Source organism: Chrysemys picta, chromosome 2 (genome assembly GCF_011386835.1).
Source record: "Chrysemys picta bellii isolate R12L10 chromosome 2, ASM1138683v2, whole genome shotgun sequence".
In the NCBI taxonomy this organism is placed as follows: domain Eukaryota; kingdom Metazoa; phylum Chordata; order Testudines; family Emydidae; genus Chrysemys; species Chrysemys picta.
This window is the reverse complement of record NC_088792.1, coordinates 12,624,163-12,696,251: the sequence shown is the minus strand read 5'-3', so window position 1 is coordinate 12,696,251 and position 72,089 is coordinate 12,624,163. Positions and strand designations below refer to the sequence as shown.

The 72,089-nt window shown below is 44.7% G+C and overlaps 1 protein-coding gene across 1 annotated transcript; it reads left to right on the top strand.

Annotated features, from left to right (window-relative positions):
- Window positions 1–43,258: 43,258 nt before the first annotated feature.
- On the top strand, window positions 43,259–71,486 carry AQP1 (aquaporin 1 (Colton blood group)). The gene is made up of 4 exons (XM_008170771.4): window positions 43,259–44,165; window positions 65,885–66,049; window positions 67,584–67,664; window positions 69,721–71,486. Exons 1-4 carry the CDS (start codon window positions 43,776–43,778, stop codon window positions 69,898–69,900), a joined length of 816 nt encoding a protein of 271 aa, XP_008168993.1. The 5' UTR covers window positions 43,259–43,775; the 3' UTR covers window positions 69,901–71,486.
- Window positions 71,487–72,089: the final 603 nt, after the last annotated feature.

Genomic DNA, 72,089 nt, shown 5'->3' with positions numbered 1-72,089 from the left:
GAGTGCTTCATTATTGCTCAGTAGACCATATACACAGCATGGCGTGTACCTGATAGAATGGCAGGGTTCGAATGGAACGCTGATACTTGAAAGAGTGCTGCCTTCTCAGCTTGCTGTAGTAAAGAAGTTGCAGTGAAATGCAGCAGAAATGCAACTGAATATGGGTCTTTATGTTTGGAAGAGAAAACACAGAGCAATTTAGTTGAACCACTGTCTATTCCTTTTTAAAAAGTCTATGGAAGAAAAATAAATTAGCAGGAATGATAATGTGCCTCTTTATATTTTATAGAAACATACGTTGAATGTATACATGGAAAGGTTTAGGCTTAGGTATTTTGTTTCAGTGGTGACCAATGGCTCAGGAAATTTGTAACAGTCGCTTGTGCCTTTAACCTCTTAGAACCCCAAGTCACTATCACCTGACTGCTGTCTGGTGGCCTGTGTGAAATATATTTGTGGCCTTAATCCTGTTCCCAGTGGACAGCGCTCCATATCACACGTCCCATTGGTTGGAATTAAATCAAATTTTAATGCCTGAGTATAGGATTTTAGGAGGCATGAAGTGGTCTCTAGGTCTTATGCTGGCTGTACAATGTGACTATCACTCACATTTTCAGACTTAACAGATCCTGCCTTTGTTGCTGCTCTCCCACACAAATTCAGAGATTCCAAGGTCAGAAGTGACCCTTGTGTTCATCTAGTCTGATCGCCTGTACAACACAGGCCATAGAACGTCCCCAAAATAATTCCTCTTTCAACGACAGCAGATCTTTTTGTTTTTTTTAAATAATCCAGTCATGATTTAAAAATTGCGAGTGATGGAGAATCCACCACCTTTGGTAAATTGTTCTGATGGTTATTAACCCTCAGTGTGAAAAATGTGTGCCTTATTTCCAGTCTCAATTTGTCTAGGCTCAGCTTTCAGCCAAGTTGCCAAGGCTCACGTTGTTTACCAATGTAAATATATTGCACTTGCCCTGAATCTAGAAAACGACTTAATCACAAAGTAAAGCTTTAATCAGAGCCTTTAAATACACATCCCCACCACACACACACACACACAAGCGCTCTTGCCAGTGCTTAAAGTGGTCTGAAAAAGTGGGGGGGGAGGGGAGGAGGAGAGGTCAAGCATAATCTACGAGCAGCAGCTTTGGTAAAACAGTGCTTAAAGAGTGCCCCTCAGTGACTGGCTTGATTATTTTTTGTCAGGTCTGTGACCCGTTGTGACTCCCACCCCACCCAACTTTAAGCACCGCCTATTGGTCTTATAGCGAGTCAGACTGGTGCTGTCCTGTAACAAAGAAAACTAGGCCTGTAAGGACAAGGGGCTGCTAAAGGCCAGACACTCTGGGAGTTGTGATCCTCAGGAGGACTGATTGCTCTGTTCCCTTATACTGGGGTGTACTCTCTGGACCTGGGCCATAAAAGGTAACAACAGCACTAGGATTCAATGCTCAGGAAACTTGCTCTCTGATATATCCCTTAAAAATTCCTGAACAGCCTTAACATTTGCCATGTAGAACATCAAAGTCATCAAGCTAATGACTGCAAACTGGCTCTATTATGGGAATCTTTCTGAGGGAAAGCAAGTGCTAAGGTATTACTGGCTCACTTTCCCTCAGTTGTGCGAAGGACAAGGTAGAGTGGTTTTAAGGTTCAATTAACACTTTTTTTTGGGGGGAGGGGGGAAATATAGATCAAAGTTTTGTTCTTATTTCTTTTCTTTATCCTCCCACACTCTCAGCTGCATAGGTCATCCACCAGTTCTGTTCTTATTTACCCCACTGTAAACCCAGAGTAACTCTGCTGTAGTCAATGGAGTTATGGATTTACACAACTGGGTCTGAGAGCTCAATCTGACCCATTGATCATACAAGTAAATATAGACGTGGTCACTCACAACACAACCACAACGGATTATTAGATTGTCCTCACTGCAGTAACGTCTCAGCTGATATGCTTCAAAACAATCTCATTTATGATGATAAGGCCACTTGATTATTTCATTCACCGTTCTGGTTTCTCTTTAGTCACAATCGACTCCTCCTAACCTCTTCATTGTTGCTTCATTTCAGTGAAGATTTTATGAAATTAAATGTCCTCATTTTTCAGCCAACTGTGGAGTGGCATGGAAATTTTCAAATTTTGATTTTACAAAAGTTGAAATTTCATTTTTTTCCCATTTAAAATATTGGGGGAAAATAGGAAAAACATTAAAAAAAAAACCCATGAGATTTTCATCCCCTTTTTATTTATTTGCGGAGCTCTCATCCTGTTTCCTTCTGGTGACTGTGCAAGCGATGCAGCCCTACAATTATTACTGTTTGGGTCTGATCTTTGGATTTGAACCACTGGAGATCTGAGAAGCTTGATGGGGAGGTTTGCCTGATAAGAAGTTATAAAATCTATGGCTTGGGTGTATGTGCCATTTCCCTCTTCCAGATGAAATGTCAACCCTACGTTTGTGTGTGTATGTACATATGTGTGTGTATCACGACATCCATAATCCTGCCTCAGTGTGGGGGATGCACTGATGACCCATTGAGGTCTCTTCCAGCCCTATGGTTCTATGACACAAAATATAGGTTGTAATATGTCTGCAGGTAAAGGGAATTCTCCTTTAGCTTAAGTAAAAGGGCTCTGCATTTTTGGAGCAGAAGGTTGTTTCCATTAAGATCCATAAAATTCCCATGTCCTGATTTTATAGGGACAGTCCCGATTTTTGGGTCTTTTTCTTATATAGGCTCCTATTACCCCCGACCCCCTGTCCCTATTTTTCACACTTGCCGTCTGGTCACCCTATGTGCCAGTGAAATGCCCAAGGAAAGTATGTAAAATGGGGAATAGGGTGCAGTTATCGATGCACATTGACAAACTCTGGTACCCATGTGCATTGGGTATTGCGCATGGAAAATATGGGGCTGAATGCACATGGTATAAATTGCAATCCATGTAAATTGCTGCATTCTTATTGACTAAAAGTATCCGAGAGGACAAGAGGGGACATTGTTACAATTAATGTTCTACTCTGCACCTGCATTCACTTAATTAACCTGGAAACAAAGTCCATACTGGAAGCTGCCGGAAAAGTATGATGGTTTCTGAAAGCTGGTTAGACTTCTCTTTTGATTTATAGCACTTAGAAAAATATTTTGTTGAATAAAATTTCACAACTTTGTTAAGGCAACCCAAATGGGTGTGTTGTGATTCTTCAATCTACCCTAGCCTCCTAGCCCTGTGGCAGGAAAAACACAAAGAATAGGACATTTGGTCACCCTACTGGCACAAGTCAGGCAAGAACAAAAGGTGCATAAGCACATTAGAAAAGTCGGCTCACACTGTAAAACGATTAACTCTTTAGTTACTTGGGCCACACTGTGCAAAACAAATATCTAATTGATAAGGAGGGGGATCGTGGGCAATGCTTTTAGAGTAAGCCAATTTCTTCTTCCTTTAAGAGAGCTGCACAAACCAACTCTGAAATTACAGTCAATATTTATTGCTGTCTTTTTGCAGTGTTACTACAACAATTCACTGTATTCTCAAATATAAAAAAAACATAATGAAACAAAATCACTTACCTCATCAGTGAAAGATGTTTGATACATCTGCTTTTTGATTTACAAAAAGCATTTTTAGGGGCTTAAATTTGATCACCTTACTGTTAAGTAAGTTTCCCCCAGATCCAGCTGTACATGCCCAGAAACTACAATGATGAGCAGCAGGGTGCAAAATCCTAAGAGACTGAGGTAAACAGGAGTGTTAACCCCAAGTGTTTATTAATCATGAGTCAGGACCCAGAAAATCATGAGACTGGCTTACAAACATTAGATTAAATATAATAAATTCGAGGTTCTTTTAATTTGCCTTTCATTTTTTAACCTTTAGGTTTTCAAGCTTTGCTCTGTAAACACAAGGGCTAGAAGCTTATCTTGTTTAAAAACGGAAGCTGAGATTGTCAAATAATCACATGACTCCAGGAGCTGGAGCTTTAAGAAAAACACAAGAGATGGTGAGACATGGCAAAACTGGGTAGGTAGTTAAATTAGATAGATAGACAAACAGATATATAGTTTAAAGCCCAAAAGGACCATTTTGATCAGCTAGTCTGACCACCTGCATAACTCAGAACAGAACCTCATCCAGAAATTCCTGCATCAAGTGCAAGAACCTAGGAATGAGCTAACACACTGGGTTCTCAATCAGGCATTGTGACCCCTGGAGTGGTCACAAACAGCTGTTAGGGGTCAGTCACTCTGCCCTTCACATATTACTAAATGGGAGGAGAGTCCTAATTAGATGGAAGGGAGGTCCTAGGCTGGTCCCATTATGGAAAAGGTTGAAAGCCGCTGAACTAGGGCATAGAAATAGAAATCAGTTCAAGACGTAAGCATGAAGAATGTATGGAAAACAAATGCCGGGGGTTTCCCCCCAACCTAGCAGATGAGGAGGGCAGCCTCCTGTGGCAGAGGGCTGACTCACCACTCTGTGCACTCGGGAAGCATCCCCACCTGGGGTAAGTTGATGAGGTAATAGTTTAAGTACTGAGCCCTGGTCTACACTGGGGGGGGGGATCGATCTAAGTTATGCAACTTCAGCTATGTGAATAACGTAGCTGAAGTCGGCGTACTTAGACCTACTCACCATGGTGTCTTCACTGCGGTGAGTCAACTGCTGCCGCTCCCCCGTCGACTCTGCCTGCACCTCTCGCGGTGGTGGAGTACAGGAGTCGACAGGAGAGGGCTCGGGGGTTGATTTATCGCGTCTAGACTAGATGCGATAAATCGATCCCTGCTGGATCGATCGCTGCCTGCTGATCCGGTGGGTACTGTAGACATACCCCAAGTGATTACTTGGTGAGGTGACTCAGCTTATCACTTGGAAACAGTTAAAGGAGAGGCAGGAAGATAGACCCAATTGGGAGGGGAAAAGCTGAAAGGAAGGGCTAGAGAAGCCCAAGAGCTCAGAGGACTCTCTCCCATCTGCCCAGAGTCTTGACAGTAGGCAAAGACTTACAGAAAAGCCTTATGCTGATGGGAACAAACATTGATAAAGCACATTGTAAATCAAGCGCAGGCTGTTGACCTTATTGGGATGCGCATGAGAGTTGTTTGCAGTGAGAATCCAGGCTGAGGGACCCCTGGCCTAGACATCTCCCCTTCAGCTATTTGACCCTGTCCCGGACACTCATCTCCCATCCTTCTAACTACACCCTGAGATCCTAAATCATGGTAAAAATGTCAACCTGGCCTGAGAAAGGGGAACACTTTGTTCCCAGCCAGCATGCTGTCTAATACTATTCTGTACCTATGCTTTGTGTCATCAGCACAAGAGCTTTGATTTCGGCAAGCTTGGAACTAATCATTCTTATGCAAGCCTTCAAGGGGAGGGGGGATATGAAAGGCATATATGACAGGTGGTATACATTATGTCACAAAGTAAGGCGTTTCCAAGCAGCTGGGGAGACTCATAGATAGCGAGATATCTCAGGAACATCCCTTATTGTTTAAACACAAGGATACAAGATGAACTCCTGGTTGCACTCAGCATTGTCGGGGCACTATGGAAAACTTTTTATTATGGGAGTGCTGGAAGCTGTTGAACAAAACTGTAAACCCTGTAGGATGGAAGCCATGCATTCAGTTGTGATTATATTAACACGTGTTAGTAAAAAGAAGTCAGCATCAACATGTTGATCTACGTAAGTAAAAAATGCTTTAACCACAATACTTGCTACAGTGTTTACAACAAGGGTTCTCAAACTGGGGGTTGGGACCCCTCAGGGGGTCACAAATTTATTACATGGTGGGTCGCGAGCTGTCCACCTCAAACCCCGCTTTGCATCCAGCATTATTAATAGTGTTAAATATATTAAAAAGTGTTTTTAATTTATAAGGGGGGTTGCACTCAGAGGCTTGCTGCGTGAAAGGGGTCACCAGTACAAAAGTTTGAGAACCACTGGTTTACAACATGCTACCCATAAAATGTTTAGCGCAAACAAATCAAAAAGCAGTTTATCATTGCTTATATCTTGCCGTTTAGAAACATCTTCTTTATTTGTCAAAAAAGCCAGGTTGGACAGGTGTGTTTGACTTACAGTAGTTGTTATCGTCAAGGACAATCAGAAGGCTCCGAAGCTCACTTGTGCTCTGATGTCAGGACCACGTTGGGGGGAGAGGTACAGTTTGCCCCCCACTCCCATTTGTAGAGAGGAGCTGGAATCACAAAGTTTAGATCCCTTCATATGTGAGGTCTTGGTTCAGGATTCTCTTCTTTGTCAAAGCGAATGTAGTGCTTGTGAAAGGGGCCAAAATGAGAGCACAGGTGAATAAAATAAATAAAATAATTTAATGGAGATATCCTATCTCCTAGAACAAGAAGGGACCTTGAAAGGTCATCAAGTCCAGCCCCCTGCCTCCACTAGCAGGGCCAATTACTGATTTTGCCCCAGATCCCTAAGTGGCCCCCTCAAGGATTAAACTCACAACCCTGGGTTTAGCAGGCCAATGCTCAAACCACTGAGCTCTCCCTCCCCCTATAAGTCTTTGCTCCACCCTCAGTATAGGCAATGGCAGTGCAAACATTCTCTACCGCACGTCACAGTTTGTAGCACAACCCTTTCCTGGACCGAACGGTTTTGTTGGCAGAATTACCAAATTGGCGAACAAGAGAAGCAGGGTGGCTAGAATATATGCAGCTGTTAATAAGGCATTTGATGATGATAAAAGTTGGCTGAAGTTCACCTTTCATCCACAGATGGAAATACTGAGCACTACTAAAAATAATAATATTTTGCACTTTATTTCAATCCATCCAAGATTATCCAAGCATTGTACAGACATGAATGAATGAATCCTTGCTACATTCAGGGGTGGCCAACCTGTGGCTCCGGAGCCGCATGCGGCTCTTCAGAAGTTAATATGCGGCTCCTTGTATAGGCACCGACTCCGGGGCTGGAGCTACAGGCGCCAACTTTCCAATGTGCTGGGGGGTGCTCACTGCTCAACCCCTGGCTCTGCCACAGGCCCTGTCCCCACTTCACCCCTTCCCACCCCCTCCCCTGAGCCTGAAGTGCCCTCGCTCCTCCCCCCCCACCCAAAGCCTCCTGCACGCCACGAAACAGCTGATTGGGAGGTGCGGGGTGGGATGGGAAGGTGCTGATTGGCAGGGCTGCCAGTGGGTGGGAGGCGCTGGGAGCCGGGTGGGGAACTGATGGGGGGCTGCTGACCTATTACTGTGGCTCTTTGGCAATGTACATTGGTAAATTCTGGCTCCTTCTCGGGCTCAGGTTGGCCACCCCTGCTTTAAGTAGTATTTTCCCTGTTGCGCAGGGAAGTTGATTCATGGAGCAGTAAGAACCTGATTTGCAGAGGGTGTGAGTATACACAATTCCCCCGAACCAAAAATAGTTTAAAAATGAGTATGTAAAGTCAATGGCAACTGTGGGTTGCTGAAACCTCTGAAAACCAGATCCTACCTTATGTCGTTTAAGGTCACAAGTGGAAAGTGTGGCACAGCCAGGAATAGAAACCAGAAAGATTTGGGTGTCACGGTGGATAATCAGCTGAACATGAACTCCTAGTGTGACTCTGTGGCCAAATGTGATTTGGGGATGCATAAACAGGGAAATCTGGAGTAGGAGTAACGAAGTTATTTTACCTCTGTATTTGGCACTGGTGCAACTCCTGCTTGAATGTCAAGTTCTGGCATCCACAGTTAAAGAAGAATATTGAAAAACTGGAGTGGGTTGAGAGAAGACCACGGGAATGATTAAAGGATTCGAAAACATGCCTTATAGTGATAGACTCAAGGAGCCTAATCTATTTATTTTAACCAAGAGAAGGTTAAGGGATGACTTGATTGGGGTCTTTAAGAACCTACTGTCACAGAGTCACTGGGTCAATGCTCTGGAACTACTCCATACGAAGTCAGTCAGGACTCTGGAGGAAAATGCCTCCTCTCTCTGATCATACTCTTGCCAGGGCAAGAAGCTTACACAGCTTCGACCTTCCTGGGTCTGACCTTGGAGCATTCAGCATCCCCTTCTACACCGTGCACTTCCCACAGCTAGTCCACCCGGGCGGGGCTCCTGGGGAAGCCAGAGGGCCCTGCACCCCATCTCCGCAGTCAGACATGACTCTTAGCCAGCTGGTAAAACAGAAGGTTTATTAGTCGTCAGGAACACAGCATAGGACAGAACTTGTTAGCACAGAAATCAGTCCATCTTGGGGGGCAGGGAGCCCAGACAAGACTGACTCACTTCCAGCTGCCTGGCCCCTGCCCTGCCCATAGCTCCTCCTCCGGCCTTTGTCTCCCTTCCTGGGCCAAGAGTCACCTGGTTGCATCCCCCTCCTGGATCTCAGGTTACGAAGGGGTGGCTATAGCATCAGTGCAGGCCGACAGCATCCGCAAAAGTCACACCCCCTTATCCCCACCACCTAGACATTGGTGCAATACACAGGGAAACTGAGACACACACAGCATTCATGCAAAACAGTAAGACTCTCATAGGCTCACATACAACATAAGAAGAGAAAATCCCCACTTTGTCAGACCTACATAGGGAAATAATATTTAATAATGGGGTCTTCAAACTAGCAGAGAAAGATATAACGTGATCCAAAGACTTGAAGCTGAAGCTAGCCAAATTCAGACTGGAAGTAAGACACACTTTTAACAATGAGAGTACTAGACCATTGGAACAATTTACCCAGGACTGTGGTGGATTCTCCATCACTGACAATTTTTAAAATCAGGATGGGATGTTTTTCTAGCAGGACTGCTCTAGTAATTATTTTGCAGAAAAAGTTCAAACTAGAAGATTATAGCGGTCATAGAACACCAGGGTTGGAAGGGACCTCAGGAGGTCATCTAGTCCAACCCCCAGACAGATTTTTGCCTTAGATGCCTGAATGGTGCCCTCAAGGATTGAACTCACAAGCCTGGGTTTAGCAGGCCAATGCTCAAACTACTGAGCTATCCCTCCCTGTGGGACCACCTGGCCTTGGAATCTATTAATGTATGAATCTCCATATCTCTGCATAACTCTCTTCATTTTGTTATTTATGTCTTCCCTTCCCCGCCTCATTTATCTGTTTTGTCCTCTGATTGCATCCTCTCTGACACAAGAACTGTAATGTCCTTTGTGACCTGTGTGTACAGCCCCTGGCACAATGCATCCCTGATCCTTGACGGGGGTTGTAGGCTTACTACTACTAATAATGATAACCTCTTGACTCCAATTCCTGAGCATAAGCCACATTCCTTTTCTGAAAAAAAAAGTCTATGTTTAAGGATCATTCTCCTCTAGAAATTAGATTGCGTCTAACAATTACTACCTACATTTTCAAACCTGAAGTTAGGCTCCTAAATCCACATCCAACAGCCGGAGTACCAGAAGTGCTGTCAGTGGGAGCTGCTGGTTCTCGGCACCTCTGAAAATCAGACTACTGTTAGTTAAATGCCTGAAAATGGTGGTAGCAGCTGGATCCCGCTCCCACAGAAGTGACAGGCAAAATATTACTGATTTCAGTGGTGTAGCATCAAGCCTTTAGGGAGCTTGGGCAAATGTTGAGAACTGTCCGAGTAGATTAAGAGGAATGAATGGACTAGATCGTATCCATTACTAGCTGTGGTAGCTATTGGCAGCTATTACTATTCTAGCCACCATGAGAATTCCCTGACTTGGAAAGTGCAGTCCTAAGCACCGGGAATCAATGTTTGATGCCTTAAATGTTTTTTGTAAACTCTCCTTCTGTGGTTGTGGTGCCGTTATGGAAGAATCTTAATGATGGCCTACCCCGGTGTCTAGAATATCTTTACTAGTTCGGCTCTTTTGTTGTCTGCCAGTTTGTTTTGTATGAAAAATGCAATGAAAAGGAAATAGAATGAGAAATGATGAATATGGAACGTGAGCTTAGAGCAAATGTTATTCACATTAGAGCAATGAATCCCCACTTTTTTGTGTGTTTCGGGCACTGCTTTTTTCCCTTGTGTCTCTTGTTTTGGATCATTCGGGAAGACCGGGTCGGAGTAAGTTGGTTAAAAGGAAATTGCAAAAATGATGTAGAATGAAAAGGGATTTGTTTTCTTTAGCATGCCTTGGTCTGTGTATCTGAGAGGCTTCTGGGTGTGGTTTGATCTTGTGGCTGCATCTGTGTGAGCTGAACACATGCCTATCTCTCTCTCTCACACACACACATACATGACAGTGCAGCAAAAGATCGTCTGTCTTCCCTGAACTCTGACTTATTGATTTTTAATTTCTTACATTACTCAGAACTTGGTGGAAACGTTCCCGAAAGGCTTCATAAACATAGCACCTGGGTTGACACTGCCCAGCCTTGTAGCAGCAGCACCATTCATTACCTAGAATTTCCCAGCTCCACATGCGTCCAGGCTACAGTGGAGACACACAGGGGACTGTGGCATACATCAGCACAACTCGGCTTTATGGCCCATGCCTAGCCTTGGCAGAAGTGGGTGTGACTCCCATTGAAGTCAGTTCACCCGCTTGCCCCAGAGCTGAATTGGGATCTATGCTGCTTGAGACAGTTCAAAGATTTCTAACTCTGAAATGCTGTAAAAAAAACAACCCCATCTTCCACTGCTGTACGAACCCACACTTCGGTCAAAGTCATTTAGCACAACTTTAAGTGAGATTTCCTCATCCCTAAATTAAGCACTTTATCATCACCAAAAGAGATGCCTGGAGTAACTAGCTCTTTCCGGTAAATGTATGAAGCCAGACTGTACAGGCTTTGGAAGGAGTTGTGGCTGACATGGTCTTAACCATGAAGCAGGGTCTTTGGCTGTTGTACAGAGGGGGAGGAAGAATTAGAGAAGGGAAAAACATCGATGTCCAGTGCAGCTGGTGCTATCGTGATGGGTTTCTGGGGTCCCCATTGTCTTGCCCTATTTGCACTCCTGTACATAGACCCTGCACCTGAGCAAAATAACTTCTCTCTCTTTAATGGGCCATCAGATGTTTCTACCGCAGAGGTTCAGCCCTCTCCATTTCTACTCCTTCAATGACAATTCCAAACCCTGCTGGCCTGGAGCCCCATCCAGCCCTTATTGAACCCAACAGAAGTCTTTTCATTGGCTTTAACAGGAGCTGGACTGGCCTCCAGAGGCAAGTAAGTGACAATGTTGAATGAAAACTAGGTCCTTCATTAACAGCTTGGAGCTAAGCACTGGGAAGGCATTTATGTCACATAAAAAATTGGCACTGATGTCAGTACCCCAAATCTTTGTCTCACAGCTCATTAACAGCTAGAAGAAATTTTGGAGAGGTTTGTCTGAACTTTCCCGCAGGATTTCCAGATCTGAAACACACGTTCTGTGGAAATTGCTGCTATTTTATGGTATGTTAATGCTTAAAAATATACCGTCTGTGCAGTTTCCGCAGAGTGATGAATCCAGAAGCAGTTCGATATGAAATCACAGCTTCTCATACTAGGGCATCTCCCTTCTGACATTTGTTCCAGTCTCAGAATGTTTCTTTTTAATGCATCTACTAAAATGAACTGAAACATCAGAAGATGATTCACAAGGAAAACCGAACATGGTGCCGGCTGCGCACACGCCCCTGTGTGAACAGCAGTGCTGCTGCTGCTCCTTGGACAGCCGTGGAACATGCCACTGATCAGTCGTTTGCTTTAAGGTGTATTGGATCCATATGAGAGAGAGTCTGGACAAAATACGAAACAATGTTTTTATTGCTCATCGCTGTATTTTTTGCTCTTGGGTTTCTCCTTCATGCCATGGGATGGGGCTGATGCTGTGGACACCCTATTTTGTTAAACCAAGGACAGTTTTTCACTTAGCATCCACAACAGGTTACTTACTAGGCTAAAGTTGCTGGGGATCTCCCATCACTGAATCAAAGAGGAGACATGACTAAGGCTGTCAGAACTGTGATTAGAGAAGGGGGCTGGTTTCATTTAGTCTGACTTCATCTCCCAGCCTAACCTGATCAGGGACACTCCAGCTATTGCTTGAACTACTGGAAGAGCTCAGCATTTGTTCTCACAACTCCGAACAATATCCAGGCCAATAGGAACCTGGGGGAAATTTGGTGCATGGAGACTTTCATAGAATCACATGCTCTAGAGATGGAACAGACCTATTAGATCACTTAGGGATCTGGGGCAAAATCAGTACTTGGTCCTGCTAGTGAAGGCAGAGGGCTGGACTTGATGACCTTTCAGGGTCCCTTCCAGCTCTAGGAGATAGGTATATCTCCATATATCATTTTATTTATTTTTAAGGACTAGTGCAGAGTCCTGCGCTTAGGGCGGAAGAATCCCATGCATTGCTACAGGCTGGGGACTGACTGGCTAAGTGGCAGTTCTGCAGAAAAGGACCTGGGAATTACAGTGGACGAGAAAGCTGGATATGAGTCAACAGTGTGACCTTGTTGCCAAGAAGGCCAACGGCATATTGGGCTGCATTAGTAGGAGCATTGCCAGCAGACTGAGGAAAGTGGTTATTCCCCTCTATTGGGCACGGGTGAGGCCACATCTGGAATATTGCGTCCAGTTTTGGGCCCCCCACTACAGAAGCGATGTGGACAAATTGGAGAGAGTCCAGTGGAGGGCAACAGAAATGATTAGGGGGTTGGGGCGCATGACCTATGAGGAGAGGCTGAGAGAATGGTGCTTATTTAGTCTGCAGAAAAGAAGAGTGAGGGGGGATTTGACTGCAGCTTTCAACTACCTGAAGGGGGGTTCCAAAGAGGATGGAGCTCGGCTGTTCTCAGGTGGCAGATGACAGAACAAGGAGCAATGGTCTCAAGTTGCAGTGGGGGAGGTCTAGGTTGGATATTAGGAAACACTATTTCACTAGGAGGGTGGTGAAGCACTGGAATGGGTTACCTAGGGAGGTGGTGGAATCTCCATCCTTAAAGATTTTTAAGGCCTGACTTGACAAAGCCATGGCTGGGATGATTTAGTTGGTGTTGGTCCTGCTTTGAGCAGGGGGTGGGACTAGATGACCTCCTGAGGTCTCTTCCAACCCTGATATTCTATGATTCTACGACCTCCATTGGAGTCAACAAAGCTATGACAATTTACATCAGCTGAGGATCTGCCCTGGTATGTGCTTATGAAATGTGTTTATGTTTGTGATGGGATCCCTGGGGTGCAACCTGGAACTGGGGTACTGCTGAGCCCTCTGTCCCACCAACCTGGGCTCCTTCTCACACTGTGATGCTGTGACATGCTGCACACCTCTGGCAGGTACTCCACTTACACAGACATCCACAGGCAGGGACACACCCAGCTGAGTTACATGAATGCTTCTCTCACCCACTCATAAACCAACAATAGAGAGGCTCCAGCCAATTCCCACCAGCTCCGCAACCTTACACCCCAGAGCTGTGCTGTCTTGTCCTGGTCAGAAGCCTGACCAGTGTAAGCTTATTAACCAGTCCGCCCCCACCCTCTATGTGGAGAGGTCACGCACAAGCCTGTGTAACTGAGCTTAGATTTCCCAAGCACTTCAACCAAAATACACTGCTTTAGGTAAAGTATAAAACACATTTATTAACTACAGAAAGATAGCTTTTAAGTGATTATAAGTGGTAGGCATAAAAGATCAGAGAAAGTTACCAGAGAAAATAAAAGAAAAACGCACAGTCTAAATCTTAAACCTTATTACAGGTTTCAGAGGGGTAGCCATGTTAGTCTGTATCAGCAAAAAGAATGAGGAGTCCTTGTGGCATCTAAGGTGTCTCTAAAGTGCCACAAGTACTCCTTATTCTTTTTTATTATTACATCCAGTGTTATTTAGAGCAGCAAATTTCTCACCCCACTGGATGTTACAGTTCTTAATACTCAAACTTCCCCTTAAGCCTGGACCGGTCTCCTCAGGTGAAGTTGTCATCTTCTCAGTGTTCCGGCAGCTTCCAGAGTAGGTTGGGGAGGAGAAAGGCAAAGGCTGGCTGCTTCTGTTTCCTATTTTATATCCTTAGTCTATGTACCCAGAAGACACTTGTCCAGACACATTCTGGTGGGCTTTGCTGAGTCACCGTGTTGAGCAATCCCCTGGTCTTGTGTGTGGTCTTGTGCAACTGCGTCATAGGGCTGAGTAGTCCCCATTGTGTGGTGCTTGGGCAGCTGTCACTGAATTCTAAATCCCTCAATTACAACTCCCCTGCTGATGAATGGTCGTTGATCACCATCCTGGGGGCGGGTCCTTTGTACGTCACTAGCAAGCTTACAGCATATTTACTAATAACCATGCAGCAAAATTTCGTAACTTCATACATACCAATGATATACATATTTGAACAGAACAATGGGTTTCAGTAGATTATGACCTTTCATCGGATGTCTTACATGGCATGGTTTGTATGAGGTATCACAACTATATATGAATGATGACTATGGAGGTTAAAGGGGGCCTTTTGAGATACAGTGTGTCACACCTCCCCCCTTAGTTCACTGTAAGATGGTTAGTCACTGACTAACTCAAATGCAATGTGTGTTAGGGTTCTGTTGGCATCCAGCCATCAAAGCCATCAGGAAGCGTGCCTCAGTTTCCCCTTCCATACAGCAAACCAGGTTTATTATGGCTTCTCTGCTGTGACAAACTTTAAGTGTGTTTACAGGTAATAGTTGATCAGCAGCATTATCATGAGGTTTCTTAACATTACAGGTGTTCCCAATTATCATTCCTAGTATGTTCAAAGGCGCTTCCCAAAAATTGTGCACAGTGTATCTTATCACGGGGTTTAGCATCAGTATCAAAATCCTTATTACAAGGTTTAACTGTAACAGCAAATCTTTCACCATGGGTAGGCGTTTCCGAATATTTTTACTACACCACGCCTTCTGTTTAGGCAGCCTGGTTTTGAGGTTGGTTTGTTCATTACTCATTGAGTCATTTATCTCCTTCCTGAACCTTGCATGTAATCAGTTACTGGCTTTTCTTTCCCTCCAGTGTTCCTTTCTGCCTGGGTTCTCAATCTAATCATACGTCTGGGATTTTGGCACCTCAGGGTCTGGTGAGATAAGGGTTCAGGGAGAGCCTGCATATTGGCTGGCCCTCTGCTCAGCCGTCTCCCAACCCTAGAACTCTACATATGCAAAAAATCCACCTCCCTTCTTGGGGTTACCATGTGATCCCCACTCCCAGCACTGGGATCTTCCCCACTCCCTTTTCCTAGAGCAGGGGTTGGCAACCTTTCAGAAGCGGTGTGCCGAGTCTTCATATATTCACTCTAATTTAAGGTTTTGTGTGCCAGTAATACATTTTAACATTTTTAGAAGGTCTCTTTCTATAAGTCTATAATATATAACTAAACTATTGTTGTATGTTAAGTAAATAAGGTTTTTACAATGTTTAAGAAACTTCATTTAAAATTAAATTAAAATGCAGAGCCCCCCGGACAGGTGGCCAGGATCTGGGCAGTGTGAGTGCCACTGAAAATCAGCTCGCATGCCCCCTTTGGCACGCGTGCCATAGGTTGACTACCCGTGTCCTAGAGAGTTGTGATCTCTGCTCTCTGGGCTAAGAATGTCTCCTTTTCATTTGGATTCACCTTTTCCCAACAGTTTTTTCATAGCTGCTTTCTGTGTCTCACCAGCCAAGGGCAATCCCTCCTTCCTTCTGACAGATGGGTCATCTGCATCCCCACAGACATCCATTCCTTCATTGTGTCACAATGTTCGGATCCTTTTCCTTAGTGATATGAACTCTGAATGCTTCGGAGTGAGGGGCGCTTGGAAGGCTGGTTTGGCTGCTGAGCTGAGAGACAATAACTTGTAAATAGAATCATAGAATCATAGAATAACATCTAGTCCAACCCCCTGCTCAAAGCAGGACCAACACCAACTAAATCATCCCAGCCAGGGCTTTCTCAAGTCAGGCCTTAAAAATCTTTAAGGATGATCTAATCTTCCACCACCTCCCTAGGTAACCCATTCCAGTGCTTCACCACCCTCCTAGTGAAATAGTGTTTCCTAATATCCAACCTAAACCTCCCCCACTGCAACTTGAGACCATTGCTCCTTGTTCTGTCATCTGCCACCACTGAGAACAGCCAAGCTCCATCCACTTTGGAACCCCTCTTCAGGGAGTTGAAGGCTGCAGTCAAATCCCCCTCACTCTTCTCTTCTACAGACTAAACAAGCCCCATTCCCTCAGCCTCTCCTCATAGGTCATGTGCCCCATGAATTATCCCAGCCAGGGCATTGTCAAGCCAGGCCATGGAGGGTTTGATTTGATTTAAAATTGTTGGATTGCTTGATGCTGACTCCAAAACCCCTACTCTAATGGTTAGAAAACACTTATTTCAGTTAAACAGCTAAAAGTCTTTGTCAGTGATGGAGGGTTTGACTCTTTGATACCATTCCTAAGGTAATGCCCAGTAGACAAACAATACAACAGAAACTCCATTCCAAGGCTGAGTGATAACGAAAGAAGTCTCCAAAGCAGACCCTGCTGGAGGAGGTTCTAATATTTTCATCATTGCGTTATCTGAAACATGTTTATGTAGTACAGGGTTTCATCAGGCATAACTCCCTTCATACAAAGTGTATCACATAAGCACTTAGATACTACAGTGATGGGCAGGATAGATAAATAGATAGCCTCTCATTTGTGCTGAATTCACTTCCACAGGCTTTTGAAATCTTTTCACATGTAAAACAGTCCTTTCTACTTATTTCTTTTTCACAAGTTAGTACTGAGTTTACACCCAATATAATAGGGTGCTTTATGCTCCTGAGGACCTCGACTCTTTTCTGATCCCCCTCCTAGCCTGTGAAGATGGAACACTACTGGTGCTGAAATGAGACTATCTGATAGAGGAGATGCCTACTGTTTGCGGCCTCTGGAGGGGACTAACACAATGAAACCCATACGACTGCACTTCACTTTCAAGAAAAGATGCTGAAAAAAATCAAATCCTCTTTTTGCCGCATGGGTTGGTTGGAGTACCACAAACATCACTGATGTGCAAGAAGAGGAAGCCCTGTGGCATGGAACTTTATCTTCATGTAGTTAAAATATTTATGCTTCAGGGCTCTGGATGGCCACGGAGATTAGGGACAGGATATGGAGGGCTTCAGCTGTAGGCCATCATTTGAAATCAGGCCCAGGTTTTCAGCAAACGAATGGACGGTTTGATTTCCTATTAAAATGAAGTCAGAGTCTCAGCCTAATTGCTAGCAGAAAGGTTCTAATTTACTTGAATGAGCATATTAAAACGGACCTCCTTGTGAGCGAACTCACGAGACAGAGCAAGTGATTGAAGGATGGTCCTTGCTCAGTGTGTCTGAAGAATTTCAAGACTGTCACACAAATTCCACAATATGTCATCAATAAGTCCAGAGGGGACCGTTAAATGATCTAGTCTGGCCCCCTGCATAACATAGGCCTTAGAACTCTGCTGTCATTACATGTGGAATTTGCTACTGTTTTACTATTGTTCCATGAGGCTGTATTAGCATGTGCTTAAAAAAGAAGAAGAGGAATTATGTCTTCTCTTTTACAGTGTAGTGAGAGCCCTGCTGACTGCCTCTCTTGGCTGTTGAATAGTGCAGTAAGCACAAGGTGGTGAGAATTAATGTTCCCTTTCCCCCCCCCCCCCCCATGCTGCCCCAAACTAAAACAACCCTGTTAGTCAGGGATAGCCTAATAAACCAGAGAGATGAACTAACTAGGCCTCTAGCCTTTTGAACTTATTACCTGGCATTTGTATTATATAAAAGCGACAGAGAAGAATGCAGAAACCCTGGGGCCAGACCAACGGATGGAAATGGGAAAAAACACAGCAGCCCTCTCGCAATAAAGATGAAGGTTTATAACTGTGCACCTTTGCACCATCTGGTCCCGGGTTCTAGTAGCTGAAGTGGGAGCAAGAACTGCGTCACCTACCTTCCTTTCTAGGAGGTAAGAGAACCCTCATGCACGAAGGGTCTGTACATGAGATGTTCGCTATTTTTTTTTTTTTACTATTGGTCCAAGCTTCATCCTGTGGTTGTAGTTCTAAGCAGCAACACTGACTACATCTCCCGCTTGCCTCTTTCTGCTTCTTTTGCTTTGCTCCATGAGCCAGGGAAGAGTGAGAGAAAATGAACCTCTCTACCATTCTCACTGGACGCTCTGAGCAGGCACACTGTGAGAGAGACACCGCTCACCACAGTGCCCAGCATGCCATTGGTGCTATAAGGGAGCCAGACTCTGGACTGTCACCATGTGGGTGGGCCACATGGGTGAATGTCAGGGGCTCCCCTACACTTGTGACCCTGCTCAAGGGTTTTTAGAACTTCATAAGCGAGCATAGCCCCTAATTCCTCCAGCTGTGTCAGAGAGAGTGGGGTGAAGGCAACGCCATGTGAGAATGGCCAAGCATGGAAGGGCAAGACAACGCCGGGTCCTACCTGGGTGTCACCAGGAACAGTTCCTCTCAGGAACCCCAAGTGCAACATGGTTCCTGCTCATCTCCTCTGCTATGCCTGCAACACATCTTCTCAGGGTATGTCTACACTGCAATTAAAAACCCATGGATGGCCTGTGCTAGCTGACTCGGGCTTGGGCTAAAGGGATGTTTAATTGCAGTGTAGATGTTCAGGCTAAGCCTGAAGCCTTCTAAGACCGGTGAGGGGCTAGGTTTCCATGGCTCATGCTGCAGCCCGTCTATACTGCAATTATACATCTCCTTAGCCTGACCCCTGCAAGTGCGAGTCAGCTGCCACAGGCAAGCCACCAGTGACTAATTTCAGGGTAGACATACCCTCAGTCACAGATTGTTAGTAAACCTCCCTTTCAACATGCTTGAGGAGTTCAAAAGCTTCTGGGAGAGAGGTCTCAAACCATTTTCAGTTGTAACTAGGGGTCATAGTATGGAGAAGTTCAGAACCATTGATGTCCTGTACAAGGTAGCCCGGCCTAGATAAGTAATACCACTGAATAAAAATAATAACAATATCAAAATGTGTACCAGGCTCTCTCTTAAAATAGAAAATTAGGGGCTTTCAAAAGACAGACTTTCTTTTATGAGCAGCTTGTAAAATATCATACCCTCCATCCAATATATTTGCATACATAATTTAGACCATGATCTCTGAATACTTTCTCTGCTGTGCCACATATATGTTACTTAGTAAACTGAGAAGGTCGATTCTGCTTTCTTTATAGGAGCTTGTCCTCCATAGCCAATAAAAGATTGCCAATTTTGCAAGCATTTGCAGTATGTGTGAGTTTCTTTTTAGATGAGTAAGCATTTCCACAGCCAAAATTCTCCGTTCTTTGTTGAGCCATTTGTTTCTTTTCAGAGACGGGAGCTGAACCAGTCCAAGGCAGCAGTGAGTCTTCCAACTGTCAGTTAAATAACAGACCAGGGTCGTTCTCTTTTTTCCCTTTGGATTCGGAGCATTCACACCTAGTGCAGCAAGTCTGTTTTCACTCTGCTTCCTCAGTGGGTGCATCTTCCCCCTTTCTCTGCTCAATTTCCCTTTCTCATTTTGTAGGACTTTTATGTATCTCTTCTATGCTCTTCTGTTTCCATGCGTCATCATCATCATCATCATCACCAATTGTTCTACAGCACAAAAAAAGTGTGATAAGTGCTTCACAGGACACATAAGAAAACATAGTCCCTGCACCTTAGTGCTTGCAGTCTAAGGTCCTGCAGTTTGTCACCTAGGGATGAACTGCTGCACTCAGATGGAGCTGCACTGAGTCTGCTTACAGGCAATTCATTGTGGGATTGGGCCCTAAATATTAGACCTGGTGCAGCCAAGGATGATAAAAAACAGTAAGAATGGGAAGGGGCATGGAAGTATGTTATTCTCTAGCAATCTAGTAATGCAATAATAATGTTAGAGCAGTTATTATGAGGATCATGAATAACTACATTTTCAGGAGGGACAGCCTGGGTATAGAATAAAATAATAAGAAGAATACTTAGCTATTTTAAAACATGTTTCATCAGTCAATGTCAAATTCCTTGACAAAGGAGGTCAGTATCATTATCCCCTTTTTCTGCAGATGGGGAAACTGAGGCACAGAGAGGGGCCATGACTTGCCCGAGGTCAGCAACAAAGCTGGGACTAGAACTCTGTGTCTCCTGGATTGCAGTCCAGTGCCAATAGGCAACACTGCTCTCCCTCTTAATTGATATCTCACTTAATCAATTCCTTACCATGGTCGGGGCCTCGGGCACTGGTGCATCTCAGTCCCTCCTGTTTTCTGCATGTGACAAGGGAATTCTTTGGTCTAACTGTGGTTGTTGGGCTTGCTGAGGAGATGGCCAGGCTCGTGAAACACAGGAAGTCTGATTAGACGATCGGATGGTCCCTTCTGCCTTTAGACTCCATGACCTAAATCTGCAGCTACTTTCTTCAGGACACTCAAAAATACTGGGTTGCTGTTTTGTTGTTGTTGTTGTTACACGGTTCACAACTGCAGATACCTTCATTGTTCACCTCTATTTAGATCATTTACACATATTGTACTGGAAAATTCTGTATTATCGCATTCTATTACATCGGGGGCCTGATTCCAATCTCTCACCAGTTTTACAGTGGTGTAAGACCCCTGACTGGAACACTGCTTTGCATTTAGAATTAGCTCCATAAGATTTAGTAGTACATTTTCATTCAGTCAATGGCAGGAGAAAAATGCAGCTAGGAGCTAGGAGTTCAGAAAATTTATTTCTGGCTGATTATTTTATTCTAATTATAGTATGTGGTAAGAATAAAAAAAAGAATAGGAATTTTGAGTTCACAAAGATTTTATTATTATGAATAGCTTGAATTCCACTTTGGCAAATGACACTGTCAAACCATGAAACCATTATGCAAGATTTCTCATTTCCCTTCAGAATGGACCCAGGGACCTTTCAGAACAAAGCACTTGATGATCTAGAGCTGACGGAACCTGATGCCAACGCACTTGGCTTTCCGTGTTTAGGAATTAGGTGGCTCTAGAGTTCAGGAAGCAGCATTGCTGTGATGTTAGCGTGCGGACTGATGACTCAGCAGAAAAGGAATTCATGTCTAAATATGGCATATGGGAGAGTACATGTCCACTGTTTTAAAATCCAGGCTTCTAAAGTAAGAGCACCAGAAAGATGTAGACAAACTAGAAGAAATTCAGAGAGGAAGAGCAAAGAACTAAGGGCTATGGTTTAGGATGAAAGTTCAGTTATATAAAACATGTCTGAATAACAGCTAAGAAAGGGACATGACAACCAACTTCAAGTAATGAAAGGTGTATATATCCCCAAGGGAAAGGGATTCTATATGCTTATATAAGGGGTCGGGGGAGAGGAGGGTAAGACTAGGAACATGGAATGAATCTGAGGAGAAAAACAAACTTTCATTTAAAAATCAGTAACGATTCTATATAACAGTTAGATCTATCAGAATGTGGAATAGTCTTTCATGGGAAGTAGTGGAAGCTCCATCATTTGAGACATTAAAACTAGGCTGGACAAAATACCAGAAAATGTATTGTAGGAAACAATCCTGCAATGTTTAAATGACACAAGTAAAGCAGGTGCATATATGAGCTACAACCAACATATTTGCTTCTTTGATGCTTTTGTCCAAAATTCTTGATTATCACTACAAAAGTTTTTTCTCTTAATTAATTAGCCTCTTAGAGTTGGCAGGACAACTCCCACCTTTTCATGTTCTCTGTATGTGTATATATATCTCCTTACTATATGTTCCATTCTATGCATCCAATGAAGTGGGCTGTAGCCCACGAAAGCTTATGCTCAAATAAATTTGTTCGTCTCTAAGGTGCAACAAGTACTCCTGTTCTTTTTTTCAGATTTATGCACTTCTACAGACAGACGTATCCCAGTCTGACTACATTAAGTCTCATAAATAATCAGGATCCTGAATAACATTAGGCTGTTGAACAAAAACCAAAATACGTGAATTACATTTCCTCTGGATACGCTCCAAACCTTCCACTCTTTTGACGAAAATAAAAGTTCCTTGCGCAAGCGTGAGAGGCAAACACTTAGCATTTTCCAATTCACTTTGAGGAACATCTTGGTTTTTTAGTCATGATTTGCAACTGCTTCCCGTCACAGGACATAATAGGATTCAGAGGTCACTTTGGGACATGGGGATCTAGGAACAGATCTTCCCATCCCCAGAGGGGGAAAAAAATAACCCATGCAGAAGCCAGGCAGAAAAATCCAGAGGTTTGAATTTATAGCATATTCTGTACATTGTTCTGTGGCAGGTGAGTTAATTCCCAGCAGAATGGCAAAGACTTTTTCCCTCCCAACCTGCTGATGGTCCAAGATCTGTGCGGATTTCTTATGATTCTCAAGCCAGCCACTGGAGCTTAGTTTTTCCTAACTGGTCTTCCCCAATGGGAAACCATGATCCTACTAAATTTCCACTAGTGATGGCCATAGATTCTACCTTCCAGAGGACATTAACACAGGCATGTCAAACATTTTTATGCTGAAATATCCCTAGATTACTGAAGCGGGGAAGGGTCTATGCTACAGGAAACAATGATCTTACCACCTATGATCCCCCAAGTTTCCCATCAAAACAGGGGACCCCAATTTTGTGGTTTACCTGCAAATAAGTTTCTACGGGGAGAAAGGGAATATTCTGGTGGTCTTCCGCTCTCCTGACATGACCCTCATCTCACTACAGATCTGTTCTAATGAATTTATCTCCCCGCTGCCAGCAGAACTGGAGGTGAGCCTAATTTTGCTCCTGGAGTTCTCAGAACAGGAAAAAACTCATTCCAAAGTCATCTCAGGGCCTGTGAGAATATCCCCCGTTGGTAGTCTGAGAATCCAATTAATGAGCTAAGCTTTGTAGGGTTGGTGGGGCTCCCTTGGAAATACACCCAGGTGGGATGTTTTCATGGATGTAGATGGGGGACTGACTAACACAGCAGTCCATGGTGCATCTTCATTTTTTGGTGCTCTCTGCAGAGGCATAAAGATTTCAAAGACTCAGAGAGCAGAGGAAGAAAACCCCCATATGAAGGAAAACAGTGAAATACTCTTGGCCACTGCTAGCAACAAAACAGCCTCTCAAGGGCAAAAGGAAATAAGTTAAGTAGGGAGCTTAAGGAAGCAGTGAAATCTCACACACAATCACGGTATGCTTAGCCCTTTCCCCCAAATAGCCGCTGTGTACTCTCTCTCTTTCTGGGAAACATATCCCAGATAATGAAATCCTATCAGATGGACATTAATGATCCTCAATGGGCTCATTTTCCCTATGCTGTTTGCCAGCACAGAACCTTTGAAATGTGTAGCCGAGTAAAAATAATATAGGGGATATCAGTCCCCCATAGACAGTAACTGAGCATGAATCTCAGCCTTGTGCAGCTAGCGCCCTCCCCGTTATCAGCCATGAAGGATAACTGTGCAAATCCTACCAGCATTAAGGGGTTGACTTTAAACTCTGCAGGTTCTTTCAGGGTGGAATTTACCCCCTCAGTGTTCAGAGGGCCAGCACAAGCCTACACACCACTGAAATCCCATTTGAGACCCCAAATAGGACTTAAATGATGCATAAGCTTTGGGCTAAGCCTCTGTGCAGGGCTGAATTGCACCCTCAGCCATTAATGGAGGAGTAAGTGGGCGTGTTTCATAGAACAAGACGTGATGTGTCACTGACATGATGCTGCCAATTCCACTGCCGTAAAAGTTGCTACCTTCATATTCCCTGCAGCTGGAATCACTGCACACTTTGGTTAGCTGGGCAAGGTCACCCCAAAGTCTGTTACTTTCCATTATGATATGTTTTTAAAAAAAATCCTTCCCATGTCCAGCAGGCAGAGATACCCGGTTTACAGGAATCCCAAACATTGGTAGTTGCCTTATGTCACTGTATAGACGGGAGCTTTATCTACTGTGCAACACACACAGCCCTGATTTAGCATGAGAGGGACAGAAAGGTACCAAATCAGAACTAAAGAACATGGTTTTTCTTGTATTGGCCAGTGTAAACTGGAAAAATACATGCTATAGTGTAAGACGTCCACACCTACTATTGAGGGGACAGACGTGTGGCAAAATACACTGTGGACACTGTTCAAGAACATTTTATCCTAGTGCAGATAATACCCACCTACTCCTGTCGAAGATATTGAGAACGTAGGAATAGGCTGCATAAATGCTGGCTGTGCAACTTAGACCAAACTGCGCCTTTAGCTGCCCAGGCTGACCATGCACATTATTATTAATCAGTTGTCACTTTATGTTCATCTGTCTTTGTTTCATAGATTTTAAGGCCACTATGATCAACTAGGCTGACCGCCTGCACTGCACAGACCATAGAATCCCAATCAGTGATTCCTGCCTCAAGCCATATCACTTGTGGTTAAGCTAAAATATAGCTCTTAGACAGTCACATAGTCTTGATTTAGAGACACCATGTGCTGGACAATTAATTTACCACATCCCTTTGCAACCTATTCCAGTGGTTCTACCTTGAACCACTTCCCCCTTTTCAGCATGGGTCTGTCGGTTCATGTAGAGGGCTCAGCAAGTATCCCTTAGGAGGATGAAAACACCCGGCGAAAGTAAACACAGAGATCCAGTAAATGTTTGCCTCTCAGATCCCAAGCCAAACCCTGGCTGCTGACCAGCGATTAAGCAGGTGGCAAGCTCTGATAGTTCTCTTTCCCTTTTGCTTCCTTTCAAACTTCCTTTCTCGTACCAACTCCTCCCTCATTCCTCCCAGTGCCCCCTCTCCCTGTTCCTATCCCAACATCAGCAACCACAAAACACACAATTAGCTCAGCTGTGCCGATCATCACCACGTACATTTGCTTGTGTGTCATTTTCCCGCCCTTGTCCCTTTGTCTCCTTTTGTGTCTTTCAGATGGTGAAGCTCCTTGAAGCAGGTCATCAAAGGTAGCTAGGTGCCCCTCTGCCATGAATTCAGTGCCTAAATACTGGGCCTGTGTCCTTATCTGCATTTGTGTAATGCATAGCACAATGGGGCCTTGACCCTGCCCGGGAAGTATGCTAATAGAAATGTTATATAATCATTATAATAATAAACACCTATCCCTGTGGTTTGCAGCTTGAGATGCACTCTACTGCCCACTGAGGAATCTGAGAAGCAGGCTGAGCCAATGTTTGCATTCAGAGAGCTGACCCGCTTCTTTGAGGTATCTGGTGGAGTTTGTTCAAGTCCACTAAATCCTATTATCTGGATCGTCTTTCTGAATACAGTCAGTCATCCAGCAGCACTTCATCTTCTCTTCGCACTGACAATCCAGGCATTATTGTGAGGCACATTAATTACGGGGACAGACTCCATTATGTTGGGTGTTTGCAGAGCACGGCTTAACCTCGGGTGGTGAGCTGCATCTCAGACAACAAGCCTACCTAAAGTAGGGCTCATGCTTACAGGAACAAACCCTGAAGCCCCTACTTAGTGCCTGCAAGCCCACCTCTGCCAGCTCCTTCTTTCTCTTCACAGAGTGAGGGGGCTGTGTGGGCTCATCTCTCACAGCCATGGGATGAGGAGGTGCATAATTTTCCTTTGCCCCCTGTCCCCATGCTGCTCTGCCACCCCCGCCCCTGGAGACCTTCGCTCCCCTCCACACAGGGCAGCAGAGGGCAGCCAGTGAGATTTCCCTCCCTCCTCACTAGCTGTGGAAGTAGGGTGTGGGTTCAGTGGCTGCCCGCTGTTCATTATGGGCCTGATCCATCTCTCCTGGAAGCCAATGGCAGTCTCTTCATTTACGCCAACGGGAGCCAGAGCAAGCCCTAGTTACACATCCTTCTCGCTTTGCTCTCTCGCCTCTTATACATGGCAATAATCTTGTCAGTGGTGAGGCTGATGGGAGGAAAGGGAGGGGCCAGTCCCGAGGCTGACTTTTATCCTAAAGCCATCAGTGAGCTGCGTCATTGTTCGGATTTTATATGCCATTTGAACAGGAAACTCCTTCTGGTGCCCTCTCATTTAGATCACCCACAAAATGTCGTCCACTGTCCCTTAACTTACGTGCCACATAGTGTGTCAGTGCTGGGCCTCGATTCCACCACGTCCTGGCTCCCTCTCATCCCACCAGCTGCTTCTTTAACTCAATCTACATGTCGCTAGATATTGATATTTTAAGGCAACTTGCATTGCTGTCCATTGATTTAAGTCCAGTTTTGCTCGGCCTAGGCTTGTGTTTCTGAATGGGTTTGTCTTTTTTAAGATACTTGTTTCCAAGCCCTCCTGTCGGCGTAGGCAGCATCTTCACTGAAGCGCTAGAGCAGTGCACCTGCACCGACGCACCATTTAAATGTAGGCCTGACTTTATACTAAAAGCCCTGGATTTAGGTCAATGGGAATCTCTTCTCTAGTGTCAGTCTGGGTTACATCCTGGCCCACTTGCATCATATCTCCTCAGTGAGATGAGGGGGAGATGGAAAAATGGAAGGGACTGTGAAGAGAACCCTTTCTTACTGGGGAGGTTAAGATAGAACTGTGAAGATAAGAACAGCCACACTGGGTAAGACCAATGGTTCATCTAGCCCAGTATCCTGTCTTCTGACAGTGGCCGGTGCCACCTGCGTCAGAGGGAATGAACAGAACAGGGCAATTATACAGTAATCCATCCCCTATTGTCCAGTCCCCACTTCTGGCAGTTGGAGGTTTAGGGACACCTGTAGCATGGGATTGCGTCCCTGACCATGTTGGCTAATAGGCATTGATTGAACTATCCTCCATACATTTGTGTAGTTCTTTTTTGATCCCGTCTATACTTTTGGCCTTCACGACATCCTCTGGCAATGAGTACCGCAGGTTGACTGTGCGTTGTATGAAGAAATACTTCCTTATGTTTGCTTTTAAACCTGCTGCCTATTAAATGCACTGGGTGACCCCTAGTACTAGTGTGATGTGACGGGATAAATAACACTTCCCTATTCACTTTCTCCACACCAGTCATGATTATATAGACCCCTGTCATATCCCCCTTTACTCATCTCCCTTTTAAGCTAAGTCCCAGTCTTTTTAATCTCTCCTCCTATGGAAGCTGTTCCGTACCCCTAGCCATTCTTATTACCCTTTTCTGCACCTTTTCCAATTCTATTCTATCTTTTTTTGAGATCAGACACCAGAATTGCACTCAGTATTGAACGTGTTGGCGTACCATGGATTTATACAGTGGCATATTAGCTTTCTTGACTGCCACTGAACACTGAGTGGATATTTTCAGGGAACTATCCATGATGACTCCAAGATCTCTTTCTTGAGAAGTAACAGCCAATTTAGACCCCACCGTTTTGTATGTATCGTTGGGATTATTTTTCCATGGTGCATTACTTTGAACTTCAACATTCAATTTCATCCGCCATTTTGTCGCCTGGTTTAATGAGAGAGCAGGCTGCAAAATGGACAAATGAGATCATATGGGAAAGATGGAAACTTTTATTTTTTCCCCTGGCTCTCAGCTCTATTTCCCGGAGGGAAAGTCAGGATCTAGTACAAATAAGTGATTCTGGTATTTAAAGCCGTGCATCTGAGGCCCAGGTGAATCCTTTCACTTGGGCAAGGTCTTGTTATGGATCCTTTGGTTCTCCATGCTGCTGTTTCTGTGGGGATGAAGCGCTATGATAACTTGTGGTCCGACAAACAGCCCCAGGGGCATGCAAGTGGGGTCACCACTGCTCGAGCCTGGAGAGAGTAACTGATCTCCTCCCAAAAGGATATTGTTTTATGGTATCTCAAGCTGCAATGACTTCTAGAGAGTTTGTGTTGATCAGTGTCATCTAGTGAGGGGGAGATGGTTACAGTGTTTATCCCACTTTTAATGAATTGGCTCCTCTGCTCGTGGCTTTCCTGGTGTCATCACATTCTCATTAAGAGACGTAGAAAAACAATATGAAAGTGCACCTCTCACTCCTGGAATGTGCTATTGGCTTATAATGAATAGGACTCTGAGGACATGAAGGGGATTGAGAAAGAGAGAGAGAAGGAGCTGTCAGAGGCAAAAGAAGAAGACTGGCCCTGAGGGATGAGTGGGGAAAGGGGAGGATGAGGGATCTGGGGAACTGTAAGAATGGGCACAAAGGGCCCGGTCCTGGAAGGTGCCGGATGCTCCCATGGAAGTTGAAAGACATTGAGGTTGCTCAGCATCTTGCAGGTTTGTGTTCAAAGTGAATGAAAGTATCCAAAATGGCCCGGGAACGACAGTGTACATTGTGCCTCCGCTAACACAGAGCACAAGCACCGTGGGGAGGGTTTGCCAGGGCCACAAATTGCCGTGACTGGGATCGTTGCCGCTCACAAAAGTGCTGCACAAGCAAGAGCAACAGCGAAGGGAAGAAACCGGGCAGATGAGGGTTACGCCCCCTGCATTGACAGCGTGACGAGGCAGCAGAACACCAGGAGATCTGCGGAACCTGGGACAGCATGACCGTGCACAGGCTGCAGTGGGTGCTGGAAGTGGTGCCAAGGAGCACATGGCATGTGTGGTGCTGTGCGATGGCTATGCCGTGGCCGTCTCTTTAACCTCTGCCTGGAGAAAGAGAGCACTGAACTAGGGACTCAACGGGGCTGGGCTCAGTTCCCAGCTCTGCTACATACTCACCGTGTGATACTTGGCAAGTCAATGAACCTCTCTGTGCCTCAGTTCCCAGTTTGCAAAATCAGATCAAAATCTCCCACCCTTTTGTCCATTGAGATTGCAAGCTCCTTCGGGCAAGCTCTGTCTCTGACCATGCCTTTGTACAGCTTCTAGCACAGGGGTGGGCAAACTATGGCCCGTGAACCACATCCATTTAATCTGGCCCTCAGCTCCAGATGGGGAGTGGGATCAGTGGTTTGCCCTGCTCCAGCACTCCAGCCAGGGAGCATGGTCGGCGGTTTGCCCCACTTTGTGCGGATCCCAGAAAGCAGCTGGCATGACCCTCCGCTGGCTCTTATGTAGTACGTGGAGGCGTATCCAGGCGGTTCGGTGTGCTTCCCTGTCTGCAGGCGCAGAGCCGTCTGGCTGCGCCTGGGAGCTGGAGGGGGGACACGCTTCCGGGAACTGCTTGTGGTAAGCGCTGCCTGGAGTCTGCACCTCTGAGCCTCCCCCGTCCCTCGGTCCCCAATCCCCTGCCACAGCCCTGATCCCCCTCCTGTCCTCTGAACCCCTTGATCCCAGCCATGAGCCCTCTCTTGTATCCCAAACTCCTCATCCCCAGCCCCACCCCAGAGCTTGCACCCCCACCAGAGTCCTCACCCCTCCTGTGCCCCAACAGCCTGCCCCATCCCTATCCCCCTCCCACCCTCTGAACCCATTGGTCCTAGCCTGGAGCCCCCCCTGCACCCCAAACTCCTAATCCCCAGCTCCACCCCAGAGCCCTCACCCCCCGAACCCCAACCCAGGGCCCCCTCCCGCAACCTGAACTCCTCGTTTTTCACTTTGTTTTGTGGGTGGAGCTTGGGATAGTAGCACCACCTTTTTAGTTCCACTCTGACCTCTGCCCCAAAGTAACGTTAACCACACTACAGGTCTCTTGTCCTTATCGTTACCCCACACTCTTTGTTTTCCCAAGCCGCCCTTTCCCTTGAAAACCACCGCATTTCCCTGCCATTTGTCCTTACGGAATGTGCTACCGAGGCTCTGCGGCTAGGGAGACCAGACAGCAAGTGTGAAAAAATCAGGACAGGAGGGTGAGGGGGTAATAGGAGCCTATATAAGAAAAAGAGCCAAAAATCAGGACTGTCCCTATAAAATCGGGACATCTGGTCACCCTGTCTGTGGCGTGAATCCCCTGCACAAAGCCCCTGTACAGTTGTATCACCTGGAGACACACATCTGCATTGCAAGATGCTTGTCTTACTCGAATCTAATCAAATCTAATACATTCATCGCCGGGGCATCTGAGCCCTCAGTGCATGGCTGCACACAGGCACCATTTGAGGAAATCAGAGGGTGTCGGACTTTTGGCAAAGGGCCACACTCCTTTTTGGGGTGGCTCTGCACGCTGCAAGACCAGGGAGTGAGCCGGTGTGAAGCTGAGCTTGCATCATGGGCAATCATCACAGGCTGAAGGATTTTGGTGTCTCTTGCCTGTCTTTGTCCAAATACAAGCAGCTTTGGCTGCATTCATCCTTGCTTGTGCAACGGATGGAACAATCACGTTCACACAGTGCAACAGAAATGTGCGTGTGTGTGCATATATGTGCATGCAGGTCTTGGTTAATCCTGTGGCTAAGCACAGTGTGTGCTATTGACATGCCGTTGCCAGGAAACCAGGCAATAGCACATACCCACAAGACAGTAACCAACACCCAATCTCAACATATGCCTTTGTCACATCCGGAAGGTGCAACGCTGGCTCACTTTGTTACCACTTCCTCTCTCCCCTTCCCCCGTCCCCAGTTTCCCCGGTGCTGGGGGAAATATGACAAGATCTTACCAATCTTTCAAATCACAGATGTGTACAAAAGCCTAGTTTAAGAGTCGTTGAAATGTGCCATTACTCTACCTAAAGATACAGGGGCAAATCTGTAGCTGGTGTAAACTGGCACAACTCCACTATCCTGAGTGGAGCTATGCTGATTAACGCCCGCTGAAGAATGGGCCTTGGTGTATTAATGTAGATGAGGTAAATGGGTCCAAAGAATCAAAGGTGTTAACATAACCCCGTCACTGTCCAGCATTAAACAGATTTAAACAAGGATCGGGGTTTGATACACAGACACTTCTGCCTGCCTAGTACCATGGCAAATACACCTTTAAAATCCCTTTATAACCTTGTAGGAACGATACAGCAAAGAAGGGAAAACAATTAAAGCATTTGAAATGTAAAGCATAAGATAAGGTTTTCATTTTAACAACTTCCCTTTAGCTGGAGAGAGTTTTTAGAAGGAAAATCATCCTGGTTTGACAGTCATTTACATAGTGCCAAACAGGGCCGGCTCCAGGCACCAGCTTAACAAGCAGGTGCTTGGGGCGGCCAAGGGAGAGGGGCGGCACCTGTGGCAATTCGGAGGCGGCAGGTCCCTCACTCTCTCTAGGAGCGAAGGACCTGAACTGCCGCCGCCGATCGTGGCTTTTTTTTTTTGCTTGGGGCCGGCCCTGGTGCCAAAGACAGTAATACCTGTCCTTTTTGGGGAAAAGAAAAGAAGTTACTTAAGATGTGCTGGAGCTGTCCTTGCTGCTCTTGTTAAAGTCTGACCCCGTTTCCTAGAAGACAAATACACACACAAAAGGGGAAAGAAAAGACTAGCAAAGATAGAAAATGCAACTTGCACTTTGCAGCCTCATTGCCGGAGAACCACAGCACTTATCAGCCACTCTGAGATCTGGCAAACTTGTACCAGCATTGGGTTGTTTAGGGCATTGCTTTTAGCTACCTCTCTCTCCCCAGTCTGATCAGGACATCTTTGCATGATTAGAATGATGAAAGCCTGGGGTCACAGGAGATGGTGGGGTGGGCAGCCATGATGGTGAACCTCGTTCCAGTGATCAATTTTTCTCCCCGAAGTCTCTTACTTTAAGGACCCCAAAAGGGAGTGATAGGTGAAAAAGCCCATCCTTTCATTATTTTCTCCACCAATTAGGCCTAGTTTCTGAAACACCAGTGTTGGTTCACTGATTTCTGGTTCCACACTTTTCTGTTGTTTACCAAGCATGATCTTCACACAGTCCTTGAGTTATATCAGGAGGCCTTTTTGTATGGACTAATTCAATCCTTCTGTTTCATTTTTGCACCTTTTCCCCATCAACATTTGCTATTGTGGGTTATTGTGACCAGGGGTGGCTCCAGGCACCAGCGCACTAAGCGCATGCCTGAGGCGGCAAGCCACGGGGGGCGGCGTGTCGGTCGCCGTGAGGGCGGCAGTCAGGCTGCCTTCGGCAGCATGCCTGCGGGAGGTCCGCCGGTCCCGTGGTTTCGGCGGTAATTCGGCGGTGGGTACGCCGAAGGCGCGGGACCAGTGGACCTCCCGCAGGCATGCCACCGAATCCATGTTACCAGCGGACCTCCCGCAGGCATGCCGTCAAAAGCCGCCTGACTGCCGTGCTTGGGGCGGCAAAATACATAGAGCCACCTCAATTGTGACATCTTATGAACATTCCCATGCTTTGTACAGTTGAACTCACAATTAGGGAACATTTGTAGGCCTAGTTATTACAACAGTCCACAATGCAGAACAATCATTGCACGGGGGTCACTTGTTTTCTTTTACCATTTAACTGGTAGCTTGTTTTAACTGCTTCATTGCTGCTGCATGGATTAGGTTGGTGGGTCAAAATGCACCAGCAATACTACTCCATGTACCTGACATGTCAAATTGAGATTGAAAGAATGCTGCCACATTCTAGTACCACACAGGAGTTGCAGTGGAAAATGGAAACCAAAGGCTTAATTTGTGGCATCAATTATATGTTGATATTGGTATGAATTCCAGCATCGGCCAATAACTTACATTTTAGAAGAAACTCACTGGTATGAGGAAGATGCTCCAGCCAGCTGAGATCTAGCTGACAACTTTGGACAGTGCCAGAGTTCTGCACTGAGGCTGCTTCAACGAGATGATCCAAATCAGGGCTGTGTGAAATCTGGGTGACAAAACCTGTGGAAATCAGCATAGTTCTAATAACCTCAGTGGAGATATTGAGGAGGATTTACAACTGGTGAGGATCGGCCCTTCATCTGTTCATGGGTGACATGGGTAAGAAAAACATTAAATCCCTATTTAAAACTCTCCTAAAGAAAATAACAATGGCTTATTCACCTTCCAGGTTTTTTACAATGAATGAACTAGGTTTCATTAGCATGGTCACTGGTTTGTCATGCCCGGCATTCCTGGCAGCGTTGTGTCATCTTACACAACACAATGAGCGGGAGAAATTGGTCAGCTTCCCTACAATGCACTACACACAGGAAATTCTCAAGGATAACTGTTGCAAAATGTAATTGCTTTTAGAAAAAAAAGCAGTTGACCTTTCGAATGCTGGCATTTCCCAGCTTGCTGGAGAAATGGAATGCTGTGGAAGACATAGCTATAAAAAATAATACACATACCTGCAGGGACTGTCTTTTTGTGCTGTGTTTGTACAGCACCTAGCACAATGGCATCCTGGTCCATGATTGGGACTCTTAGGTGCTACCATAATACAAATAATAAATAATAACAACTCCTCTGGAGGGGCCCACGGGGAGGAGAATCAGGCTGTTTCCTAACTCTTCTCATGGATGAGGCTAGTCGGTTCTTGTTCCCACTCGCTATCTCTCGCCAAAATTGCTTACCAGTGAAGCCTGCCAACATGTGTTGTGTGAATCCTGGCAGTGGACATACCAATGGATATTGGTCAGGACATTGGCATTCCTGTCAGTTCCCTGTAGTCTACAAGCAGGCAGCAGGTCATGCGCCCCACTTTCCCCATTGCAAGAGGTTTCCCCCCTGGGCTCTTCCACTCCCTGAATTTTCCTGAGTGGAGGCAAGAATCTGCCCCCAGACAAAGGATGGATATCCAGGTGCAGTACGGGCAGCTATAGCCTTTCTCTGCTGCAATCTACTCCATTCCCTCAGGTGAAGAGGTGTCTGTCAGGAGAGCTGGCTGAGTGCTGAAGATCTCCTGGCTGACACCAGCCCCTTCCTGGGTTTAAGGGTCCAAGAAACATGTCACATGTGCCTTAATGGAGGATGCAAGTCAGTGTTGATGCCTAGCATGGACTGTTTTACAAGGCACTTGTGCTACTATATCAGTTTGAAGACAATAACTCCTGCTATTGTCATGTCACACGAGAGGAGAAAAATGAAGGGATCATATAGTACTTCCTGATCTATTAAATCCTGGCAGTGCAGCTCCTATCTGCTCTTACATCCGGATTCAGGTGGCTGTGTCAGGCTAGTCACGAGAAGACATTTTGGAGTAAGAAATTCTCCAGTGTTATTGTGTCCTACTCCATTTTATATTTCACGGGATGGACACTGTGGCCATATTCTTAGAACTGCAGAGATACAACCTGAAAAGCAAACCAGAACCAAAGTCTCTGCTGCTTTTCCACGGTGAATTTGGCTTTATGTCTGTAGTAAGATGAGGACCATAAACCCTTGGTATCAGAGGCCTGGTATGGGGCCTGAGGCCTGAACTGAAGTAATGGTCAAGACATTGCTAACATAAAGCAAAGTTAGGCTGTGAACCAGAGGCAGGCCCTGCTCTCAGAAGTTGGCAAGAGGAAGGCTGCTAAAAGCACATATACACATGTAAGCCCTAATAGATGAACGTATGCCAGGATGGCACCAGAACAGCCCGGTACGAACACATCCCTCACAGATAACAAGGAACAGGCAGACCCAGCCTAAAGACAGTATAAAAGGACAATATGATTGATAGACAATATGATGGATAGATAATATGAAAGGACAATAAGATGGATAAACAATATGATGGATAAACAATATGATGGATCGACAATATGAAATGACAATACGATGGATAGACAGTATGATGGATAGACTTGTTTGTTCGAACCAACCTGTACCAGGAGAAAGGCAACACCCTAATGCATAGAGGGGTTGTATCTCAGTGCGTTCAATGAGGCATAACCTGTTTGTACCTGTATAAGAATGCATCCCTGAGTTGATGTCTTTGTCTGGCCTAGGGGGCAGTGGCAAATCCTGCCACTGACTGAGCCAGTCCATTGTCAGGGAGCACATATGTACTAGCAGAACTGTAGACATCTGATCCGGGGAGCTAGAGACTGTGTTTCGTTTGACAATAAACCTGGCCGGGAGCCTTCGTACCTTATGAGAGTGTGGTCATTGGGCGGTTCACTCGAGATCTGCTGTGCCAGCGATCTGCGCAGAGCTGGGACAGCACACAGGGAGAACACACACGCACGCAGCCGACTGTTATCATCATTGAACAGAGCAGAGCACCACACCGGTAACGTCTGACGACACTGGTGACCCCGACGTGATCCACTAAAAACAAGAGAAATGTAAAAACAAACAAACCAAAACTTTATTATATTAACCAACTTAAGAACAAAGACACCAGAAGATATCACACCACAAAGACACCAGAAGATATCACACCACAAAGGCACCAGAAGATATCACACCACAAAGGCACCAGAAGATATCACACCACAAAGACACCAGAAGATATCACACCACAAAGGCACCAGAAGATATCACACCACAAAGGCACCAGAAGATATCACACCACAAAGACACCAGAAGATATCACACCACAAAGGCACCAGAAGATATCACACCACAAAGACACCAGAAGATATCACACCACAAAGGCACCAGAAGATATCACACCACAAAGACACCAGAAGATATCACACCACAAAGACACCAGAAGATATCACACCACAAAGACACCAGAAGATAGCTGTATACAGTGAAGAAACCCCCAAGCATCAAGAAAAGAAAAATGAAGTGCTGCATAAATAAATACACCTCTATCTACCATATATGGACAATTAATTTAACAATCAGCTAAAAACCACTAGCTGGACCAGGATAAACTGTCATTTAATTTCAACTTGGTTACTGTGTAAAAATAACTGTATTATTGCTGTACTATTGTATTATCGTTGTACTATTGCTGCATTGTATTATCGCTGTAGAACATTTACAATGTGCATAACCTTGCTAAACTGTTTAACCAACACACAGGTAAAAATCAACAAATGAATGGCAGCAAACAACACGAAGGCAAGGAAAAAACAAAATGGTAAATAAATTAAGTTACACAGTAACTACAATTGGGTAAACAGATTCCCTAGTACCCTCAGTACCCGTCAGAAGTTGGGTTACTGACACTGCAGCCTAACTAAGACACATGTTATTCAAAACAATCTTGCTCAGTGTCTGGATACCAATACTGACACAGCACTATTTGATAAATTGGTTACTGTCCAGTCAGTAAGTTATCTGGAAAACAACATCCATAAAAACAGCTGGCTCTACGTCAACTGGTGGTGTATCCCGGGGCAATGTAATCCATGGAACAGAGAAGCTAGATGTTCCTGTTTCCTGCCCAGCAAAGCTTACCAGAGGGTGACAACAAGCACTAAGGTGACCCATAATGGGTGGTAACTAACTACAAGACATTTATATATATATATAAAGGCCTGATTTGTAGTGTCACTGCTCCAAATTTCTGTTTTACTTCTCCTACTACTAATGATGATACAAGTGATAACCGCAATTGCCCTAATACGAGTGTGTTTCTATCTGTGTCACCAAAGTAAAAGGGTCAGAGTACAACACCAGACTGGAAAAGCATGGTTATGCTTGGCCATAAGGCGGTGTCATATGTACACATACATACCATACATATATACCCATATACGCTACAAATATATATGCCATATGCATATTATTCATATACACCTCTATCCCGATATAACACGACCCGATATAACAAGAATTTGGATATAACGCGGTAAAGCAGCGCTCTGGGGGTGGGGCTGTGCGCTCCAGCGGATCAGCGTGTCAGCATGTCTGGCTCCGACACGCTGCTCTGAGCGGTGTGTTAAGAGTGCTGGGCCGGGGCCGAGGGGTTGGATAAGGGGCAGAGGGTCTCTGGGAGTGGAGCAGGGGGGGTTGGATGGTTCAGAGGTTCTGGGGGTGGGGCGGTCAGGGGACGGGGAATGGGGGTGTTGGATAGAGCGTGGGAGTCCTGGGGATGATTAGGGACGGGGGGATCTCTGGAGGGAGCAGTCGGGGACAAGAAGCAGGGGGGTTGGATTGGTCAGGGGTTCTGAGGGGTCAGTCAGGGGGTGGGAAGTAGGTGGGGGTCGGATAGGGGGCGGGGCCAGGCATGTTTGCTGACTATTAATAATGGAAATGCACGAGGCCAAAGCAAGTTCGATATAACACGGTTTCACCTATAACATGGTAAGATATTTTGGCTCCCGAGGACCGCGTTATATATGGGTAGAGGTGTATATTATTTGGGCGTGCCTCTAAGGCTCAATCATAATACTACATTTCCCAGTCATGGTTCCAGGCCTAACATTCCCAGGCCACCATAAGGGACTAAAAAATAATTGGATAATAAAATCTGTCTACCAGTTGTACGAAGGAATATGCAGACTAAGGACAGATGGGGCATGAGTGTATGGATGGTAAAATGAGGTGACCTCATAACAGTGTTTAGCCCATTGGGTTATCTTCAGTCCATGCATTATGCTTTTCTGGGATGATGGGTAAACATCCTCCCCATAAAAAGACAAAATGTGGGGGAATGTAGTAAGATGAGGCGCTGAGACATAAACCCTTGGTATCAGAGGCCCGGTATGAGCCTGAGGCCTGAACTGAAGTAATGGTCAAGACGTTGCTAACGTAAAGCAAAGTTAGGCTGTGAGCCAGAGGCAGGACCTACTCACAGAAGTTGGCAAGAGGAAGGCTGCTAAAAGCACGTATACACATGTAAGCCCTAATAAGATGAACGTATGCCAGGATGGCACCAGAACAGCCTGGTACGAACACATCCCACACAGATAACAAGGAACAGGCAGACCCAGCCAAAAGACAGTATAAAAGGACAATATGAAAGGACAATATGATGGATAGACAATATGAAATGACAATACGATGGATAGACAGTATGATCGATAGACTTGTTTGTTCGAACCAACCTGTACCAGGAGAAAGGCAACACCCTAATGCATAGAGGGGCTGTATCTCAGTGCATTCAATGAGTCGTAACCTGTTTGTACCTGTGTATAAGAATGCATCCCTGAGTTGATGTCTTTGTCTGGCCTAGGGGGCAGTGGCAAATCCCACCACTGGCTGAGCTGGTCCATTGTCAGGGAGCACATATGTACTAGCAGAACTGTAGACATCTGGTCCGGAGACTAGAGACTGTTCTTCGTTTGACAATAAACCTGGCCGGGAGCCTTCGTACCTTATTAGACTCTGTGGTCATAGGGCGGTTCACTCGAGATCTGCTGTGCCAGCGATCTGTGCAGAGCTGGGACAGCACACAGGGAGAACACACACGCACGCAGCCGACTGTTATCATCATTGAACAGAGCAGAGCACCACACAGGTGACATCTGAGGACAATGTCCATCAGATGCCTCATGAGAAGCAATCTATTATACAATAATTCTGGGCACTTATTGGCCCAAATTCTCCACTGGTGGTAAAAGGGCTCAGCTCTGTCAAATACAGGGGTGTTTCACCCCCTTGCGCTCACAAAGAAGTTGGCCCTTCTTCAGGTCTGTCTTTTATTACTCAGAAACTGTTGAGTGTGGAAATGACTGTCCAGAGGCCAGTTCTCTGTCCAGGTGTTCTCTGTCCAGGTGTTCACACCACAAAAAACACTACTACTGGTGCACATTGGCAAACTCTAGGCTGCCTTTGTCCGCTACTGTTTTCCCGTTATGACTGTAAACTCACTGAGGCAGGGACCATGTCTTCTATGCCTTCATATGTAGGACCAACCAGTGCCAATGCTAAAAAAATAATAATTATTATAAGTAGAGCTCTTAGAACCACCTACGGTTAAGGTTGCCCAATGCTCTCCAGCATAATACTGCATTCTCAGTCTTTGCCAACTTAACCATTGGGGCTGAAATGCTCCATGCTGGGTGTCTGCCTTGCGCTGAATTTTTTTTTTTTTTTTTGGAAACTTTCAGCAAAAATGGTTCTGCCATTTCCAAGAACAAGACTAGGGGAAAATACTTCATGATGCCCATCTTTAAAAAAAGCCTTACAGCTGTTTTATAGAGACTCTCTAGCGCCTCCAGGCTTTGGAGCAGTGACTTGACATTTGGATCACCCTAATTCACTGATAAGCCTTTTGGCATTCCTGTGAAAAACCACCCAAATTTGGCCAAGCTACAAGCCTTTGAAAAATCACAGTTTGCATATGTTCAGTAGACACTCATTGGCGTTTGGCAGCTAAATACTTAGAAGAGTCAGTGTGTACCAGATCTGCTCCATCCTGGGGCTTCAGGAGCAGAGCAGGTTCCTGCAACTGGCAGTCCTGGGCCCTTGTGGCACCAGAAGTGGAATCAGGGTGACTGTCTCTCCTGAGCTCTAAATACCCTTTTTGCTGGCACCCAAGTAGCATGAAGAAGGAGGAATAGGAAAAGTTAGGCTTTCTGTGTGTAACAATATAGTACTATATGGAGGGAGGGATAGCTCAGTGGTTTGCACATTGGCCTGCTAAGCCCAAGGTTTTGAGCTCAATCCTTGAAGGGGCTATTTAGGGATCTGGGGTAAAAATCTGTCTGGGGATTGGTCCTGCTTTGAGGAGAGGGTTGGACTAGATGATCTCCTGAGGTCCCTTCCAACCCTATATTCTATGATTCAGTAAAGGCCCACAGAACTTGCTGGGCATGTATAAATGGACTTAGTTACTGCTACCTTAACAAGTAGGAGAGGGATTAGGGTGACCAGATGTCCTGATTCTACCTTTGTCCTGATTTTTCACACTTGCTATCTGGTCACCCTACGAGGGATACCTGTTCACTTCACAAGCTGAAGCCAACAAAGGGCCAGCAACCTGATTTCAGTCCCAGTGGTGTAAATCTGGATTAACACTGTAATCGGTGGATTTACTCCGGCTAAACACTGGTGTAACTGCGAGCAGAATCTGGACCAAAGCACAGCTTGGATTTATAATAAAAAGCATATAGTGAACTCCCATACTGAAGGCCCAACTCTGCTGCCGCTGCCTTTGGACAGTCGGGAGGAGTTGTCAGTGGCTCCAATGCTGTGTGTAGTAAAATCACCAGAGCAATTGCTAATTACCCACTATAGCTGCACCGCCTATCAGATCTGGCTTGGGGGCAAACCACTGCCTCAGTTTCCCCCCATGAGCTCCCCAATAATTTAAACATAGCCTTTAATTTGTCAAGAAACACCCTTTCTTGGGCGACGGGTGAAGCTTCTCCTGGGGGAGCCTCGTTCCCTGTCCCACCTCTTCCGCCCATGGCCCTGCCCACACTCCACTCCTGCTCTGCCCCAGGCCCCGCCCCACTCTGCCCCAGGCCCCACCCTCTCCCCTGCTCAGCCCCCTCCCCGCTCAGCACCCCCCGCTGCTGCTCACTGAATCCCTCCTCTCCTCCACCCCCATCCCCCATAGGGGTGGGGGGTTGAGGAGGGACACAACAAGTGGTGGGTGGCGAGGGTGTGTCATAGGGGTAGGGGGAGGAGGAGAGAAGGGCCACAGCAGGGGGGGTTCACGGGGAAAAGGGTGGAGGAGAGAAGGGACGTGGCGAGCGGCAGGGACCTCTGGAGATGAGGGGGGTGGAGTGGAGGAGAGGAGGGAATCACCAGGCAGTGGCGGATGGTGGGGGTGTCGGGAAAGGGGCGGAGCAGGGAGGGGAAGAGACGGAGTGCAGATGGGGCCACCACAGCCCAGGTGGGTCATCAGCAGCTGGACCAGGGGAGGCTTAGCATGTGGGGTCTAGGTTTATTAACAAAGTTCACAAGGAAACTTGAGAACTCCCAGCCACAACCCTGGCTGTAGGGCTCCTTAGTCTTGGCACTTGAGGCTTTCCACTAGCAGGTTTGCTCTCTATCAAGCAGCAACTCCCACGGCTTCCTATCTGGTATCTTCCCTCTCTCTCTCTGACTCTCTATAGGATCCTCTTATCTGGAGGCCTGATGAAGCCACATGAGCTGTGGTGATATTGCTCACTTTCTCCATGTCCATTTCCATCTGGGGAGGTGAGCTAAACGTGTCAGGTGGGGTGGACCCACCTCCCATTGAAGGGCCAGTCACATCACGACATGCCTGAAAATGTTTGGCTGGTAAAGTCACGGGATCATTCTACTCCTTCTAAAGAATAACTGTAGCTTGCTGAACGAAGTGTGCCTTTTTACTCTGATCACCTGGGCCTTCGGGACAGTGTGCATCCCCACCCCCACCTTTGTCTTTACACTCCCTTCACATAAGTGGAAAATTCCCAGAGATGCAATGTTCACTTTGTGGACAGACGAAAACACATTTTAAATGAGAGCCCAGTATCATGTTTCTCATTCAAATGGTAGGGATATCTGAGCAATTAAGCATATCAGGGATGATAGAACAGACTCTTGCATGAAGCAAATGAACTCATTTGTTTTCTGAGGGTTTGTCCGCTTGGAGCAGTAATGCGGACTATGGATTGTGATTTCTAAACTATATTAACATGGTGCACATTAATTGGTCTGTGTAGACCCTGCTGGTGTGCACAGAAGGTTCCCTAGTGTGCTTTAACACTGTACTACATTAATTATTTAGCAGGAGAGGTGGGGTTGCTCGCTAGGATCTGGGTATATCAGAGCAAATCAATTCCCTGCCATTGCAGGGGCCTCGGGCACTGGTACACCGCAGTGCTTTCTGTTCTCTACTTGTGGCACACAATATTTTAGTCTTCTGAGGGCTGTAATACTTTGATCTAATTCAGGTTGTTGGGTTCACTGCAGGGGTGGTGGGTGAGATTTAGTGGCCTGTTGTATACAGGAAGTCAGGCTGATGTGCTGGTCCCTTCTGACCTTAAACACTCTGACTTTTATGCAGGTGGGATTTGAGGCAGATAATATAGGATCGTAGCTGTGAATGGTATATCATAATATTCCAGAGGTATCATCTGAAAATATAGATTTCTTCCCCTGCCTGTATCTCATAAATTCCTTCTCCGACTGCTACCAGCTTTTGTACTGTAACTCTGTATTATTTATTTGTTTGTTTGTTTGTTTTGTTTGTTTGCACTGGGATAGCATGTAGGAACTCCAGTTATGGGCCAGAACCCCACAGTGCTAGGCATCGTACAAACCCAGAACAAAAACAGGCCCAAAGAGCTTACAATCTAAGTAAAAGACAAGAGACAGGTGGATGCAAGTGGACAGAGGGGGAGCTCGAGGAAACAAGGAGGCAATAACTCTAAATGCCTTATCTAACGTTAAATTGGTTTGGGAGGCAGTTTGTGAGAAAGATGCTGCACATGAGAAAGTCCATTGTTTAAACTGTAGCTAATACTGAATTAATTTTCTGTGCTGTATTGCCCTTGCTGCACGTGGGTGGCTTAATTTGGTGTCTGTTTTGTTTGTGGGTCATATTAACCCTTACTGCAATCAGAAAGATAACACCAAGGATTAATTTCTAATTTTTTCTTTTTTTGTTTTTTGTTTCATTGATGCAGGTCTGGTGTATAGGCGTGTTATATAATACTAAGAAATAAAGCCTGTCATAAAGAAAACCAAGCATGTCTGCTGAACAGAAGGTACAAGACCACAGTACAATAGATTGCAAACAGTTTAGCATCTGGATTTTGATTTTTTTAAAAAGTCAGCATTTTACATTAAATAAGATTTAAAAGCTCTTTATACAAAACCTCCTTGACTGTATAACATTATCTGTGTGCGTATCTGTCAGTGGTGGGTTTATTTTTCTTTTTTCATATACATAGTACGTGCTGTGCCAGTTTAAAAGTCTCAAATGGCGTGTAGATATGATTTAGAAATTTACAGCAATACATATTTATAGTAAGCTTTTTTTCTTCTTTTTTAAGAAGAAGGAAAAAATTAGGCTGGTTTTAAATTTTTTTCCCCACCCCCTGAATCAGGATCAACTCACATAAAAACTTTGAAGCCAGTATCTGAAAAACGAAGAGACTTTGACTTAGAGAACAGTGAATTGCCAGACTTTAAAGTGCACATAGATCTGATAACGCAGGGAGTTAAACCAATGGAATTACACGGGTCTTAAAGCGGTAACAGCCGAGGCTCTTAGACCTTTTGCACTTAAAGATGTTTGGGCATCATTGGAAGATGAATTCCCTATGCAAAATAAAGCACATCGTTTTCGTCTCCCTCTCTGGCCAGGACTGTTTATCTGCAGCAGCAGAAGCCAGTCTCCCTGGTGACAGCAAGGACAGCTGCCCTTTGGAAGAGAAGGGTTAAAGAAAAGTGTGTATACTACTTTCTCTGCAGGACTTGGGCAAGTAGATCCCAGAGTGGCTTATTTACTGCTAATAGGGGTGTCAACTGGGGAAGATTTGAGAGACCCTAACTGTCCTTACAAGGACATAATATGGGTGTATAGAATATAGGCTATTTGTTATATATATATATATGTATATAGTTATATATATTACAAGCACATAAGCAACAAGTGCAACACACACACTCACATTGTGCCAGATTCGGATCTCAATTACACCAATAAAAAACAGAATAACTCCATTGTCTGCAACTGAATCATTTCTGATCATAGTTACACATTTTTAAAGCCTCCAAATTACTTCAGTCAAGTTATTTTAGATTGACACTGGGATAGCAAAATTGACACTGCCTGCCTGGTTTAAAATACGATACAATGGGATCTTTACAGTCTCTGGAGTGCACTTTTAGCTGTCGGTTTCATTTACCCACTTTCAGTTGTCACAGCCAGCCTCTGCTGAAACTGAGACCGATTAAAACACAAGCCTGCCCAGATACCTTGTTTTTTGGCTGAGTCCAAAGAGGGAGAAATCCTGTAAAACCTTGCAGCCCAACTTGCATGCACATAGAGGGTAACCAAATGATGGTAAAACTCCTGAGGCACCCCTAAGCACTCTTTTATAAGGATTTTAAAAAGCCTCTTAAAAACGGCAGCAGAGATCGGAGTCTCTGAGGGGAGGGGAAGAGAGGGGAAAAAAAAAGAGAAGAAAAAACTTTGGCACGCATGTAGTGCCTTACATCAATCTATGTAGATGTTCTTTCCTCCTTTTGTGTAACACCCCTTTCCTCCTACAGACCACCCAAAGCCCTATAAATAATCCAAGAACTCTGTTTTTTCTTCAGCTTTCCTCCTCAGACCTTAAAAGAGAAATATCAAGCAGGGGAAGGGAGGGAGAGAGAGAGAGAGAAAAGATGGCTAGTGAATTCAAAAAGAAAATGTTTTGGAGGGCAGTAGTGGCTGAGTTCTTAGCCATGAGCCTCTTTATTTTTATCAGCATCGGCTCAGCACTGGGCTACAATTTTCCTGTAGTCGGCAACAGAACAGCCACAGCCACTCAAGACAATGTGAAGGTCTCGCTGGCTTTTGGAATCGCGATTGCAACCATGGCACAAAGTGTGGGCCACATCAGCGGTGCCCACCTGAACCCAGCGGTGACCCTGGGTCTTCTGCTGAGCTGTCAGATCAGCCTCTTGAAGGCTTTCATGTACATCGTTGCCCAGTGCCTAGGAGCAGTGGTAGCCACGGCGATTCTTTCTGGAGTCACTTCATCTCTTCCAAACAACTCCCTTGGGCTCAATGCGGTAAGCCGATCACCTTTTCTTTCCCACTTTCAAGCAGAAGTTTTAATGTAAGACCAATAACCTACTGAGGAGGGCAATCTGGTGTCTGGGGATTGTTTGAGGCAGGCAGGCAGAATGCAGGAAAACGTGTTTAAAATAGGGCTTCATCCAAAGCCCACTGAAGTCAACGGGAGCTTTTGCCTTGACTTCAATTGCCATAGGATCAAGTTTTTAGGGCTCATGCTGTCACTTGCTAGTACAGTGACCTCTGTGAGATTAAGGATATATAAACCATCTTCGATAAGACAGAGATCAAAGAGAAGGTCCTCTTTTTTTCCTGAAACAAGGTCATATGCTGGTGGGTACTGGAATCACATTAGGTTGGTGTTTGCTTTTGTACGTCAAGCATGAGATATTCAAAGTTGCCTAAAGGATTTAGATGCCCAATTCCCATTAAAATTATTGGCAATTGGGTACTCAAATCCCTTAGCAGACTTTGAAAATCTCAGTCTACATATCTTTTCTGGTGATGCCATTTAAGGTGTATAGATGAGTATATATTTGTATTGTTTTCAGGTTACTCTGTATAGGCTACCTAATTAGGGGCTCAGATAACCCCAGGATGGATGCTAAGAACACAGGTACCTAATTAAACACAGAGAGAAAAAGGTGGGGGGAGGGAGATCTGTAGCAAAGGAAATCCTGTCAAAAATCTACAGTGAAATGTACCCGTTGCATTACACTGAGAGCTGAATTGCTCTCTGACACCGAGTCACCGTTGCCACTTCTTGTGTTTTTGTTTGTTTATAAATACACTTATGGAAATGTTGAATTCTGCATTGCTCTGGCCAAGAGGAGGTGAGGCAACTGTCTATAATAGGAGCCCTGGTTTCAATACTTTTACAGCCAGATGTTTGTGGCGGTGTGACTGTGGACAGTCATTTCATTAAAGCTGCTCAGATCATTTCAGTGCAGCTGTTCCTCCTTAAAATACTGGCATTCGACCAGAGTGGCCATTAAATGGATACACATATCTTTAAGCATTTGTTTGGCTTAGAATGAGCCTATTTTCAATGTCAGTCCATAGCCACAAACACCTCGTTAGTGTTACCTACAGGAATATTAAAACTGGGATTTCCCCTATGGCTAGTTACTCCATCTGATTCTGCAAATTGCACTTATTATAAATCTTCTGGACGTTCCCTCCCATATAAAGAATTTAAGGTTGCAGTTTTTGACATTAATATTCAGCACCCAGTTTAATTCACGGGGCATATTTGCAAGCGAAGGTTTAGATCAGAATGCGTCTTTTGCTATAGGCAACCCCTTTATAGGCAAGAGAAAACAAACAGAACAAGTCAAAGAGTATTAAATGAACAAATAATGTAATGTGGTTTAACATGCTGAGGCGTCATAGGCAACTACAATGAAAATTATGAGAAATACAGTAAAAGTTGGTATTTAATAAGTTACTCCAGAGTAACAAGTGGGTGTCACTAGCCTTCATGCTCCATTGCAATATTAGTTGCTTGTTTACCTCTGTGGAATCTGTGGTTACAGGGGATATGATGATCCATCTATCCACTCAGCTTCCAAATTTTGATAATAATTATGGGCCTGACCCAAAGCCCCTGGGAATAAATGAGCGTCTTTCCATTGACTTCAATAGGCTTTGGATCACGGTCTAAAAATGGTATGTACTCTTTCCCTCTGAAACCAGTGCCAGAGGGAACTAGACCATGCAGGAGTAAAGCACATGTAACCAAAGAGGTCTCCTGCAAACACCTCGCTGCCAGCTGTCATTAAATGCGGGTGGTCTGTTTCCCAGAGTGTTAGCATTTGGATTTCCCCATCTGCACACTGGCCAGCCATGAAACCCTCGTGCACTGGTTCACCCCAAACCTGGGTGAACCTGGACTGTTGTTGGGTGGATATGTCACACCAGACAAAACCCCGTTTGTTTCTCTGACTAACCCCAAGTTATGAGGGTGCTACACACACTGCACAGGCAGGGGAGCTGGGAGACGGGGACCCCAAAGAGAAGTGTTTGGGAGGCAGGGGGAAGACTGGGAAGATAGGGCTGGAATGACAAGAAGGCAGGGAGAAAAGTCTACAGGGGTAATAAAGCAAATACAGGCTGGCTGTGAGAGGGAAAGAACCATTCCTTGAGAGAAAGTGGTTTAGGCAATATACCACAAAATCAGGGGCTATTTTTTTTCCCCAAATGAGCCATCATTTTACTCCTATTGCCCTCCCAGCCAGCCAATGTTTGTACTAAATCTAATGGCATGTGCAAAGTGTCGGGGTGGAATCAATGGTAATTTTGCCATTGGCTTCAATGGAACTTGATTTTACCCCAGGAGCCTTAAAAATTCCACCTGCCCTGCAGGAAGGAAGCCTCTGAATCTTTACAGGAACTCAGTGGAATTCAATGGAATTTGTGCTTTTAGGGGAAGAGAATACCCTGCAGGGAAAAAAACAGGGTATTTTATGGCTCTAGCACAGGGGTGGGCAAACTACGGCCCATGGGCCAGATCCAGCCCATCAGGGCTTTGGATCCGGCCCGAGGGATTGCTGGCCCCACGCCGCTCCCAGAAGCAGCTGGCACCATGTCCCTGCGGCCCCTTGGGGAAAGGGGGGGCAGAGGGCTCCACACGCTGCCCTCGCCTGCGGGTACTTCCCCCCCGCAGCTCCCATTGGCCGGGAACGGAGAACCGCGGCCAATGGGAGCTTCAGGGGAAGTACCCGCAGGCGAGGGCAGCATGTGGAGCCCTCTGCCCCCCCTTCCCCCAGGGGCCGCAGGGACATGGTGCCAGCTGCTTCCGGGAGCAGCACGGGGCTAGGGCAGGCAGGGACCCTGCCTTAGCCCCGCTGCACACCACTGACACCCCGGAGCCACTCAAGGTAAGTGGCGCTGGGCCGGAGACCACACCCTGAACCTCTCCTACACCCCGCATCTAACCCCCTGCCTTGAGACCCCTGCCTCACTCTGCACCCTCACCCCAACCCCCTGCCCTGAGCCGCCTCCTGCACTCCGCAGCCCTCCCTGCACCCAACCCCCTGCCCTGAGCCCCCTCCCGCACTCCACACCCCTCCCTGCAACCCCAACCCCCTGCCCTGGGCCCCCTCCCACACTCCGCAGCCCTCCCTGCACCCCAACCCCCTGCCCTGAGCCCCCTCCCGCACTCCACACCCCTCCCTGCAACCCCAACCCCCTGCCCTGGGCCCCCTCCCACACTCTGCATCCCTCCCTGCACCCCAACCCCCTGCCCTGAGCCCCTTCCCACACTCTGCACCCCCTCGTGCACCCTAACCCCTTGCCCTGAGACCCTCCCACACTCCGCAGCCCTCCCTGCACCCTAACCCCCTGCCCTGAGCCCCCTCCCGCACTCCGCAGCCCTCCCTGCACCCCAACCCCCTGCCCTGAGCCCCCTCCCGCACTCCACACCCCTCCCTGCACCCCAACCCCCTGCCCTGAGCCCCCTCCCGCACTCCACACCCCTCCCTGCACCCTAACCCCTTGCCCTGAGACCCTCCCACACTCTGCAGCCCTCCCTGCACCCCAACCCCCTGCCCTGAGCCCCCTCCCACACTCCGCACCCCCTCGTGCACCCTAACCCCTTGCCCTGAGACCCTCCCACACTCCGCAGCCCTCCCTGCACCCTAACCCCCTGCCCTGAGCCCCCTCCCGAACTCCACACCCCTCCCTCCACCCCAACCCCCTGCCCTGAGCCCCCTCCCACACCCTGCACCCCTCCCTGCACCCCAACCCCTGCCCTGAGCCCCCTCCCACATTCCGCACCCCCTCGTGCACCCTAACCCCTTGCTCTGAGCCCCTTCCTGCACACCGCACCCCCTCCTACACGCCACACTCCCTCCTGCACCCCAATCCCCTGCCCCAGCCCTACATTCGTGGCCCTGCATGCAATTTCCCCACCTAGATGTGGCCCTCGGGCCAAAAGTTTGCCCACCCCGGTCTAGCACCATATGTGACCATATCCCCACATTGGAATTTGTCCAGGACACTGGTCAGCACCCTAATCCTGCAGTTAATGTAGCTCTCTAAGGTGACTCCTATCATCCCGAGCATGGGTGTCAGTGGTCTTCATTGTCAAATATTCAGAAGAAATGATTTTTCATTCAGTGCTAAATGTTCTGGCTGGAGTCTCGGTGGGGGGATCTCCCTGGAGATGGGGAGAGCAGCAGCTGTTGTTTTCCCTGTGAGAGAAATAGAGAGGAAAACAAGTTTATTCACTTCCCACTGGCAAGTCCAGATTGGCAGAGTGGCTAAGTTCAGTGCAGGGGGAAAACAGCCCAGCAGCTGCCCTGACAAGAAGGTTTTTCAGAACCTGTCATGATAGGTCACATGGGAAAGAAAACACAGGTCAAGCCTCAGAGCAGGCTGGATCCGTCCTTAAACAGAAGATAAGCAGAAACAATGTAGATCTGCCTCTGTACAATGGCCCCCCCTTAACTAGAGTACAATAGGGAAGGGACAGAACCTACATTATTGCCAACAGCTTCAGCTGCTTGTGCTTTCAGTGGGAATGAGAGGATACGTTAATCTGAATGTGTGGGAAAAAAGAAGAGGCTTTTAGGTTGGGCTACGGTTCCTAGAGGAGTGGTTTCTGTTGTAACATCATCAGCTTTTATTAGGGTCAAATTTTCACGTTTTTATGAGCCAAAAAAAAAAAAAAGAAGTGCAAGCACATTTGCACATGACCAGTGTGAGTGACTAGACAACCTGCTGTGCACACGCGGTCTCAGACCTGCAGGTATGCATCGTGGTAATAGTGAGCCTCACTGCCTACCACCAGCAAACCAAACAGACAAAAAGCAATGCAAGCAAGCTAAGCAAAATGACAGCAGGTATAACAAAACACACCAAGAGAGATGCAAAGGTGCAGAGAAAGAGGGTGGAGGGAGCAGGGAAAGGTATTAAACTCCTTTAAAGGGTTTACTTTTAGGTACTATATGGTGCTAATGTAACCCACACACCTGCTGGGTGTGGTGTTCTGTCCCCTCTAATAGCACCCGCGACCACTAGGAGATTAATGGGTTTGCGCTACAGCCTTAGCTAAGAGCCGTATGGCTTGAGGTTCGTGCATTTAACTCCAGAAATACCAGATTCGATCCTGCCCGCCGATGACCGGGGTCTGTCGGTGTTACACTAAGATGACTACATTAAAAGGGCCTGATCCAAAAGCCACTGACATCAAGGAAAATACATGTATTTTGTTCAGCAAGTTTTGAATCAGACAGTAATGCTGAGGGACAGTAAGAGACAAGCTGGGTATGTGCAATTCTAAAAATCTGGCCCTCCTTTGTCAGTCTTTAACCATGACACAGTGTTAACACAGGAAAGGTATCTGTTTGCAGTTCAGAGCAGGCATCTCTTTCCATCATCTTGCATCTTTTTTGTGTGTGTGTGGATAATTTCAGCTTCTCGCCCCAGACTAGTTTCCACATATTAGAACTGTAAGAGCAGAGTACATCCAAGACACAGCCTTGGCTTTTGAATGTAGCTGACTATTCTACGTTTGCGACAGATCTGTAAACTAGGGATTGTTAACGTGTAATTTACTTACACTAAACAGACTATTAATGGTCAACAAGCAGGCAAGAGGCAACTGATATGTGGTCAGATAACTGCGGTAGTCGAGATATTTGCTGCCCATCAATGATTATCTCAACACTTTTACCAGATTGCCGTAAAATATGTGATGCCAATTTTAAGTCAATTTTCCCTATGGCTGAAATTATAAGATTGTGAAAGATGTATGCACTGCTTCAGGAGTTCCTAATTTACTGCACTTTATGTGGCTTTGTACACTTATTAAAGCCGCAGAGAACCCCACTGAGAAGCTTAGCAAACAAGCTCCTTGCTTGTTCTAAGACCTTTCTTCAAGTTTGAAAAATTAGTGATAATTCTGCCTTAAATTAAGTGAAAAAGAATTTAAAGGTAGGAAAATAAACATGAGTACTAGAGGAGATTAATCTAGACAGAGGAGGAAAAACAAGAAGAATAAATACAACCAACTCTGGTTTAAGGGCGCATGCAGTGGGCTGACAGAAATTGGTTACATAAAGGAGATGTCTTTGGAACAAAGCCAGACCAGGATGTTCGGAGATATTTTGGAGCAGTCTCCTAAGGGATCACACTAATAAAGGTGTACTTTTGTATGGGTTTCACTGCATGTTGTTCCTCGAGTGTGCTTTGGACTTTCTCTCTAATGGATAGTCCCTCTGCCACACCTATAGTCAAATAGGCTGTTTCACAGATGAATCAACAGTGGCAGATGCATGAATGTACAAGCTGGGATGCAAAATGGTTTTATATTGTCTGGTTAACCAGGCTTGGAGATGACTCAAAAGTCTTGCCCAAAAGAGGAAGGAGGGTGCTTCACCACAACATTAGCTCTTCACCACAGCAGGATCAGTGCTTGGCAGTAACCGCTACTTTCATGCCCCCCCCCTTCCCCAGCACTTTGCCATTACAGGACAAATCCCTCCGCATGTGCTCAAGGCAAGTAACTCTCTGAGGAGAACAAGCAGTGGTCTCTGAGTGTTGTTCAGCACTAGGACGGATTTATCAGCCCGAGAAATTGTTTTGATATTTTCTAAACAAATCATTTCAATTTTTCAATGTCAAATGACTTTTTGTTTTGAATTTTACTTCAGTTGTCTTTTTGAAAAAACTTGAAAAAACCTCCTTGAAAATGAAATGAAATGTTTTGGGTTTGGGTCAAACTTTTGTCCTATTTTTTGTTCATTGAAACATTGAAAACATTTTAGCGTTGGGTGGACCTGAAATAATTTTTTTTTTTTTTGGTTCTGCCACCAAACCAAAGAATTGGTTATTCACACAGCTCTTATCACAGATTAGAGAAAGCCTCAGAAAGACCAGAGCTGTGTTATAACCAATGTGCCAGGAGTGGCTTCTGTGTATGTTTTGCTGTGATGATTCAGTTTTTCCTGTTTCCCTCTTTCATTATGACCACACCCTCAGACTGTGATCTCATCCAATCTTAAACTAAACGAAATCAGATTGGGTCAGGAGTTGGGTGGTGGGACTTACAAAGAAAACCCCAGTGTTTTAGAAAATCAAGGATGGTGAATGAGTAGGCAGCATTTTTTCCTCTGAGCCAGCCTCGTGCTATGGAGTATTGGACTCCTGGAGGTGCCACTGGACAGATGAGACATACATCTGAGGTCTGGCCTTCTTACAGACATTATAGAGGGCATGACACTCTTTATAAGACAAAGACTTAAGTCCTTGCACCCTGGTCAAATTTCAACCTAAGAAATTACATTCTGCATACCTAAATTCCCCCTGTGGTTTCAGTTAAACCCAGTATTCTCTCTCTCTTGCTGGCCTAGGCTGTTGTGTTGTTATGTTCTGCACTATTAAACACACACTATAGCTGCTGTAGTGCACTCCAGAGGTGGCTGCATTTCAGTAGTGGGCAAAATGATCCCTGCATACATAACAGCATTCGGCCAGGGAGATGGGTGACTGATAAGATACAGAGCACAAGAAAATCACTTGTTTGAAAACTGCAGTGGTGTTGCTATGTTAGAAACTTGTTTCCATAGTGAGAGAAGATCCATCTTCTGAATGAGACATACAACTGGCGCCCTGGGGTAAATGTTATAGTTAATTTAGGAAGAACGGGAGAGTTATTATTTCCTGGCTGTGTTACCTCTTTAGAGTATTGATGCGGTTTTACTTGGAGAAGCTATTCTTTCCTTCCCCACCTAAAAATTAGTGATTAGTGTTTCTGATGCAGCATAGCTGCTCTCTACCACCCCAGAAATGTCCTGTGTTCTCTGCGATGGGCGAGTCACACCCGATATATGTATTTTGAAACCCCTTTTAGTAAAAGACACTATACTTATAATTATTTGCAGTGCTGTTGTAGCTGTGATGTTCCCAGGATATTAGAGAGGTAATATGTTTTATTGGACTAACTCCTGTTGGTGAAAGAGACAAGCTTTCAAGCTTACACAGAGCTCTTCTTCAGGTCTGCATCTGGGAAAGGTCCTCAGAGCGTCGCAGCTAAATAAAAGATGGAATGCATTGGATTTAGCTGTAACACTTTGAACATCTTTCCCAGACCTGAAGAAGAGCTCTGTGTTAGCTCAAAAGCTTGTGTCTTTCACCAACAGAAGTTGTTTTTAATTAATTAATGGAGATATCCCATCTCCTAGAACTGGAAGGGACCTTGAAAGGTCATCAAGTCCAGCTGCCTGCCTTCACTAGCAGGATGAAGTACTGATTTTGCCCCAGATCCCCAAGTGGCCCCCTCAAGAATTGAACTCACAACCCTGGGTTTAGCAGGCCAATGCTCAAACCACTGAGCTATCCCTCCCCCCGGTAAAAGATATTACCTCATCCAGCTTTTTTCTCTACTATACTTATGAGATAGCCTTATCACTAAGTACATGAGATCCTTGTACAACATGCATAGTGTCTAGGGAATACGCTTTGTCTGGAGGTGTTAATTAGGACTAGCAGATCTCGTAAGGCTATAAAACAACTCTGACTGTCCACCCAAATCAACACATCTGTTTAATGCATGGAACTATCCCCTCATGACGCCTTCTTAAGCAAACATAATTGACATGATGGCCCTGAACCTACAGTATGATAATGCTCCTATCCAATAGGGCGAAGCAGCCATAAAACCAGCTGAATTGGCCACTTGAAGATTTCCTCGGTGTGGGAGCTCCTTAAATGTCACAGAGCTGCAGTGGCAGCTGCTAAACCGCACCCTGGCTCATAGTACAGTGGGTGGGGATGGGAGAAAGGGGCGTAGCAATCCCTGGCTTCTAGAATCGCTTTTTGGGACCATCCACCCACCAGTCCAGTCCCTAGGCTTAGAATAGAGCTCTCCTGAGGATGTTTTATGCCCGGAAGTGGACTCCTGGTGGTGGCTAGAGTATTAGGAGGAGTTAAACATTCCTGTTTGGAAAGTGCTGTGAAATCCTCGGAATAAATGTGCTATTTAAATGCACAATATTATTCTATGACTTCAGATTGTGGGAGAAAATCTATAGACTTGCATAAGAATAAGATACAATAGACCTAATCATACCTATTAGTTTTGTTCAAGCTACTAAAAGGAAATGTGTAATCTTTTTAACCCCTTGAGGAGGTCCCAGCAATTTAAGAGTGAGCAGAACTGTCCGGAACATATTTGATGATTTTTTTTTCCTCAGTGAAAAACCAGAACTTCCTCTTCCCCCCCGCCCCACTTCCTGAAAATCTTTGGTGAAATTTGTTTTCTGTTCTAGAGTTTTCAGTTCTAAAGTTGAGACGTGTTGGCTACGATTTGTAGGAAACTCTCTCTGCCACCACCCGGGCTATTTTGTGACCAAGCAGTGAACGTTACTTTCTAGAATCTTTGATTTGGCATCTTTCACTTTAGGCTCAGGGCAGGCCTAGGACAAGCAGCACAGATTTCACTGGAAGAGATGCCCTGGCAGAGCTGTGTGTAGGTGGAACTTGCTCCAGGCCATGCAGGGATACCAAGCCTTCATTTCTAGGGATGAGACAAATCCAGTTGAGATTCACTAGCATGAAAAAAGTAGCTATCTGTATCGATCCAGACTGGGAATCTGGCACATGAGGGAATAAATGGGGAGGGGAAGAGGTCTTTCTGGTGAAAGGCAGGATGGAGGTAATGAAAGTCTCTGGGGCCAATTCTCTGTTTGTGTAAATGGGTTAAACTTTATGGAAGTCAATGGAGCTGTGTCCACTTATGCCAGCCAAAAATGTGGCTTTCCAGGTGGATGGAAGATGGCAGCTATTTAAAGGATAAGAGAATCCTAGAAAATGCAGGAATCAGAGTTGTATAAAGACAAATCTATGACAACCCTTTTTTCTCTCTCTGAGCATAAGATTAGTTCACAAATTTTAAAGGAGGAAAAAACAGCTCTAGAAAATTTCCTGTTCTCATATAGAAGTTTCCTGCTTTTTTCACAGTGATTTATAGTCAATGAGTGTTTGCTTTCCCACTCTCTAGTTTAACTGGAAACTCTAGATAACAAAAGGTCATACTAACAGACAAAGGCCGATAAAAAAATTCAAAATGTAAACGTGATCTTCATTAGCCATTTTAGGAATCTGTCATCCCAGGATTTAAAAAAAAAAATAGGTATCATGATGCAAATTTCATTTTTGAGAAATGACATTTATTTTGTACATCCAAATTGTCTCATTGTTTCCTTGTGCTCCCCTGTTGGTCTGTCTCCACCTGTTGTCTCTTGCCTTATATTTTGATTATAAGCTCTCAGGGACAGAGCTTGTCTTTTGCTTTTATAATTTTGGTTGTGTGTTTGTACAGCACCTAGCAAAATGCGGGCCTGGGTCTATGACAAGGGCTCCTAGGTGCTGCCCCAATACAAATAGAAATAATAATCTAATAGCAATAAGAATAAGAACTCAGTAAATCCCCTCTGGATTTACATAGGTGGGAATGGGAGCAGAACCTGATACCATGTGTTCTAAAAGGAAAATCCCAATGAAAAATAAATAATTACATTGAAATTCAGAACTGTATTCAGAGCTGATGGTAAGTGGGTAAAGCTCCACTGAAGACAATGAAATCTGAGTTTAGGACAGCATCGTATTCCATTAAATCAATTACACGGGGCCTGTCCTCTATCTTGGACAGAAAAATAAATAGACACATAAATAAATGAGAGGGGAAAAGTGTCTGAATATCTCAACAAAGTTATTCTCCCCTAAGAGGTGGAGGTCTGTAATCCACCACTTGGGTTAGGGGATGCGGCCTAGAAATCCTGCTGTATCCTGGGCTCCACTGGGAAAACAATCTACACCTCAGACATTCAGTCTTTCTCCGTTCTTGGACCCTTCCAACTAGCAGCACAGTTCTCTTATTACTGCTGGTATTCACTCTCACTCCCATGTTCTCTCCCTGATCCCTTTTCTAAAGACAATATATGGTGATGTGGACCATCTGAGAACCTGAATAGAATAGACAGAGGTGACATGGATGTAATGGAGGCAGAATTTGGCCCTTAACCCTTTTTCTGATATTGCTTCTATATTGATGATCAGGGCAGAGAAATGAGAGAGCAGAAGTTGCTGCCTTCACTCCAGAAGCCTATTCTGAATATAAATGGCCAAATTTTACCTTTAGAAAGGAGAGTTTAAAGGTATAAACTACCTTGGGTTTGAGAAGTCTCTGAATATCCCCTTAATTCCAAGGAAGATTTCAGTTTCATTGGAGCTTGGGTTTAGAAATATAAAACTAATGCTACTTCAAGGCAATCAGCAAGTGCCCACACTGTGGTGTTTGTACAAAGCCAGATAGTTGTTCCAGTGTCCACATACTGGGGGAGATTGTCATAGGCACAAAGAGCAGGTAGGCACCCAATTCCCATTACAAGTTGCCAATGAAGGAGGTAACAAATAGTTTATCTGTATAATTAAGTGCTCCAAACATGCTTCTAAAAAGGATTTGTTTACTCAGTTTTAATTGAGTTTAGAAAAAAAAAACCTTCTTGTTTATTCCCAAACAGTAAAATCAAAAATCATTTCACAAGGAAACTTTCCCACGGGGAATATACAAAGGGAAAGTGTAATGAGACTCTTCCACAAATGCTTTGCCTCACACTGGTGATGTTTAATGAAGGACCTGTAGATATATTGACATTTACTGTCTGCCATTGGACACATATGCTAGATTTATATACGTTGGTTTAATATAAATGAAGCCATCATTCTTCTCTTTATAGCACATTGGGCCCTGTAACACAAAAGGAATGACTAGTTTCTCACCATGTAGTGGAGAGGGTGGGAGGATGGTGGTTGGGTCTTATTATTTGAGGTCGTCTACTGTCCAAAGAGTGGAAGACAGCTTGTTCTTAGAGAAATGCCTGGGCTGGCATCTAGAATTCTCTCATCTGTATTTTTCGGGAGGGAGAGTCTGGCAGACGACAGGAAGTTATGCTCCCATATTCTACTGCAGGTTCTATCACTGACCGACTGGCTGATGAAATCTTTCCAAAGATTTCCATTGACTTCAATGAGCTTTGGAGCATTCCCTGTTGTGTGGCCTGAGACAAAAAAAAACATTTAAACCTCTCTGTGTCCCAGAGATTTCTGACAAGTTGCACTATATCAATCAAAACCAGCTAATGGGTGTGATAATGCCTGTCTCACCGGGATGTTGTTAATGAATTAGTGTTTGTCAAGTGGTTTGAGCTCTTCCACAAAAGGTCATACAGAAGAACAATTATTAACATGTTATTATTAATCAATTACCCAACTACTGAGGATTTAACGTCATTAAATAGTCAACTCAAGGAGAACTCTCAATGCTTTACCTGCTGTGTACCAAACAAAGGTAAATCTGAATGTCAAAGCCTTTGCAAAGTGACGAAGAGGACAACTTCATCGCAATATTAATAACTTTATAATAATTCACAGAATCTGGGCCCTGATTTGACAAAGCACTTAAGCACGTGGAATTTTAAACATGCGAGTGATCCCGATTGAAGTTATGCACATACTTCTGTGCTTTGCTGGATTGTGGCCATAGTGCATTTTGACTCTGACTCAACAAAACAGTATGCAACAAAGCACATATAGGAAAAGCTTTTTTATCCAGCAAGTTAGGGGAATGGGGGGTGCCGGTAAGGGAAAAATTCCAGCTAACTAAGAGGGAAGGAGTTTGGGTGCAGGAGGGGGTGCGGGGTTGGGGCACGGGAAGAGGTACAGGGTGTGGGCTCCGGGAGGGAGTTTGGGTGCAGGAGGGGGCTATGGGCAGGGGGATGGGATGCAGGAGGGGGTGTGGAGTGCCAGATCTGTCCCTAATGCTCCTAGTTGGAGGTGCGGCTCGGCAGCTCTGCATGCTGCCTCCATCCGCAGGCGCTGCCACTGGCTGCGGTTCCTGGCCAATGGGAGCTGCAGAGCCAGCTCTCAGGGCGGGGCAGAGGCAGCACACAGAGCCACCTAGCCACACCTCCACCTAGGAGCAACAGGGATAGGTCACTGCTTGCGGGGAGCCACCTGAGGTGAGTGCCGCCTGGATCCAGCACCCTGAAACTCCTCCCGTGCACCAACCCCCTGGCCCAAGCCCTCCACCTAGGAGTAGAAGGGACATGTTGCCGCTTCTGGGGAGCCATGTGGAGCCAGGTAGGGAGCCTGCCATCCCCGCGCCAACTGGACTATAAACCGGACTTTCATTGAAGATCAGAAATGCCGGTTTATAGAGCTTTCCAGTTGGTGAAGTGCTGGATAACACAACTTTTACTAACTTCAGTCATGTGAGCAGTCCCATTGACTTCAGTACTGTGATCCTACAGTATCTCAAAGTCCTTTAAAAAATAACCGTGTGACAAAGAGGGATTGTTTTGGTCCCCCATTGAATTGCCACCATCACTGGGATTAAATGCTGCCACAGTTCCACAGTGCGTAAAAGACACTAAGTACAGGCTAGGACAGGAAGTGATGCTGCTCATATCCAATTGGAACAGCAGCATGAATTGTGGTGGTCGGGACATAGTTACCTCAGATAATGGAGACAACAGATGAGCCACTCTGAGGAAAGGTGTCCTGTACCAACAAAATAACTGAGGGACTTTGGAGTAGAGCAGTGTTTCCCAAACGTGGAACGCCGCTTGTTTAGGGAAAGCCCCTAACGGGCCGGGCAAGTATATTTACCTGCCGCATCCGCAGGTCTGGCCAATCGTGGCTCCCACTGGCTGCGGTTCGCCGCTCCAGGCCAATGGGAGCTGCTGGAAGCAGCAGCCAGTATGTCCCTTGGCCCGCGCCACTTCCAGCAGCTCCCATTGGCCTGGAGCAGCGAACCGCGGCCAGTGGGAGCCGCGATCGGCCAGACCTGCGTATGTGGCAGGTAAACGAACCGGCCCGGCCCACCAAGGGCTTTCCCTACACAAGCAGTGTCCCAAGTTTGGGAAACACTGGAGTAGAGTAACAGAAATGGTTGTGTGGGTGGACTGCAGATATTGATTTATGAGATGAGATTCATAGAGTTTAATATGAATCAATGTATGTTGGCTAAACAATGACTAACGGGTCTGATAACAGTGTATCGATATTTGTAGGGTATGAATAGAAAAGGAGATTAATCATTTCAGGTGGTACAATGAATTATCATTAGAAAGAACAGGGTAAGATTAAGGAGGGGAGTGTTTAGGTTAAATAGTAAGGAACACTTTCAGAGAGTGAATGTCTGGAAACAGCCTCCTGAAAGAAGTGGGGAGAGCTGCATCACTTAGGAGACTTCAAACTGGGCTGGGGAAAGCAGCAGGAAATGTTCTTTAGGGAACAGACCTGCATTGGGAGGGAGATGGACTGGGTGAGCTAATGTCTATGGTGGGAAATATGGGGATTTCTAATGCTAGTTATTAGAAGCTTCTTGAACGTAACATGCTAAAGAATGAGTTCACTGTAGGGAAGAGATACTAATTATTTATTATTATTAATGATGTTTATTATTAGTAGTAGTATTGATTATTATTATCTGTATTACAGTACTGCCCCACAGATGCTAGGTTCTGTGCACACTACATTTACATTCTAAATATATTAAAAGAAAGTTTGGGGGAATTAAGGTTTCAGAGTAGCAGCCGTGTTAGTCTGTATCCGCAAAAAGAAGAACAGGAGTACTTGTGGCACCTAATACATTTGTTAGTCTCTAAGGTGCCACAAGTACTTCTGTTCTTCTTTTTTGGGGGGAATTAAGGATTTCAGTGAGCCCAGCACAATGGAAGAATCTTTTAACTCTCACAGTCCTATATAGTTATTTTGGAAGCTATGCCGATTATGGGATTCTTCAGGGTTAATGCATGAATATGCATTACCTGTTAGTGGATGAAGGGAGAATAATTATTTAGGATGGTCTAGGGGGACTAACTAGCAGTGGAGATGGGAGAACAGGAAAGTAAATTGCACAACACAGTTTAGTCTTCTAGGACTACAATGCTTTGGCCTAATTAAAACAGTTGAGCATAATATAGGGGTATATAGATAAAAACTAATTACCTGTTAAACACATGAGGTCAGACTGCATGATCTAATGGTGCTTTCGAGCCTTAAACTCTGTGAAACTATGCAATAGATTCCCAAGAGAGGTGATGAAAATCCCATTCCTTAAAACCAGACTAGATAAACCATACTATAGGGAACATTCCAGTACTGCTAAAGGGAAGACCTAACAGGTCTTTTCCACCTGTAATTTCTATAATTGAATGGCACTAAAAGTAACTCTGGAGGTTATTGTCAATGAAATTCTACATTCCATACTGCTTAGTTTTCACGCTAGGAGAAAACATATCAGTATGGCACATAGAGAAGTGTTTGGAAGATACAAAGATGAATATGTCCCCTATGCAAGGTTGATGTACTCATTTGCGAAAAGTTCCATATTTTTAAGGAATGATGAGAAACTAACCAATTCCCTGATATTTAAAAGTGAATTGAACCCTGGAAAATATGCTACATAGCTAGAAGGGTGCTGGATGATATGGCACATAGTTCCACGTGATAAAACCACCTTGGGTAACAAATAAGAATGTCCTTTCTATTGTCTTGTCCATGTAATTAGAACCATGTTTTGACTTGATGTACTTTTGTCTCTAATGCAAAAAATATGAAGCCCCCAGAAAAGTACATAGTCATGTTCACCTTGGGCCAGTTTAATTTCCTGTTCCCTGTTTCTGTTTTGAAGTCAGACTACTCAGAAACATCCTGCTCTGATAAAACAAAAGGAAAGAAAACATGCCATTAATTGCCCACATTCCTGCTCAAAGTGGTGGAAATGGGTCAGCTAAATATGTCCATGAAGAGCAACAGCAAGAAGGCAGCTTGAATACCTCCACTCATGGACAAATCAGAGAGCGAAGCATTTTGTCACCTCTAAGAGCTATTTGCAATTCGGTTGCCATACGTTTCCCACAACTGCATAGAGAAGGAATTCTGCTCACTCCATGAGCAGCTCTAGTGATCATGGTTTGACCAATAAATGTACATTGAATCTTGCAGGCTGTTGAACCATCCCGTCGGATTACATCACCTGCTTGCCTTTACCAAGGCTTGAGATGGGTCTTTTGAACTGAACTGTGGGTGATGTAATCCCAAGTGTGCATTAAAATGGATCGGCAAAAATGAACAGCTTCTGCATGTAAACGCCAAGACGGATTTACTTATAGACCACACTCTTCTAAATGGCCATGGAGTCAATGAATGGTTGCCAGTGTTATATAGATAAAAATAATCCCAGAAAGGGAGCGGTGTGCTGTTCCTGGGCAACGCTTAATAATCAATGCTCAAGTAACAAAGCTCAGGGGTGTTAACCATGCCATTGGTTAAATGGGCAATTGCGAAGCTTGTAGAGATGAAGATTATCTTTGGAAGAGGTAGATGTGCTGTGTCTGAGTGATACTGTCCTTTCTTCTGGATATCACTCCATAACAAAATCAAGAGGACCTTCCTGAATGTTTGCTGACCCTACTCAGTGTGTGGACAGAAGACAGGCTTGGGCTTAAACCGGAGTCAGAGCCCAGGCTTAGTGGGCAATGTAGACATACCCTAGGAGCCTGAGTCAAGGAGCAGAACCCTGTTGTGCTAGGTTCTCTACAAGCAATGATACTCCATTTCCAACACGAAACATTTCCTCTCTCTTCTTAGAGTTGGTATTCTTCAAACTTGTATTTTGAGTGGTCGTTCTTTGTTCTTATACACCACCTGGTATAATACGGACAGTGATGTATGCTCTTTCCCATTTCCTATTACCTTTCTGCCATTCTTTGTTTATTTTTGTTCATTTAAGTAAGGCAATAATGAAGAGAACACGGAAATGCACCAGTATAACCCAAACCACCGCTTTCATTGTATGATGTCAAAAAGCTGCAATTATTAAAATCATACTGTACGTTTATTGGGAATGATCCTCGTCCCCAGAAAGGTCAATTCGTGCTGCCGGAGTCTCACCAAGTGACCGTAAAGCTGCCCTAAAGAGGCAATGGAGGAGTCCTTGATTGTGGGGGAATCCCATCCCCCCTCCCCACGACAAGGGGTGTGTTAGAGCCACCCTGGGATGTTCTAGTCACTGTAAGTTAGAGCAGATCTGTGGCTGCTACAACTTGTGCCAGAGGCCAATTCAGGGCCCAGCGGCATGAGGTGTAAAGGCGGCTTATAGCAACCTTTGCCTCTCCCCACCCATTCAGCAGACTGAGTCCATTGTTTTAACAAGTATACACTAACATGTAGAGCTCAGGATGGCTGTAGGCCTGGAATCCATGAGGGCCAAAGGCTTCCTGTCAGATACAGCATAGGCAATGGCACCACAAGCCCCCGTATGACTTACCGCGACTTTGAGGAGCTACCTGTAAACATAAGGGGTTAGTTGCATTTCCATCCTCTCTCAGTCTCTGCTGAAACTGCCAATCTAGCGGTGGGACTGGGCTGGTGGGTTTTGCGAGGTGGACATTAGGAACTGGACAAGGACCATCTAATGCTTTCACATAAACCACCGAACAGCGGGCAGGGGTGACTGACTTTTGCTGAATGCCAAACAGTTCTATGATTGAGCTTAAGATGTACGGGTTACAGGCCCTGCACTTTGTTACCACTTCCTCAGAACCATCTGGTCTCTTCCTAATTTTCTTTTTAGCATACTAGCTTAAAAAACAGACCAAAGGAAACTCACCTGCCCAAAACTGTCAAGGGTTTGAATTGAAACCACAAAAAACATAGTTAAAGGGGACACATGAGCTGCTCCTCACCCCACTAGAGAGGTGATCAAATCTCATGTTTCAGAGCATTAGCTGACCACTGCAAAGGCCAGGGAGGAATACTTCCTAATAAAAACATTGCATACCTGGTCTCCAATCCTGTAGAAGTCCAATGCAAGTCCAATTGCAGGACAAGCACCTTGGTCAGGTGTGTGGTAGATGGTGCTAGATGTGGGATAGCAGACATGTGGGACCAATGGAATAATTTATCATCAGAACCCCATGTTCCTATGAAAACAATGATGTTTCTCATTACATACATTCTGATGGTTAAAGCCAGTAGAGTGGTTGTCATCCGGTAATACTGTATGCTACTAGGTTCAGATTAAGGCATAGGCAACCTCCGTTCATGCCTAGGCCCTCAGATACTGGAGTTAGATGAGTAGATTAAAAAATAAGCTTTCATTTAAAAAAAGAAGTTTGTAGCCCTATGGTTGCGAAGAAAACCTTGCAAACATGACCCACATGTAACCAATATAGTTATGTCTGCCTGAGTCTGTAGAGAGCCTGAAATGACAGCTCTGAGAGGTGTAAACTGCCTCGTGCATCTCAAAGGGGTGTGAAAGGGATAGCTCCATCAGTACCACCCTGGCAAGGGGACTATGTATTTGGAAGGGATAAAGGATTTCAGCCGGCCTGGCCTACTCATCCCAGCAGATACACCCCAGCTGCTGAGGTAAGTACGGGGAGAAGTTACCCTGCTCCACTTTGTGGGGAAAAAGTGGGCTGCCTGCCATCTCCACTCCAAATGTACGGCACGGTTGTGGGGATGGAACCACCAAGTAACCCATGTTGTGGTGCACCCAGGGGCCCAGATTGCCTTAATACAGCTTTGTATATTACTATAGTGACCCTCTAGGACAAGGCAGACAGACCTCCATAGCGCCATATTTACTGACATCTGACCAAAGGAAGAGAGAAAAAAACAGGGCAGACCATCCAATGTTTAGTCCTGATTTGTAGAGTTTTGGAACATAGCCCACACTCCTTCCTATTCCAATGAAACTTGATGTGCCTCTCAGGCCAGATGTAATTACATCTGACAAGCCCTTGCAAAAGGAAAAGCTTTCCTATGACATTGGTAAAGGTTTCCTACGACCTTTCCAGGTTTTCTTTGATTCCACAGAGCCCATCAATAAGTGTTGATTAACACAGAGAATGACCTTTGAACATGGGCCTCTTTTGTGTGTGTGTGGGGGGGGGGGAGGGGGAGGAGAGGAAGAATATGATTTCCACCTCCCATAGATAAGGATTAAAGCTGTTTTTCAAGGTGCAATTTATTTTAAAATAAATCTTTTGATGTGAAGGGCAAATCTAGTTGTCGCTCTGCTATTAAGGACTTCAGTGATACACCAGCAGAGAATTTGACTCCATAGATGTATTGGGAGACCTATGTCTCATTGTCCTGATTTTCATAGTCTGCACCTCCACCTGCAATTGGCTTCTAAATTTCAACATTTGGCCTTCCAAATTCAATATATAGGTGGGATATTCAAAAATACCTAAGGGTACGTCTCCACGGCCTGAGGGAGGGATAATTCCCAGCTTGGGTAGATGTGTACATGTTATCTCTGCTCAAGCTAGCACCTAATAATAGCAGTGTGGCCACAGTTGAGTATAACCCCGTAACAAGACCCTTGGTATGTACTCAGACAGTCTGAGCCGCTGGCTGTGGTACCATAGCCACTCTGCTATTGTTAGTGCACTAGTTCAAGGAAAGCTAGCACGTGCACATCTACCCGAGCTGGGAATTACGCTGCAGCGTAGACTTACCCAGAATGACTTAGGAGCACAAGCTCCATTGATTTGCAATAAATAAAGTGATTTCTCTTTTCACGGGAGGGCTGATGGGCCAGGTGGGATGGAATAAATAAACTGCTTTTTTGGAATTGTTGGGTGGGAAGCAGCAGATGCAATGGGTTGATAACCAATAGATGAGCGGGGTGGTGTGGCTCAAGGGTTTAGTATGGATGTTTGGGTAGTGGAGGTTTTCATCTCTGAGTCATCAATTCTTATGAAGTTAAGACTAGTAGCTCCCAACCGGTATCACTGTTCAGATGGATGTTGGGTTGTCTCAGTCCACTTCCTAGAGAATGGGTGTCCACGTCGCACAATAACGTCATTGCAACGGACACTACTTGGCACCTGTGGAGAAACAGATGACTTCTAACTGCAGGGCTATCGATCCAGCTCTTTTCATGAGTAATATGTAAAAAAGTGTGTTATTCATAAACCAGATCCTCAACTAGTGCAAATAGAGGTAGCTCCATTGACTTTAATGGAGTTGTGCTGGTTTATGCCAGATAAGGCTCCAGCCAGTCATTTTACTCTTTCTCTGGAGAGACAGAGAAAGCCTTATAGCAAAGGCAAAAACAGGAACGTGACTAGTGAGGGGTGAAAGTCAAAGGATTTTGTTAAGCATCCAAAAGTTTGGGTACTTTTCTGAAGTTATCCAAATGTCTCTCCTAAGGAAATGAGGCTGGAAAACTCATGAGAACAGATTTTCAAACATGATTTCCTGTACTTTCTTTGTTCCAGATGGGTCACAATATCATTATAATATGTTATTGTCATGTAGGGCCTTGAACTTTTTAATGCAGATACTAAGACAGATGGGATAACCTCCTGATAACATGACATTGGATGTAAACTTGGCAGAGCAGGCTTGTTTCTCAGTTACATTGGCCTGATTACAGTTTCACAGTATCACTTAACATTGAGTTCAGTGGAGTTACTCCTCATTTAAACCGGTGTAGCTGAGATTAGAAACAGGCCCATGTTTAATGAGCAATGGACAGAACTAGTACAAACAGCATTCTGCATGTATTCTGCATGATCCAGGCGTGTTTCCTGAGCACAAGTTTTCCATGGAACTTCCAGAAAATGAGCAAATTTCATTTTTTTCTAAGCAAACCTACACATTTTGCTGCTCAATGATGTGCTAGATATTGGGGGCCTGATCTGATGCATGCCAACTTTGTGGGGATGTAACACTGTTGATGTCAATAGTTCGTTCTCATTTACGGGAGTGGAAACAAGATTGCTGTGTCTATGCCTGTCATAGCTGATCCACCCCCCACAACTTGCTTTCCTTCAGAAGGGTTCAGCCACAACTGTGTGGCATTTTTGCCCTGTGAGTGTTCTCTTTTTTTTCAGGTAGCACTGAGAGGCCCCGACAGAAATCAGGGGCCTCCAGAAAGCCAGGCATTGTACAAACTGGTAGTAATAGATAGTCCTTTTCCTGAGGAAAATATAATTCAAGCAGATGAGAGATAAAGGGTGGGGAAAGTAAGGCACAGAGAAATGATGTGACTTGCCCAAGGACCCACAGTAAACCAGTGGCAGAGTAACGAACAGAGTCAGGTCTCTTAGCCTCCAGACCAGTGCTCCACCCAATGGACCACACCACCTCTCTTTCTCCTTGCCTTATTTCTTCCCCTTGCATTTATTTGGCATTTGCTGCGGTACGAAAACAGAGCAATGTGCAATCTGTTTCTACAATGTCTAGGTTTTGGGAAGAAATTAATACGTACACTGAACACTTAATTCAATGGATAGGATGTGTGTAACCTTATATTTATAGATGGCAGATTTTGGGTTCTCTCTGTCTCTCATATACATTATGTTATTATTGCAGAAACTTGCAATTGGCTGTGTTACCAAAAGCCACTGTGTCTAGGAGCTCAGTTTTAACTTGTGGCTGGAAGAGTTTATAGTTTTACAGTATCATCTAATAACAGTTCCAGGGGCATTTGACGAGTACAGTGGCTGGTATCTCAACTCTAGATTTTCTCTTTTTGGTCAATTAAAACCAACACGAGGGATGAAATTGCCTGACTGGCCTAGAATTTCTCACCGAAGAACTAATACGGTATGAGCATTCAACCTCAAGTCTCACCTGCATGTGGCTCAGAATGTCAGATGAAATTATTCTCCTTGTCTCCATACAGCTTGCAGATGGAATCAATTCAGGCCAAGGGCTGGGCATTGAAATAATTGCCACCTTCCAACTGGTGCTGTGTGTCCTTGCCACCACAGACAGGAGAAGAAATGATGTCTCAGGATCAGCACCTCTGGCCATTGGGCTCTCTGTTGCCTTAGGACATCTTCTTGCTGTAAGTTTTAACTCTCATTGTAGATACTCTGCAATTTCCCATGTAATGGTCCTTAGGAGGATTTTTCCAGGCGTGGCTAAGATTATTCTGTTCATGGCCAGAAGGCCATAAATTCCAACCTGCCTGCCAAAATACCTTACACAGTCCCTATCTTCCCCTTAAATATCCGTTATCCTGCTGGCACATCACCCTGAAACGCTCACTAGCCCTGCCAGTTGAAGACTGAATATATCATCTTTGTGACCCACCCTTATAAAGATTCTACATTAATATAAAGCTTATATGGCATTATGCCTCAATACAGTACTTTGAGACATTGTTATACAATTATAAAGTCATAGGTCAAACAATACTTTCATTTCCAAATGCAACAGCATCCGAAGAAGTGAGGTTTTAACTCACGAAAGCTTATGCCCAAATAAATCTGTTAGTCTTTAAGGTGCCACCAGACTCCTTGTTGTTTTTGTAGATACAGACTAACACAGCTACCCCCTGATACTTAGACTTCAGAAACCTCGGAGGTGAAAGACACAGTATGTCCACCAAGAACTGCACTAAACTAGTTCTACTATTCACCAGACTCATTTCTCTCCTTTTTCCCCTGACCACCTCTGCACGCTTCCCCTGCTGCTGCAATATCCTCCCAGGTCCTTTACAACATGCCCTAAGTGGCCCCCTCAAGGCTTGAACTCACAACCCTGGGTTTAAGAGGCCAATGCTCAAACCACTGAGCTATCCCTCCGCCTTGTTGGCTTTAAGCCCATCCTCCAAACCCCACTCCTTCCCCACAGTGACTTGCCTTGAGTCATCAACACTCAATATTCTACATTTTAAAATAAAATTATAACAAAATAATATAAAACAAGGAATTAGCTTTTTTGAAGACAAGTAACATCATAACCTTGTTTTGTGAATGTCTCCCATTCCCCAACCTGGCCTGATGCCATCTCTTGTGTTTCTCATGTAACCTCAGTGTTAAGCTCTTTGGGATATGAACCATGTATTTGTGACCTTTGTAAGGTGGCATGGACTCCTATGGCATATGCAAATATTCAATAACGACAGTAAGAAAGACTACCCAAACTAGACAACCTCAGGTCTTAAGAAATGATTCCGAAGAATACCCAGATGTACCAGGCAAGGTCCTCGCAGGATATATACGGGCATAATTCCATTAAAATAGAAGCTACATTGATTCACAGCTGCTCTGAACCTGAGGTGAGATCTTGGTCCCATTAAAATCAATGGCAAAGCTCCCATTAACTTCAATGGGGCCTGGATTTCCACCCTTGGCCCCTTGGGAACAATTCTGCTCCACCTTCCATAGAAGTCTCCATTCTTATTCTTTTCCATTCCATTCCCTAGAAAACTCCATAGATGATTCCATTCAGAATCACATTTGGTCGGTCACAAACCTGCTAAATGATCATTAAGTATGGATTTTATTGTATATCAGACATATATATATTGCTGTTGTGCAACATATTACATTCTGAATCACTTCCCTAACATCAGTTCTCTTTCTTTCACATAGATTGATTACACCGGTTGTGGAATCAACCCAGCCAGGTCTTTGGGTTCAGCTTTGGTTGGCAGAAACTTTACTAATCACTGGGTAAGTTCAAATCATTCATTCGACAGGAATTTATTTTTGTGACAAAAACCTAAGATGAAGTTCATGATAATTATTAAGCATTGCCATGTATACCTACTACTTTAAGATCCTTGGATCGGAAGCATTATAAAAGTATGATTGCAGTTCAAAAATACAAACATTAAAAGATATATTATCATCAGAGCTGAGCGAATAATTTAATATTTCATTAAAAAAACACAGCATTTTTTCAGCTCACAAAATAACTGCATGCAGATCACAAACTCCTCAACTTTATTTCTTATTCCATATTATCCCATTTATCTTATTTTGCACATTCTTTTAACTATAAACAGACTTATTGCAGAGTTCTAGCCAAGTACTCAATATTCAAGCTGTGTTTGTGAGCTGTGATTGGTCAATTACAGTGAGCGCACTTAGGCTTAGATCCTTCAAAGTATTTATGTGCCTAAGTCCCATTGAAATAAATGAGAATTAGTTGCCTAAATACCTTTGAATATATGGGGCCTTTGACCCCAATTCAGGAAAGCACTTTAGTTTATGAATAATTTTACGCATGTGAGTAGTTGCTTTGAAGTCAATGGGCCTATTCCTGTGGTTAAAGTTAGGCATCTGCTTACATGCTGTCCTGGATCAGGGCAATGGAAATACTAAAGATTTCAGAGCTGTTCCCTATGCTTAAAACGGGGAATGCCACTAGAACTGCTACTATGTCTAGAACTTGAATAAAGTCTTGAAGTGTTGTCCATTTAAAATCACACGATAAAGTGCCTGTTTCCTGATTAGATAAATGTACACATATTATCAAATGGAATCCTCATGCATGAGAATTTTAAATTTGGTTTCCACCAGTACATTTGCACATGACTTTCAAAATCACTTTCAATGAATATTTATGACTGTACAATTTGATTGCACAAATCCTCATGCAATGTGAATTTAAGAACATAAGAACATAAGAATGGCTGTACTGAGTCAGACCAAAGGTCCATCCTGCCCAGTATCTACCGACAGTGACCAATGCCAGGTGCCCCAGAGGGTGTGAATCTAACAGGTAATGATCAAATGATCACTCTCCTGCCGTCCATCACTACCTTCTGACAAACAGAGACTCTTATTTATGCAGTATTCGCCCATCTCTTTACTGATCACTATGCCGCCCATTAGCGAGTAGGGCTAATCTTAGCATTTGGGGCATGCAATAAATTCCAAACTGAAGGATAAAAGACAGAGTTGAGAAAACTTGTATAAATCTGCTTACCATGCCATCCATCTCCCACTTACAAAAATGTAACTTTGGTTATAAAGGAAAATTAGTTTAGCTTAACATTTTCAAACTTGTGTAGCTAAAAGTAGGCACCTAAATCCATAAGAGGCACTTAAAGTACAATTTTCAAAGTCACCTAAGCAATTTAAGAGCCTAAATCCCATTGAAAATCCAGGGGATTTGGGAGCTTAAGTCACTTTTGAAAATTTTACTCCAAAATGAACGTGGCCTGATTTTCAGAGGCACAGAGCATATGCAGTTCCCATATTTTAAGTGAAAATCAGACCACATATACTTAGGAACATGCAAAATGTTTTCCCTGTAAGTGCCTAACTTTAGACACCCAACAACTTTGGCCTAAGTGATCTGCTCAAAGATGCATAGCAACTCAGCATCAGAACCAGGATTAGAACACTGGAGTTCTTGGCTTCCACCCCAATGCATAATCCATTAGATGATCACCTCTAGGTCTAATCCAATGTGAAAGTGCATGACTAACATAGGATGTTTCCAGGAATGGCTCTACAGTGAATGAGTATTTTGGAAAGCACTGAAAGAAATACCTGAGTTTGATTTTTTTTTAAATAATGGAGATATCCCATCTCCTAGAACTGGAAGGGACCTTGAAAGGTCATTGAGTCCAGCCCCCTGTCTTCACTAGCAGGACCAAGTACTGATTTTGCACCAGATCCCCAAGTGGCCCCCTCAAGGATTAAACTTACAACCCTAGGTTTAGCAGTCCAATGCTCAAACCACTGAGCTAACCTTACCCCCAATTTTGTATTTCAGATCTTCTGGGTGGGCCCAATGCTGGGAGGTGCAAGTGCCGCCCTAATCTACGACTTCATCCTGGCTCCCAGAAGCAGCGACCTGACTGACCGTATAAAGGTGTGGACCAGTGGCCAAGTGGAAGAATACGATCTGGATGGGGATGACATTAACACAAGGGTGGAGATGAAGCCAAAATAAAGAAGAATTCAGGAAAAGAAACACATCAATTTCTGAAGATGTTATCACTATTATAGACTCTTTGTAAACACACAAGCAGTATTTCCAGAAGGTTTTAAATTCAGGTTTTCCATTTCCTCGCCCCCTTTAACCCTAGCCTTTACTATCTGGCTGATAAGTACAATGGGCTTGAGGCCAAAATCACTAGACACTTGCGTGTGAGCTAGCGAGTGACGTTAAAATTCTGAAACCCCAGGTTTATGGCACTGTATGGGAAGGAATCGTTCCCCCGATGTCTCCATATATGATCATGACATTCAAATCACCAGTGTAAGTGCTGTGACAGTGGAATGCGAGGACACATGATCTGTCTGTACCCATAATCGAGATTTTACTAGACAGAAAGCTTTAACATAAAATATGAGGCATAATAAGCACATGAAAAAATTCTCTCCAGTTGTTGGCACAAAAGAATCCTTTAGAAATAAATGCACCTAAATTGTGATATGGAACATGTCTGAGCTTGCTAGACTGCATGCGAGCCCCAAAACACTGCACCACCAATGCTCTCAGCAAACATCAACTCTGCAAGCGCCAGAAACGTTTGCATCTTCCAATCTTTTGTTCTCCCTGCACAACCTCGATGCAACCAGAATTTTCGGACTCCAGGGAACTAATAACTAGAAGTCAAATGGAACGCAGCTATAACAATGGCAACGAGAACAACCCCTCGTTAGCGTGTAAACAGGATTTGCCTAGTCCTGTGACTCGTCTGCTTTTGTTAATCTTGCATATACAACTGTGCATCTTAAAACAAAATGGCAAAAAATAAAACCCACCCCACTTCTTTGAGTAGCTAATACTGGGAAATTCAGGGACAATGTAACACAGAATATATATATACTCAGTATATGAGTATATTCTAAATGGGCACAAACAAATACGTTTTTTGAACCTAAACATATTTTTGGGGTCATTTCCTGGATTTATATATATATGTTTTATATTAAGAGACTAATAAACGGTTTTGTAAGAAAATAGGAGAAGAAAACAAAGGAAAAGGATTGCGGTAAATGTTAGGCAAAATAAATGGCACTGGAAATGGAGAGAAAACTAACACAAAAATATGTAAGACTATTTTCTGTTTTTATTTTTGTGCTACTTTGTATTGCCTAAGTAATACACAATTGTAGATGATTGTGTATACTAACCGCAAAATATATTTGAAGCAAATACATACTAATATACCTGTTCTATACTTAGACCATCACCTTTAAATAAGAAATGAGGCCTGGGGTGTATCTATATGAAAAACTGCACACTTTCAATTCACCCAACCAATCAATTGATATCGCTATTGATCCATTCTCATGTTAATGAAGCAGTATTGATCATAGAGCCAAAACAAGATTCCAATGGATATGAAAGTTGCAGGCAGCTCAGTACATGTATAGCACATAAAATTTAAAAAAAAAAGCAAACATGGAATACATTTTTCTTTCTTGCATTCACATTTGGTATATTATCCCATGTATTATCTATGTAAATATGGCATGGCTGGATTTTGGATCAGTTTAGAAATAAACAAAAGCCGTTGTACTAACACACTAACTGATCATGATTCTTGATTTTAACCTGCCATCCAATACAGTGCAATGTCATTTTGTATGGCATCATTCAGTTCTCCTCCCCCCAACCCCATCAAGTGAGGATGATAGTTCTGCTCTCCTACCCTTGGAGGCCCAATTTAAATTGTGAGCTTTTGGGGGGAAGGGATGGTCTCTTATTCTGAATTTGTACTGCACCTAGGACAGGGGGTGAGGCGCAAGTTTGATTGGGGCCTTATGTGCTACTGAATAATAAATAATAGTAATATAATTAATAACGCAATTAATAATGTATTAATTATTATTATTATTATAAGCATATATCCAAGTAAAATATTATAAAGTGGCACATGTAGTGTCAGAGGGAGAAAGGCATTAATTGCTAGAGGCGTCTGTCAGGAATGGGGTAGAGAGAAGCAGGAAGGAAGAGCAGTTTTGGCTTTATCCACCAGGACACACTGGCCAGAGTAGTGGGGTAGGTACACAGAGTAGGATAAGCTTCTCCAACAGGACTGACGTAACTTACTCATTACTCAAAGCAAGGGGTAGTAGAGAAGAATTCTGACTCCAGGAGTTACAATTTATTTTGTGGTTCGCCTAGCA

Bases quoted from the DNA above. Each gene is read 5' to 3' on its own strand.
- AQP1 (XM_008170771.4), top strand. From the start codon at position 43,776: ATGGCTAGTGAATTCAAAAAGAAAATGTTTTGGAGGGCAGTAGTGGCT. The intron at 66,050-67,583 runs GTAAGTTTTAAC...TCTTTCACATAG, and splicing joins CCTTAGGACATCTTCTTGCT to ATTGATTACACCGGTTGTGG. The intron at 67,665-69,720 runs GTAAGTTCAAAT...TTTGTATTTCAG, and splicing joins GAAACTTTACTAATCACTGG to ATCTTCTGGGTGGGCCCAAT.